At 37.3% G+C, this 60,948-nt stretch overlaps 3 protein-coding genes across 7 annotated transcripts; all 3 read left to right on the top strand.

Annotated features, from left to right (window-relative positions):
* The first annotated feature begins 7,853 nt into the window (after nucleotides 1-7,853).
* On the top strand, nucleotides 7,854-8,769 carry LOC127635016 (probable G-protein coupled receptor 141). The gene has a single exon (XM_052114818.1). The coding sequence runs from the start codon at nucleotides 7,855-7,857 to the stop codon at nucleotides 8,767-8,769; it is 915 nt and encodes a 304-aa protein (XP_051970778.1). The 5' UTR covers nucleotide 7,854.
* Nucleotides 8,770-12,629: 3,860 nt separating this feature from the next.
* LOC127635392 (hepatocyte nuclear factor 4-gamma-like) lies at nucleotides 12,630-36,352 on the top strand. 5 transcript variants are annotated; one of them, XM_052115389.1, is made up of 10 exons: nucleotides 12,630-12,637; nucleotides 26,061-26,229; nucleotides 26,907-27,001; nucleotides 27,696-27,802; nucleotides 28,359-28,514; nucleotides 29,129-29,216; nucleotides 29,320-29,472; nucleotides 29,567-29,803; nucleotides 34,577-34,690; nucleotides 35,292-36,352. In XM_052115389.1, the coding sequence occupies exons 2-10, from the start codon at nucleotides 26,066-26,068 to the stop codon at nucleotides 35,423-35,425; spliced, it is 1,248 nt and encodes a 415-aa protein (XP_051971349.1). In that variant the 5' UTR covers nucleotides 12,630-12,637; nucleotides 26,061-26,065; the 3' UTR covers nucleotides 35,426-36,352. The 5 variants fall into 5 exon arrangements, with proteins under 5 accessions (XP_051971349.1, XP_051971348.1, XP_051971350.1 ...); XM_052115388.1 differs by lacking the exon at nucleotides 12,630-12,637 and adding an exon at nucleotides 20,340-20,817; XM_052115390.1 differs by lacking the exon at nucleotides 12,630-12,637 and adding an exon at nucleotides 22,756-22,852.
* LOC127635393 (probable G-protein coupled receptor 141) lies at nucleotides 18,224-19,721 on the top strand. The gene has a single exon (XM_052115391.1). The coding sequence runs from the start codon at nucleotides 18,226-18,228 to the stop codon at nucleotides 19,144-19,146; it is 921 nt and encodes a 306-aa protein (XP_051971351.1). The 5' UTR covers nucleotides 18,224-18,225; the 3' UTR covers nucleotides 19,147-19,721.
* Nucleotides 36,353-60,948: the final 24,596 nt, after the last annotated feature.

The raw sequence follows: 60,948 nt of genomic DNA, 5'->3' as shown, positions 1-60,948 counted from the left end.
AAATCTCTGAGATATTTTAAATTGTGTTATATTCTAAGTAGTTTAGTGTAAGAATGTATCCACCTTTTTCACAGGCAGCGAAATTACCCATTATGCTTAGCGTGTTCTTCCAATGCGGATGCTACAGACTTCCGCTTTGCAGCTTATTCCCATTACCAAGCACTGAAATATCACTAACAACAGTCAAAAGCGAGTTGACAGTCTGTGTTTACTTAACGTAAATCCATTGCTCACTAAAGGTCGCGTGTGGACATTCAGTTTCGACGGCAATCCCTGAATAGATAAGTACACAATCAGTTCAATATGAAAACAGCCAAATCTTGGACATTTAGGGAATCTAGAAATCTTGACTGGTCACTTTTTAAGGTTCAAAAAAATAAGAAACATCCATGAAAATGGTACGTATGGTCATAATAGGTTCCATTTAAACATTTTGTGATTTGAGGCACATAACTTTGGATTATTTCTGCATTAACAAGTGCCGCCTTCTCACACGCTCTTCTGATAACAACTCTGTCTCTACCACATTCACTCACAGCACAACATGAGATATGAACCTTGTAAAGATGATTAATAATAATAACAAAAAAAGCTTGGTTTAAGTGCTTTTCAGATTTTTTATCTTCCAAAATGACGGACAGTATTTGGACGTATCTGTCAATGTTGTGACAAGTGACAAAGAATTAGTTTAAAGCAACCTCTCATGTTAAATCTGGTTCGACTTTGAATGTTTCAGCATTGGCAGTTTTGTGGGGGCTTATCATTGTGACATTCATTTTCCAGTAGTTTTTAAGCCACCTGTAGTTGTTATAACACCCTATAACAGCGCATCATTATCCAGACCCTTAGCTGCTCACCATCACCAGTAACGTTAGTCAAGCTGATAACAACAACTAAGCGGAAGTGGAGCATCCGAGAGGAAGTCTCTCACCGCAATGGCACCACCCATGGAGAAGTCAGGAAAAAGGTGGATACCAGCAGTGTTAATTAGGTTGATTATAAAATCATGTATTATTTACAGCTACATTTGTTTTTGATGTTGATTTGTTCAGTCATATACAAATCCCCTAAATATAAATTCCCCTAAAAATGAATTACTGGGGCAAATTTGACCTCTACATAAAACTGATAATTTCTGACACTGGTACCACTAGTTAAATGGTAGTGCAAATATATTAAAAAGAATATATTACAATCTGTGTGGAATGTTATAAAAACATCATGTAGACTTAATATGTGTACATTTTGTATATGTAATTAATTTATTCGTTTTACGTTTAAATGTTTTTTGTTTTACCTGGGTGTTCTGCCTGTCTTGGCCAAGACCCTCTTGTAAAAGAGGACATTTTATTTCCTGGTTAAATAAAGGTAAAAAAAAAATATATAAAGAAAATCTTGTTATTGATAATAAACTGTATTACTGGATTTTACTTTATGTGTAAGTTGCTTTGATTAGAATGTGTCTGCCAAAAAACAGTCAAATAATAGTTTATGTGACATCACATCCTCCCCTTCAGCTGTCAAACAAATTGCACAAAATCAGAAACCCCCGAACCTTGCTGTCTTATCAGTTTAAATCTACACCTGTTCTGACTAATAAGGAGATATTTTAATACCACAATCCCTGCTGAGGAGAAAAGAAATGGCTCTGATTTTGCATTATTATCATCTCGTTTGAAAACCTATAGATGGGAATGTGATTCTTTGCATTCTGTTTGAGGTTGACCACCAAAACTGAAGTGTTAAATGTGCAACAGTGAGTGAATCATGAAACGCCCAGCTGCCTGGTCTCTTTGCACACTCAATTTGCTAAAATAGTGGTTGCCGAATGAGTGTGGACCAGATGCAAAAAACACATGTACTAAACTTCCTCATCTGATCAGTCAGCTTTGACATCTGCTTTGTTTGGAAGGTATGTAGTTTATCTGTCTTATAACTGTATCATTTGGCTACTAATTTAGCTAAAGATTACAAATGTTCTGAATTGAATGCATTGTGTTAAAAAGAAAGCTTAAAGCCAATATATTGAAGGCAACAAACACAAATAAATAATAGCATTCTCTCAGAAGCAAAGATTGGTAACACTTTACAGTAAGGTTCTTTTAACATAATTAAATGCATTAGGCATTATAAACTAACAAGTAATATATTTTACAGCATGTATTAATCTTAGTTATTGGTGATTTATAAAAATACAATTATTGTAAGTTCATGTTAGTTCAATGTTAATATGTACTAATACAGTTTTCAAATGTAAAGTTGCATTTGTTGAAATTTAACATTCAGCAAGATGCTGTAAAAGATTGCTGTTGCTCATTGTTACTTCACGTTAACTTGTAGTTAAAGGAATGTATTCAATACAAGTTAAGCTCAACTGACATAATTTGTGGCATAACGTTAATTACCACAAAAATTAAGTTACATTTCTTAATAATACTGGGTTACAGTGAGTCACTTACAATGGAAGTAAATAGGGCCATTCTGTAAACGTTAAAGTAAATACTGTTAAAGACTTGAAAATATGTGTTAAAATGACTTAAATTTTGTGTGTAAAATTATATCCATTTTACAACTTCATTGCCATGACCAGGGTTGGGAGAGTTACTTTTGAAATGTATTTCACTACAGATTACAGAATACAGGCTGTAAAATGTAATTTGCACTGTTGGGGAGTAGCTAACTACATGTAGCGACACCACTAGCTTAACTACATTTTTCAGTAGCTTGACAGTAGCTCAGCTGCTTTTAAAACAGTGTAACTTTTCCAGTCCTTTTAAGTAACTTTGTTCATGTCCAAATGCTACATCATATTGGTCAGATTATAACTAACAGCCTTCCTTAACTTCAGATGATCTGGCAGCGTCCTCTTCTTCTTTTGTAATGGCAGATCACAAACTAAAATAGTGAATTACCGTCATCTACTGAGAGCTTATTACAGCTCACATAGATAAGAAGAGATTGTCTCATGGTTAATAAAAGAACACCATTTTATTCTTGTAACAAAGAATGTTTCAGACACTTTGTTCTTAATAGATCATACAACAGCATATTTATCTTTACTATTTCAATAAAATAATTCCAAAAGTTATTATTGCCTTTTGAGGTATTTTGCGTGATATGAGCGTGAAGCGATCATCTGTATTCCGCAACTGCTTTCGGGTCCTTGAATAACGTATAATGTGAGTAAGCCAGTGCCCTAGGGAGTTGGTGCCCTACGCAGACTGCATAGTCTACTTGTAGGGAGCGGTGGTACTGTGAATATGTATTGCATTTTGGTAACAGTTTATGTTGCCTAAAGAAAAGAAAATATAACAACATTTTAGGTTCAAGGTGAATGTGTCTTGCAGGGACATGCGCAGACATTTTCAGGGTCATGGGCTTAAGTGGGAAAAAAAGGGCACTTCTCATAATTATGTATTTTAAAAATAGTTTTTTTTAAACAAAACGTTAAATATATTAACACAACTCTGAATTTATTTGAATTTCCTCACACTCACGCAATTGTTTCGTACTCAACAGCTTTCTACAAAATAGTCAGTTCACACAGAGATCATGGTCTTCTTTAGTAGTCACTAGGTTTATCACAAGAGCAGGCAGCAGCAAAGGAAACTATACCACAATGTGCATGTTTTCTATGCTACTAGTTTCAAGTATATATTTAGAATAAATGACTGCACCAAAGCGAGGGACATAGTTTCACTGATAATTTGTTTCTTTTGCACAAGGCAAGAAATCATTTTAATTATTTTGGTGTTATTGGAAAACTTAACTATTCCATGTATGCAAATTAGCGCATTTTAATTAGTTCATGCCTAATTTGCATATCAATGTGGCAATTGTGATGACGTTATTAGACAACTTTGACTGAATTTGCCTGTAGTGTCTCCATTAAGTACACTACATTAGCCTGTATGGCCATGATTTATTGCCTTAACTAAACTTTAACTAACTTATTACATTAGCAAGTAGCTCATGAGACATGCATGTTAGCAAGACACAAGTTAACTATATTTGGCTTTTGGCTAATTAGATGTAATGTCGAGACACTGGTAGCTTAGTCTTTTGTTCATCATCACTCACCTCCACACAAGCCAAGAAAAACACAACTGTAGGAGCTGGGAGGGGCTGCTGCCTGCCTGTCTGTGTGTCTGATGTGCTGATGTGTGCTGCACTGTTGCACGCAGATGTGGGGAGAGAGAGAGGGAGGGCATCGGAAATCAACAAAGTCTCATCTTCCGACCTGATATTTCGATTTTTTATTCAATAAATATATTTGTTTGACAGGGAAACTGTGCGCAAACAGGAATATATATATATATAGCGTTCACGATGTGTAAGATCGGAGATCACGTGCAGCATTCTCATAGATTATATTATTTGTGCAAACAGTTTTCAGTCGAATGAAATAAAGAAAAAGGAGTGATAACTCTTTACATGTGCTTGCTCCACTAGACAGGGTCCTGTTACATGCCTCTGAACAAACAGTGAATCAGACACGAGCATTGACGTCTTTTTCTCTGTTTCATTCAACTGAAAACTGTTTGCAAGTATAATGTAATCTATGAGAATGCTGCATATGATCTCTGATCATCTCGTGAGGTACTGCGAGTTTAGTTCGCTCTTACACTTGTGAACACAAATCTGTAGGTTCAGTAATATATACATCTGTATTAAATAAACAAAGACGAAAGCGATTAAATGATAAGGTAATACAAGACACGTTCACCTTCAACCTAAAATTGAGTTTCTTTTCTTTAGACAGCATTAACTGTATTAGCAAAACGGAATTCAAACACATTTTTTGGGAACACAAGAATATTTTAGGCTTATTTGTTATGATGATTATTATTATTATCTTTACATTTATTATTGTCTTTAGTTCTTAAGTTCTATGCTAGTCATTTTCACCTGTTGCCGCATACTGATACTTGTGTGATGGCAAATGTTTGGAGAAGGTAAATGTTTGGGTTTGGGGAGGTGGTTATATATAAGATTTGTTTTATCACTTTGTTATTTGTATTGCTTTTTCGTTTCGTTCAAAGTGCCATTTGAATTTAGAAATGTCTTTTTGTTCAAGTTTTTTTAGTTTAAATAAATTAATTACATTTTTAAAAAAAAATCAATAAAGCAAAAAGTATTCACAGATCGTGGAGATTGACCATATAATTGGATATTGATATTTTAAATGCGATTATCATTAAACATTTTTTTTACATATTGCCCAGGCCAAAAGGGAAGATACATGTTTCATGAAGTAAAATGAAGTAATTTTATGGAGACCCGCACAAACACGTACTCAATTCCACATTGCAATGTGTTACCTATTAATATTTGCATATTTGTTTGTTTTTGAGTATATGGGCAATATAAACATTTTATTTTATTGAAAAACATTGTTTTTGAAAATAGTAAATTATTCTTTTGTGGTTTGACTCTTTCTAAAAAATGCATCAACCAAAATTTAAAAATTGGCTCCTTAGTGAAAAAAGGTTCCCGACCCCTGCTCTATATACAAAGCGCGCGCTTCTGACTTCTACCGTGAACGCGCCATAGCGCTTACATCATTGATGCGTCAACTGCTGGCAGGAAGCGATTTTATTTTAAAGTTAATAAAGTTATCAAGTTGTTTCTTACACCAACCTATCGATTTGCTACAGAAAACATTAACCGGTCAACTGGAGTCAATTTTACTTTAATGCTGCCTGAATACACTGCCGTTCAAAAGTTTGGGGTCACTTACTCATTCTTTATTATTATTATTATTTTGTAAGATTGTAACTTCTGTTAAATATATATGGAGTGTAAAGTGTTCTTGAGTTTTATATAAATAAAACGTATTATTATTAAAACTTATTCCCATTTTACAGTAATAGTGAAGTCATCAAAACTATGGAATAACAAAAGGAATTATGGGAATTATGTTGTGACAAAAAAAAAATAAAGAATCCAAAATGAATACAAACTGTGTTATATTTTATCATCATCAAAGTATTCACCCTTTGCCTAGAATTTGCGAAATGTACTCTTGACATTTTCTCAACCATCTTCTTGAGGTATCATCCCGGGATGCTTTTTAACCAGTTTTGATGGAGTTCCCATCAATATGCTGGGCACTTGCTGGCTGCTTATCTTTATTATTCCAAGTCGTCTATTTTAAAAAAATAATAATTAAATACAATTATAGTTTTGTAATGAAATGATTTAATATGTTTGCACTATTATAGTTTTGTCTACAAAACTAATTTAAAACATTTAAGCATACACCTTCAGACCAAAAGGTTTTTAAGCTCATGAGAAAATTTTCAGTTAAATGACCCAAAACTTTTGAATAGTGTGTGCCTTTTGGAACATCAAATATAGCCAGAAGCCTGATGGCACCCATTTACTCACATCATAAAGGCCTACAGAGCTCAAACAATATGATATACAAAAAATGTTTTTAGCGCAATTAAATGATGGACCATGAAGCTAATTTACCCATCTGGGCATATTGAAAGGAAAGGAAAGCTAGAGGAAGAGAAAAAGAAAAAAAAAAAAAGTGAGAATCTGTTACATTGAAAGAAGTAGTAATGTCATGGGTTTTAATTTGTCATACCACGCATCAGAAAAGTTGATTGTCATTTGTCCGGTCAATGCTAAAAACAACTTGTTAATCAGTAGACTATACTCTGTCTAAAGTAGGGTTGCAGCTATTACCGGTTTCAAGTATACCATGGTATGAAAATTGAAGGTTATTATACCATGTACATTTGCTTATCTACGGTTTTGAGAAAAAAATGCATCCCGACAGAGAATCTCACCTGCACATGCTAGGGGGTCTGACATAATTGAGTGTGCGTGTGAGTTAAAGCAGTGTTTCTCAACTGGTGTGTAGCAGGTCTATTCGTACTGGGTCGCGGACAGCAGAGAAAGAACAATGCCATGGTTCTCCCATTGAAGATATTTCGGCGGTCGCCCAAGTGATAGCCTATTTAGGCCTGCCAAGGCAGATTTAATGATAAACTTGTAATCAGCTAAAGGCTTCTCATCTGCACTTTCGCACAAGTGTAACGGAACCAGCTCACGATCATGATCTGATCTGCTCTTTGATGCACGTGTGCAACAACCAGGCTTCCCTCGATATTTCGGAGAGGAGACCTAAAATCTGATGTGACCAATTTCAATTCTAGTGAGCCTTTTCTAGTTTAAAGCGTTGCAGAGGAAGTTAAGTTGAACCTCTCAAACTGTAGCAGCCCTGACATGCCAAACAGCATTGAGGAGGAAAAGAGTAACACTGTGCTGTTCACTCAAAAATCATCACCCATCATCACCTTTACAAAATTGTTTCGCGATTTTACATGAGTAACTTTTATAGTTTCTTATGTAAATAATCTTAAGGTAGAATCTATTAGACCTCATTTTATATCAAAAGGGGCAGTTGTAGTTAAAGTTTCAAGATGTGTTTCAGCTAGTGTTTATTTTTTCATAAATACTATCATTTGTTATTTTTATTACTATTATGTAAGACTAGCTACACTGACATAACCTTGGTAATGAGGAGCCATTCATCTTGTGTAATATGTATGTTCTTTTAAAATTATGTTTGAAATTAGGTAACAAACGGGATAATAATGGGCTCTTATAAGTACATATGCTCTTCAATTTTTAAAAGTGAAATGTCTGAAAATGTCTGTGCATGTCCCTGCAAGACAATTTCACCTTGAACCTAAAATGAATAATGAGAGAATTTTCATTTTCGTGCGATCTACTGCTTTAACTAAAATGGCAAATCAATTAAAATATTGTGCATATCATTTTAAATTACTTCATCACACCTGTCATTGACTTACAGTATGCCTTTTCACTACAGGGACCATGATGGACACCGCAACAGTGGCACAGAACAGCTATACGGAGACGGCCGTAAATAATGCATCATCTCCCAAGATCTTCCCGCCATACAGGATTGCCTTGATCACCATCTATGCTCTTGTGCTTCTGGTGGGCACCACAGGCTTAACCCTCATGACAAAATTATTAAAAAGCAACATTCGCTCGATAACTACCATCGCCTTTCTCAACCTGATGGTGGCACACTTTCTATTCCTGCTCACTGTGCCATTCAGAATCTACTATTATGCGTACAATGACTGGGGCCTGTCACCCGGTTTCTGTAAAGTAGTCAGTGCCATGATCCACATCCACATGTATATGGTGTTTATTATCTACACCATCATTCTTACCATCCGTTTCTTGCATTTTTACAAGAAGACTCAGCGGACAGAGTTCGACCGGCGGCTACATGCGATGTGCGCGAGTGCCCTCGTATGGTCCGTGCTGTTGCCCATCATGCTGCCCGCCGTGGTGTCTCATTACGGCAAGATGGGTGGAGATAATTTGACCACAACACAAAACCAGTGCTTCAAATATGGGGAGGTGTTAGAGGACAATCATATCTACATTCTGAACATGATTGTGTCTATTGTTATTGTTGTTGTGTCGTGCATTCAGGCCTGCATCCAGGCGTTCATTCTGCTCTCAATTATACTCAAGTACGGACCCGCCAGTCGCTCCCAGCAGGACTTTAGGGTCCAAATGAAGAACCTCTGCTTTGTACTCATCATGCTTACCTGCCTGGTGCCATATCATCTGTTTCGGCCTTTCTACATGAAATGCATTGAAACGCTCCAAGATATAAACGAGGTGTTCCTAGCCATTACGGCTCTTACCTGTTTTGACATGCTGACGTTCACGGGTAAAGGGTTGTGCCATGTGCACTGCAGGACCTGAAGCCCTTTGTTATTGACGACAAGTCTTCTTTATAGAAGAGCTGTTCGTGTCATAATATAAGTGAATGGGAGTAACAACGGATGGCAACCAAAAGCTTTGTTCGGTTTAGGGTAACCTTAACCCATGAAGGTGCACTCAGTAATTTTTTCTTCATTTAAAAGTTTTACCTCGACAGAACTGAATAGTAATTTTGAAACGTGTATAAAATCATCAGCACTCACCTGAGATGAAGACTCCAGTCACATCAGTAACCTATAAAAGCTGTTTTGTTTTACATGGAGAGGATCTCCTCATCAGGCTGTCATGTTAGAAACACATGACCAGCCGAATACTACCCATTTCATATCAGTTACCACCCTGTTGTTGGACACTTTCTCTCATGAACTGAATTAATCATGGCTGACTGTAAATAGTAGATTTCTGCAAAGACATCGGTAACTGAAACTATTCGGTTTGAATAATTCTGCATTCACACCATTAGGTGTCAGTGTGAGTCCAAGAGGGCATATTCCATATTTGCTCTCTCGGCAATATATATATATTAAAGTAAAACATTTTAGTAGTGGCAAACTTTCAACCTGCAGTGTTCCTAGCACTTATTCAAACATTTTGCATTGAATTTCCGTTGAAGATCGAGTTTGCAAATGTAAATGTGAGGTAGGCCTACAGTAAAATGTGATTCATTGGGTAACATCTTTTTGTTCAAATCAAAAAAGCAACGTTAAAGGAATATTCTGTGTTCAATATAAATTACTCCTCCCTCCTTATATATATATAAATATATCGCAAGTGCTAGTGCTTTACTGTAACCTTTATTTTTAATGTTTTTTTTAAGAAAAGGAGAGACAAGTCGAAATTAAGTTTTTTGGTAATCAACATTGTCACAAATGCTGTCGTTTGAGTTTAACTTGTATTAAACTCAGAATATTCCTATACATTTATTAAAACAAAGATGTTCATGTTACTCTGAATGTCCCATATTAATTAATGATGTTTGTCAGTACAGTATTAACAATAGTAACAATATTTTGGGGTCAGCCATATTGTCTTCACATGCTTAATACGCTTTTGAACTAGAGTGACAGTAGACATTGTATTTAAAGGGTCCATTTCAAAGTAAACATATTTTGTCTACACAACATTACAACTGTGTATGTTCTTTAGGAATGTTAGGCGTATATAATGTTGCGTTGCTGCTCTAGAGAGCTTGTGTACATGTCTCAAGAATGGGATTTCTAGTTATTCAAGGATTTACAATTTTCATCATTTTAGGTAATAATCTATACACATAAGATCAAACGAATAATCTATGTTAATGCATTCAAAACGTCACAAGAAAGGAAACCAACCGATTTTTGACATCTTGGGGATTAGGCGTGGTAATTCTAACCCTTCTAAAAAAAACATTGCTTTGTGTAGTCCTACTGCTCTAAGCAATGTGAGACTTGTATTACAGCACTTATAATATTGTTGCTCCTTTTGTTGGATGAATCGTTTATATTGTTCTCCTCATTTGTAAATCGTTTTAGATAAAAGCGTCTGCTAAATGAATAAATGTAAATGTAATTGATCCTTGGTTGCTTGGTTGGGGAGAGAGAGAGAGAGAGAGAGAGAGAGAGAGAGAGAAAAGTAAAAACAAGGTAAAAAGAAAGCATAAATAAATATTTGGCGCCCTCTCTCGGCAATATGAAGAACGATCAGAGACCGAAGGGTAAAAAATATATTTCTGAAATATTTGGGCCATCAGGCGGTAAGCCGTTGTTTATATGTAGTTTTACTTGAGTGAAAACACAAAACGTCTGTTACATAGCCTATACATGATTATGTATTTTATAGTTAATCCTTCATAGCCTATTTATAAACATAAATGCTATTTTTTATTTTATTTATTTGAAGACTTAGCTTTCTCGTGTGTTGTTTTAAGCTGCTATACTGATTGAATCCTTGCACAGGCAACACGATGCATTTCTTGTGTGAAAATACACATTTAGCCTACTGAACCGTATTTTTAATGTCTGCCTTTAACCTGGTTAGGTAGTTTTAAACTCGTTACAACTGCGCATGTTGATGGATTTGAAGTGCTCCATTTAATCAGCGAGCATTATGACGTCAACATTCCATAAAAGGTTATCTGTTATTCGCTCATTCTTTATTGATGAATAAAAGGCTAATTTACCCCAGTTAATTAAAAAGGTGTTTAACTTTTGTGAAAGTTAAGGCTTTTTGTGAAAGCGAAAGCTTTGTATTATTTTCTAATATGTTCATTTGAGCACAAACAGAGTTTGTATTAAATTAAATACAAATTTGAAATTTGTCAGTATTTTGATGAATATTTTGTTTATTTGGTTGAGAGTTAGGTTTAATAAATTATATATTTCATAGTCAATGTTGTTCAAAAAGTTTTTTTTTAAATGTGCTGTTTTGTGCCAATGTCATAATTCCAACATTGTTATGTTCTCTCAATAACATTACCCCTCTCTTTATTATTATCATTTCACATTCAATGTAAAAAAAAACAAAAAAGCCACATTATTACTGTACCATCTTTATTTGAATTTTGGTCAAGTTTGTTTTAGTCTTTAAATATTAACAGTTGGTTTTAAATACATTTCAGATAAATGGCACTTTTGTATAATTACGAATGCATTACCTTATACTGAAAGTCTTTCCCAACCCTGTTATATTTTATTTGTCAAGTAATTGTTTTTTGACCTTGAATTTATTTGACAGAAAATGTATTTAGTAATAAAGAGTGTATGCTTTAAAAGGATTTAAACTAGCCAATATCTGTCATTGGAGCTTTTAGGGATTGCATGAGGTGCAATAAAACAATGTTTAAAAATAGATGGCATGAATTAAGATGGCCTTACCTTTCAAAACTGTGATCATGTGAATGTTTTGAGCACTTCCTCATTTAAAACAGTTTGTTGGAGTAAAGTAAAAATTTAACTATCTTAGGATATTATGATAGCCACCCCTCCCACCCTTCTTATTATTCTCTTAGTATAGTTTAAATGCATATTAAACATAACATTTAAATATGACTTGAGAGGGAAATTCAGTAAATAAAGGCAAATTATTGTTCTCAAATTAATATAATGAAAAACTGTTCTCTCTCTCATTGAATTTGTCTGCAGACAAGTTAGAACTGTTGTGTACAAACATCTGTTTTTTTTTACAATCTCCACACTGATGCACTGGTATAAATGTTATTAAACACTAAAACACTTAATCAACCACTTACCCATAAACAAGTAAACAAACAAATAAATAAACAATAACACATAGGCAATTTCATTTTAAAACCATGGTATAGTTCAGTCCCCATTCATTTACAACAGTGTCATAAGTCTGTCTCAAAATGGAAGCTCCAACTGGGTTTAACCAACTCTTACCAGTTCTCTTAGATGAAACGCATTGTGCTGCAGTGGTTTGCATATTTTATTATGAGACGTTGCATTACTTTGGAAGAGTGTAATTTTGCCTGAGAGAACAGGGCCTGCTGGTTGGGCAGCCACTCTTGATGCACCAATACTGGGAAATACTGTTATCTCTTTATCCTTCTGATAAATATGAGATAAGGGGAAAAGATAAGTTATTTGCAAGGAGTCTTGATCAAGGCTCCTCCCTTGTCTTAGAAGATGACAAATCAGCATTCCGAAGAGATTGTCAAACTTAGGCTATACTCATTCTAAGAGACACTGTCCCAGGGCGAGTTTAAGTAGACATAGCAAGGCAGGGATGACATTTTCACCAGCTCCTCTCCCTAAATCCTTATTGGACATGGATGTAGCCAATTACTGTGAGGGTCTGGACCCTACCTATATCACACTGGGTTTTGAGAATGCAGAGGTGCTTTATTCTGGGGGTGAGTGCCATGCATGGCAATATAGACCTTTGTCCAAAAGTTGTGTTAAATGTACTGTGAAGTACTTTTAGCATAGTATCTCACAGGTGATTTTGTCATAAAATGTTTATGTATGCCAAAGGAGTCAATTAATAGTTTATGTGACATCACATCCTCCCCTTCAGCTGTCAAACAAATTGCACAAAACCAGAAACCCCCGAACCCTCCTAAAAACTAATAAGGAGATATTTTAATACCACAACTCTGATCCATTCAGAGCTTGGTGGAATGGCATCGTGGGTGCATCCCTGCTGAGGAGAAAAGAAATGGCTCTGATTTTGCATTATTATCATCTCGTTTGAAAACCTATAGATGGGAATGTGATTCTTTGCATTCTGTTTGAGGTTGACCACTAAAACTGAAGTGTTAAATGTGCAACAGTGAGTGAATCATGAAACGCCCAGCTGCCTGGTCTCTTTGCACACTCAATGTGCTAAAATAGTAGTTGCCGAATGAGTGTGGAGCAGATGCAAAAAAAAAAAAACACACAAAAAAAAAACACATGTACTAAACTTCCTCATCTGATCAGTCAGCTTTGACATCTGCTTTGTTTGGAAGGTATGTAGTTTATCTGTCTTATAACTGTATCATTAGGCTACTAATTTAGCTAAAGATAACAAATGTTCTGAATTGAATGCATTGTGTTAAAAAGAAAGTTTAAAGCCAATATTTTAAAGGCAACAAACACAAATAAATAATAGCATTCTCTCAGAAGCAAAGATTGGTAACACTTTACAGTAAGGTTATTTTTAACATAATTAAATGCATTAGGCAATATAAAACTAACAAGTAATATATTTTACAGCATGTATTAATCTTAGTTATTGGTGATTTATAAAAATACAATTATTGTAAGTTCATGTTAGTTCAATGTTAATATGTACTAATACAGTTTTCAAATGTAAAGTTGCATTTTTAACATTCAGCAAGATGCTGTAAAAGATTGCTGTTGCTCATTGTTACTTCACGTTAACTTGTAGTTGAAGCAGGGCCGGCCCAACCCAATAAACAAACTAAACATTTGTTTAGGGGCCCGTGATTGGTTCGGGGCCCCACCCACCACCCCAATTTATTAAATTTTTTGCCCATCAATTACTCTAATCAACAAAACACACAACCATATCAATGAAACGTAGTATGTTTCATTTTGTATATTTTTTCTAAATTAACTAGAATTTTCTCGAAACCTGTAGGGCCCCATACACTATTTTTGTTTAGGGCCCCCAAAAACCTAGCTCCGGCCCCGAGTTGAAGGAATGTATTCAATACAAGTTAAGCTCAACTGACAGCATTTGTGGCATAACGTTGTTTACCACAAAAATTTATTTACATTTCTTAATAATACTGGGTTACAGTGAGTCACTTACAATGGAAGTAAATAGGGCCATTCTGTAAACGTTAAAGTAAATACTGTTAAAGACTTGAAAATATGCGTTAACATGACTTAAATTTTGTGTGTAAAATTATATCCATTTTACAACTTCATTGCCATGACCAGGGTTGGGAGAGTTACTTTTGAAATGTATTTCACTACAGATTACAGAATACAGGCTGTAAAATGTAATTTGCACTGTTGGGGAGTAGCTAACTACATGTAGCGACACCACTAGCTTAACTACATTTTTCAGTATTGACAGTAGCTCAGCTGCTTTTAAAACAGTGTAACTTTTCCAGTCCTTTTAAGTAACTTTGTTCGTGTCCAAATGCTACATCATATTGGTCAGATTATAACTAACAGCCTTCCTTAACTTCAGATGATCTGGCAGCATATTTCTGTCAGAATCAGGCAGCGTCCTCTTCTTCTTTTGTAATGGCAGATCACAAACTAAAATAGTGAATTACCATCATCTACTGAGAGCTTATTACAGCTCACATAGATAAGAAGAGATTGTCTGATGGTTAATAAAAGAACACCATTTTATTCTTCTATGTAACAAAGAATGTTACAGACACTTTGTTCTTAATAGATGACACAACAGCATATTTATCTTTAATATTTCAATAAAATAATTCAAAAAGTTATTATTGCCTTTTGAGGTATTTTGCGTGATATGAGCGTGAAGCGATCATCTGTATTCCGCAACTGCTTTCGGGTCCTTGAATAAAGTATAATGTGAGTAAGCCAGTGCCCTATGGAGTTGGTGCCCTACGCAGACTGCATAGTCTACTTGTAGGGAGCGGTGGTACTGTGAATATGTATTGCGTTTTGGTAACAGTTTATGTTGCCTAAAGAAAAGAAAATATAACAACATTTTAGGTTCAAGGTGAACGTGTCTTGCAGGGACATGCGCAGACATTTTCAGGGGCATGGGCTCAAGTGGGAAAAAAAGGGCACTTCTCATAATTATGTATTTTAAAAATAGTTTTTTTTAAACAAAACGTTAAATATATTAACACAACTCTGAATTTATTTGAATTTCCTCACACTCACGCAATTGTTTCGTACTCAACAGCTTTCTACAAAATAGTCAGTTCACACAGAGATCATGGTCTTCTTTAGTAGTCACTAGGTTTATCACAAGAGCAGGCAGCAGCAAAGGAAACTATACCACAATGTGCATGTTTTCTATGCTACTAGTTTCAAGTATATATTTAGAATAAATGACTGCACCAAAGCGAGGGACATAGTTTCACTGATAATTTGTTTCTTTTGCACAAGGCAAGAAATCATTTTAATTATTTTGGTGTTATTGGAAAACTTAACTAGGCCCTATTCCATGTATGCAAATTAGCGCATTTTAATTAGTGCATGCCTAATTTGCATATCAATGTGGCAATTGTGATGACGTTATTAGACAAATTTGACTGAATTCGCCTGAAGTGTCTCCATTAAGTACACATTAGCCTGTATAGCCATGATTTATTGCCTTAACTAAACTTTAACTAACTTATTACATTAGCAAGTAGCTCATGAGACATGCATGTTAGCAAGACACAAGTTAACTATATTTGGCTTTTGGCTAATTAGATGTAATGTCGAGACACTGGTAGCTTAGTCTTTTGTTCATCATCACTCACCTCCACACAAGCCAAGAAAAACACAACTGTAGGAGCTGGGAGGGGCTGCTGCCTGCCTGTCTGTGTGTCTGATGTGCTGATGTGTGCTGCACTGTTGCACGCAGATGTGGGGGGAGAGAGAGGGAGGGCATCGGAAATCAACAAAGTCTCATCTCCCGACCTGATATTTCGATTTTTTATTCAATAAATATATTTGTTTGACAGGGAAACTGTGCGCAAACAGGAATATATATATATATATATATATATAGCGTTCACGATGTGTAAGATCGGAGATCACGTGCAGCATTCTCATAGATTATATTATTTGTGCAAACAGTTTTCAGTCGAATGAAATAAAGAAAAAGGAGTGATAACTCTTTACATGTGCTTGCTCCACTAGACAGGGTCCTGTTACATGCCTCTGAACAAACAGTGAATCAGACACGAGCATTGACGTCTTTTTCTCTGTTTCATTCAACTGAAAACTGTTTGCAAGTATAATGTAATCTATGAGAATGCTGCATATGATCTCTGATCATCTCGTGAGGTACTGCGAGTTTAGTTCGCTCTTACACTTGTGAACACAAATCTGTAGGTTCAGTAATATATACATCTGTATTAAATAAACAAAGACGAAAGCGATTAAATGATAAGGTAATACAAGACACGTTCACCTTCAACCTAAAATTGAGTTTCTTTTCTTTAGGCAGCATTAACTGTATTACCAAAACGGAATTCAAACACATTTTTTGGGAACACAAGAATATTTTAGGCTTATTTGTTATGATGATTATTATTATTATCTTTACATTTATTATTGTCTTTAGTTCTTAAGTTCTATGCTAGTCATTTTCACCTGTTGCCGCATACTGATACTTGTGTGATGGCAAATGTTTGGAGACGGTAAATGTTTGGATTTGGGGAGGTGGTTATATATAAGATTTGTTTTATCACTTTGTTATTTGTATTGCTTTTTCGTTTTAAGTTTTTTTTTGTTTAAATAAATTAATTACATTTTTCAAAAAAAATCAATAAAGCAAAAAGTATTCACAGATCGTGGAGATTGACCATATAATTGGATATTGATATTTTAAATGCGATTATCATTAAACATTTTTTTTACATATTGCCCAGGCCAAAAGGGAAGATACATGTTTCATGAAGTAAAATGAAGTAATTTTATGGAGACCCGGACAAACACGTACTCAATTCCATATTGCAATGTGTTACCTATTAATATTTGCATATTTGTTTGTTTTTGAGTATATGGGCAATATAAACATTTTATTTTATTGAAAAACATTGTTTTTGAAAATAGTAAATTATTCTTTTGTGGTTTGACTCTTTCTAAAAAAATGCATCAACCAAAATTAAAAAATTGGCTCCTTAGTGAAAAAAGGTTCCCGACCCCTGCTCTATATACAAAGCGCGCGCTTCTGACTTCTACCGTGAACGCGCCATAGCGCTTACATCATTGATGCGTCAACTGCTGGCAGGAAGCGATTTTATTTTAAAGTTAATAAAGTTATCAAGTTGTTTCTTGCACCAACCTATCGATTTGCTACAGAAAACATTAACCGGTCAACTGGAGTCAATTTTACTTTAATGCTGCCTGAATACACTGCCGTTCAAAAGTTTGGGGTCACTTACTCATTCTTTATTATTATTATTATTTTGTAAGATTGTAACTTCTGTTAAATATATATGGAGTGTAAAGTGTTCTTGAGTTTTATATAAATAAAACGTATTATTATTAAAACTTATTCCCATTTTACAGTAATAGTGAAGTCATCAAAACTATGGAATAACAAAAGGAATTATGGGAATTATGTTGTGACAAAAAAAATAAAGAATCCAAAATGAATACAAACTGTGTTATATTTTATCATCATCAAAGTATTCACCCTTTGCCTAGAATTTGCGAAATGTACTCTTGACATTTTCTCAACCATCTTCTTGAGGTATCATCCCGGGATGCTTTTTAACCAGTTTTGAAGGAGTTCCCATCAATATGCTGGGCACTGGCTGGCTGCTTATCTTTATTATTCCAAGTCGCCTATTTAAAAAAAATAATAATTAAATACAATTATAGTTTTGTAATGAAATGATTTAATATGTTTGCACTATTATAGTTTTGTCTACAAAACTAATTTAAAACATTTAAGCATACACCTTCAGACCAAAAGGTTTTTAAGCTCATGAGAAAATTTTCAGTTAAATGACCCAAAACTTTTGAATAGTGTGTGCCTTTTGGAACATCAAATATAGCCAGAAGCCTGATGGCACCCATTTACTCGCATCATAAAGGCCTACAGAGCTCAAACATTTTTCAAAATATCTTAATGTGTGTTCTGCTGAAGAAAGACATTCATACACATCTGGGATGGCATCAGGGTAAGTGCTTGAATAATGAGAGAATTTTCATTTTCGTGCGATCTACTGCTTTAACTAAAATGGCAAATCAATTAAAATATTGTGCATATCATTTTAAATTACTACATCACACCTGTCATTGACTTACAGTATGCCTTTTCACTACAGGGACCATGATGGACACCGCAAAAGTGGCACAGAACAGCTATACGGAGACGGCCGTAAATAATGCATCATCTCCCAAGATCTTCCCGCCATACAGGATTGCCTTGATCACCATCTATGCTCTTGTGCTTCTGGTGGGCACCACAGGCTTAACCCTCATGACAAAATTATTAAAAAGCAACATTCGCTCGATAACTACCATCGCCTTTCTCAACCTGATGGTGGCACACTTTCTATTCCTGCTCACTGTGCCATTCAGAATCTACTATTATGCGTACAATGACTGGGGCCTGTCACCCGGTTTCTGTAAAGTAGTCAGTGCCATGATCCACATCCACATGTATATGGTGTTTATTATCTACACCATCATTCTTACCATCCGTTTCTTGCATTTTTACAAGATTACTCAGCGGACAAAGTTCAACCGGCGGCTACATGCGATGTGCGCGAGTGCCCTCGTATGGTCCGTGCTGTTGCCCATCATGCTGCCCGCCGTGGTGTCTCATTACGGCAAGATGGGTGGAGATAATTTGACCACAACACAAAACCAGTGCTTCAAATATGAGGAGATGTTAGAGGACAATCATATCTACATTCTGAACATGATTGTGTCTATTGTTATTGTTGTTGTGTCGTGCATTCAGGCCTGCATCCAGACGATTATTCTGCTCTCAATTATACTCAAGTACGGACCCGCCAGTCGCTCCCAGCAGGACTTTAGGGTCCAAATGAAGAACCTCTGCTTTGTACTCTTCATGCTTACCTGCCTGGTGCCATATAATCTGTTTCGGCCTTTCTACATGGAACACATTGAAAAGCTTCAAGATATAAACGAGGTGTTCCTAGCCATTACGGCTCTTACCTGTTTTGACATGCTGACGTTCACGGGTTGTGCCATGTGCACTGCAGGACCTCAAGCTGAGGAACACTAGTCAGCCCTTTGTTATTTGCGCATCAATGACGACAAGTCTTCTTTATGGAAGAGCTGTTCGTGTCATAATATAAGTGAATGGGAGTAACCACGGATGGCAACCAAAAGCTTTGTTCGGTTTAGGGTAACCTTAACCCATGAAGGTGCACTCAGTAATTTTTTCTTCATTTAAAAGTTTTACCTCGACAGAACTGAATAGTAATTTTGAAACGTGTATAAAATCATCAGCACTCACCTGAGATGAAGACTCCAGTCACATCAGTAACCTATAAAAGCTGTTTTGTTTTACATGGAGAGGATCTCCTCATCAGGCTGTCATGTTAGAAACACATGACCAGCCGAATACTACCCATTTCATATCAGTTACCACCCTGTTGTTGGACACTTTCTCTCATGAACTGAATTAATCATGGCTGACTGTAAATAGTAGATTTCTGCAAAGACATCGGTAACTGAAACTATTCGGTCTGAATAATTCTGCATTCACACCATTAGGTGTCAGTGTGAGTCCAAGAGGGCATATTCCAAATATTACTCAGCACACCTTCAACCATAGTTTTTGCCTAGTGGCCTAGATGTGGTGTACTGTAAAACATTTCAAACAACTTAAATTTAAGTTGAATTGTTGCCTTACATTTTAAAGTAAAACATTTTAGTAGTGGCAAACTTTCAACCTGCAGTGTCCATTTTCTTTAAAAATACAACTGTGTATGTTCTTTAGGAATGTTAGGTGTATATAATGTTGCGTTGCTGCTCTAGAGAGCTTGTGTTGTGTTTTAGTTATTCAAGGATTTAAAATTTTCATCATTTTAGGTAATAATCTATACACATAAAATCAAACGATTAAACTATGTTAATTCATTCAAAACATTGCTTTGTGTAGTCCTACTGCTCTAAGCAATGTGAGACTTGTATTACAGCACTTATTATATTGTTGCTCCTTTTGTTGGATGAATCGTTTATATTGTTCTCCTCATTTGTAAATCGTTTTAGATAAAAGCGTCTGCTAAATGAATAAATGTAAATTTAATTGATCCTTGGTTGCTTGGTTGGGGAGAGAGAGAGAGAGAAAAGTAAAAACAAGGTAAAAAGAAAGCATAAATAAAGATTTGGCGCCCTCTCTCGGCAATATGAAGAACGATCAGAGACCGAAGGGTAAAACTATATTGCTTATGATTTGAGCCATCAGGCGGTAAGCCGTTGTTTATATGCAGTTTTACTTGAGTGAAAACACAAAACGTCTGTTACATAGCCTGTACATGATTATGTATTTTAGAGTTAATCCTTCATAGCCTATTTATAAACATAAATGTTATTTTTTATTTTATTTATTTGAAGGCTTAGCTTTCTCGCATGCTTTTTTTTAGCTGCTATACTGTGTGAATCCACGCACAGGCAACACGATGCATTTCTTCGGTTTTATTGGGGCTAGTTACTGTTTAACATCTCCACCCAACTTTCAGTTTGTTTAGTAAATCGATCTAATGAGGCTCCCCCAACACCACCAAATGTAGCCTGTTAACCAATGTCAGGCTTATGACATGTTAAAGTCTTTATGTACTCGTGTGTGCTCTCTGTGATATCCTGAACTGTTATTTTAGCGACATATTTTTGACACATGCTCGTTTGGGTTTTACTGGATCAATGCAAATCGTTGTTGGACGGCGAGAAGGTAAGACTATAATAGTTTTGAGTTGCGGACCTATAGAATTAACGGAACAGTCACTGAAAATACACATTTAGCCTACTGAACCGTATTTTTAATGTCGGCCTTTAACCTGGTTAGATAGTTTTAAACTCGTTACAACTGCGCATGTTGATGGATTTGAAGTGCTCCATTTAATCAGCGAGCATTATGACGTCAACATTCCATAAAAGGTTATCTGTTATTCGCTCATTCTTTATTGATGAATAAAAGGCTAATTTACCCCAGTTAATTAAAAAGGTGTTTAACTTTTGTGAAAGTTAAGGCTTTTTGTGAAAGCGAAAGCTTTGTATTATTTTCTAATATGTCCATTTGAGCACAAACAGAGTTTGTATTAAATTAATTACAAATTTGAAATTTGTCAGTATTTTGATCAATATTTTGTTTATTTGGTTGAGAGTTAGGTTTAATAAATTATATATTTCATAGTCAATGTTGTTCAAAAAGTGTTTTTTTAAATGTGTTGTTTTGTGCCCATGTCATAATTCCAACATTGTTATGTTCTCTCAATAACATTACCCCTCTCTTTATTATTATCATTTCACATTCAATGTAAAAAAAAACAAAAAAGCCACATTATTACTGTACCATCTTTATTTGAATTTTGGTCAAGTTTGTTTTAGTCTTTAAATATTAACAGTTGGTTTTAAATACATTTCAGATAAATGGCACTTTTGTATAATTACGAATGCATTACCTTATCGTGATCATGTGAATGTTTTGAGCACTTCCTCATTTAAAACATAGTTTGTTGGAGTAAAGTAAAAATTGTATGATAGCCCCCTTCTTATTCTCTTAGTATAGTTTGAATGCATATTAAACATAACATTTAAATATGACTTGAGAGGGAAATTATTGTTCTCAAATTAATATAATAACAAACTGTTCTCTCTGAATTTGTCTGCAGACAAGTTAGAACTGTTGTGTACAAACATCTGTTTTTTTTACCATCTCCACACTGATGCACTGGTATACATGTTTTTTAAACACTAAAACACTTAATCAACCACTTACCCATAAACAAGTAAACAAACAATAACACCTATGTACATTCGTTTTAAAACCATGTTACAGTTCAGTCCCCATTCATTTAAACAGTGTGCACTGACGTGCGGTCTGGGTAGGCAAACTAGGCACTGCCTACCCTGACAAAATTCAAAAATAAAATGTTTATTAAATAATAAACTTGTATTTGGATTTTTACTTTTTATTCTTGTGATTTATATATGCAATATGTGTGTTATTCCAATTGTTTAGACGTTATGATGACAAATGTAGCAGTTACGCATAATCAACTAAAAACAAATGGTAGAATAAGCAGTGCTTTTACGGCCCATTCAATGCAGACGACACGCGGAAAACCCATGTTGCGCATGCGCACTTCGATCCTGTATTCTTTAACATGTACGCAAAAAGCACAAATCTGCTGTGCCTTTTGACGTAAATATGTTATGCCCGTAATCATCTCCGTTACGTATCAGACATGGACCAATTAAAATCGAGATATTCCTGGACATTTGCGTAGCTAACGTCATTACACCACAGCTAGCGTACATGCCTAATCCCCGCCAGATTCAAAATGACAGCACCAGCCGTAATCACGGAATTAAGAAATTTTTCCAAGCTCGATTTTAATTCCAAATAGGAGTTAATTGCAAGAGGGAGGTCTACGCCAGCCTTAGATGGACTAGTACAGCAAAAGGGCCCAAAAATGATCCGATCATTTCAAACTGATTGGTATGTAAGAAAAGATTGGCTATGTGGCTGCGCTAACAATCAGCGGCTGTACTGCTATCCCTGCCTGCTTTTTTCAACCAGTCAGACTGTTTGGACTTCAGCAGGATATTGTGATTTGAACAACCTGCCCGCAGCTTTAACCAAGCATGAAAAGTCGTCAGCTCACATCCAGTGTCAAATTACACTGAAAACCTTTGGAAAATCTCGGATCGAACTTGCACTTGACGAGCAAAGGAAGCTGAATATAACCTACCACAATGAAAAGGTAAAGGAAAACCGAGAGGTTTTGAAGGATCTGATAAATGCATAACGTTCACCGTTTACGCACTTGTGTGTGTGTGTGCGTGAGAGAGAGAGAGAGAGAGAGAGAGAGAGAGAGAGTACACGATATACATCCTGATTTGTACATTTCTTGATATGCCGCGCTTGTGCGTAACGTTCACTGTTATTACGTATTATTAGCTTAAACAATAAATCAGGTAATCTGGCTTTCATAACTCAGTGCCTAGCCTCTTTAAGACATCACCGCACGTCACTGACAGTGTGTCATAAGTCTGTATCAAAATGGAAGCTCCATCTAGGTTTAAAAAACTCTTACCAGTTCTCTTAGATGAAACGCATTGTGCTGCAGTGGTTTGCATATTTTATTATGAGACGTTGCATTACTTTGGAAGAGTGTCATTTTGCCTGAGAGAACAGGGCCTGCTGGTTGGGCAGCCACTCTTGATGCACCAATACTGGGAAATAGTGTTATCTCTTTATCCTTCTGATAAATATGGGATAAGGGGAAAAGATAAGTTCTTTGCAAGGAGTCTTGATCAAGGCTCCTCCCTTGTCTTAGAAGATGACAAATCAGCATTCCGAAGAGATTGTCAAACTTAGGCTATACTCATTCTAAGAGACACTGTCCCAGGACGAGTTTAAGTAGACATAGCAAGGCAGGGATGAAATTTTCACCAGCTCCTCTCCCTAAATCCTTATTGGACATGGATGTAGCCAATTACTGTGAGGGCCTGGACCCTACCTATATCACACTGGGTTTTGAGAATGCAGAGGTGCTTTATTCTGGGGGTGAGTGCCATGCATGGCAATATAGACCTTTGTCCAAAAGTTGTGTTAAATGTACTGTGAAGTACTTTTAGCATAGTATGAGTTGCTACTTCTTAATTCTTAAACATGTGGGTTTTGTATATGACTCTAGAAAGTAAACATGAGTAGTGTTTCTAAAGGGGAAGGACACCATGTCATTTCTTATTTAAAGGGATAGTTCTCCCAAAAATGAAAATTGTGTCATCATATACTCGCCCTATATTGTTCTAAACCTGTATGACTTTCTTTTGTCATTGGAAATCAAAATATATTAAGCAAAATGACATGGACTGACAGCCTCAGTCACCATTTACCTTCATTGTATGCAGGTTTGTAATGACATGAGAGTGTGTAAATGATGACTGAATTTTCATTTTTTGGTGAACTATTCTTTTAATGAACTGGTGTATGAACTGGATATTTGTTGTTTGAGGATGCTTTCCCTCAGCATGAATCCTTAACCAAAAGGAGATAATTTTTAGCTAACTATTTTTAAAATGTCTCTTCATTTGGTTTAAAATTCAACAGCTGGGTTTCACATAAATCCAAAGAAAGGAGTTGTGGCTCTCAGGATTAGAGATTGGGAACACCATAGTTTAATAGGCTGTTACAAAATATGACAAAACTTTAATTTACTGCCGTCCAAGAACAACAATGCATTCATATCAGAGGAGAGATTATGAGGTGTGGAAGGCTGTTTGTGCCATGATGTTATTATTTTAACAGGTACTTTTTTTATCCAAAACAACTTGATGTACACATACTTACTAACTTGGGAAGCACCCAGCTCAAGGCCACAATGGTGATAGGGGAACTCAGTGACCCTCTAGTTAATGCATTGCCCCTTCAGCAATTAAACCTAGGCCATTTGGGTTTCTGGTCTAGATCTTTAACCACTGTCACCTCTATCTGATAATGCCCAAGATGTGATTTATCCAAGCCTGTTCTCCATTAACCTGATGTAGGATTAAAATGCAGAGGCTGCAAAGATTTGCTAGTTATCTTTACAGTACAGTACAGTACATCCAAACATGGAGATAGTGTAAGGTCATAAAATAATTGGATTGAAAAACTGTTGATGGCAAAGTCACACAGATGGACAGTCAAGTGATTGATTAAATGCAGTTATTGCATTGGTTGTATTTAATGTTCAGCTTAATTGTACACATCTTAGAATCTTTCAACATTACTAATTAAGCCCAAAAAGTGTCAGTTTTGGTGAAATGTATTAAATAACCAATTTTCCATTGTTTTTGTTTTATTTAAGTAATGTAGCAACATGAAAGCATTCTCTCTGAAACTAAATACATTAAAACATGCTCTGCTGACAATTTCTTAGATTACGAAAACTGACAGGCTGAAATTGCCTCTCTGTGACCACACAGGTCATTTGCGGTTGCATTATGTTTAATTCCGAAATGAGAAGGAATCACTTTGGGAATATTCTGAATCAGAAGAGATTGCTTTCAACCCACATTAACATTTAACCATGAGATGTCAATCTCCATTGCATATCTGTCTTTGCGATAAAACAGAGAGTAATCCTAATTAAGTCTGTCCTACAACAGCGGGAGGCTTCAATCAGCCTCGATGCATTAAAGGCTAAAGTCCCCTGCTGCATTTCTTTTGTTGAAATGCTATGATTTTGGATGCACAAAGGAATGATTGATGGAATGATTTTCCATCTGTGTCTATATGAACAGAAGGGTGCCACTCTCTGCTGCATTAGATGGTCTTTTAGGATGAGTATCCTTTGTTCCCTTTTGCAGAACTCTTCTTCGGTTTCCTCGTTAGCACTTCTGATTGAGAGACTGAGTGAAAGGCCAAGATTTGATAGACGTATTGTGCCGTTGCTTATGAGATTCACTAGCCTCTTTGTTTGTTAGCATAACTTGAATTAGCATACTTAGCTTAGCGGCTAGAAGCAGACTGACCCTCATGTTCCAAACCTGTATGACTTTCGAATGTTAGCTTCAGTCACCAATGAATGTGAATGATGACTGAAGCTCACTTTTAGCCTATCATCTCCTTTTGTGTTTCACAATAGACAGTCAGTCTCACAGGTTTGGAAATAAAGGTTAGTAAATGATGACAGAATTTTCATTTTTGGGTGAACGATCCCTGTCACGTTCTTAATTGGATGTGCAATGGACATGATTCAACATCAACTGATTTTAAATGAGCTATAACCTTTTTATAGAAGCCTAGCTCAGAGATTAAAGCCAAAAAAGTGATCCATTCAGCCCTACAGTAAATAGACAAAATAGTGAGTAGCAATTCTATCTAGATTTAAATTTGAACCAAAAATACAATCAAAATATTCAGGTGGCAATATACATTGTGTGGTGAGCCCAATTCCTGATTATCTCTGTTGTTGTCCACAGAAAGCATGCCAACAGAGCCCAGCATCAGTCTAGGAGATAACGGTTTGAGCACCAGCTGCGCAATCTGTGGCGACATAGCCACAGGTAAACATTATGGTGCCTCCAGCTGTGATGGCTGCAAAGGCTTTTTCCGCAGGAGCATCAGAAAAAGTCATGTCTACTCCTGCAGGTACCTTACGCTCACCCAACTGAGACGTTCATGGCTTACAACAAATTTTGTGTATTGAATATAATTTTGACAGAGTTGCAAATAGAGCTGGCAATCGAGAGACAGTTCTTATTCAGAATCGGGTCAATTTAAAAAAAAAATATTGAAACTGAACAATTTTCATGACATTCTGTTGATGACACCTACATCACCTCAGCAAATTACCCAAAAGACAATCAATACATCACAAACAAAACCCAGATTTCTATTGTGTTGTCCTCGCTGACTAGACATGACAACAAACACACTGCGTAACCAGTGTATTCAGCTTTAGGAGTTTTTTTGAATGCATCATTCAAAAAGACTCACAAATCAGTCTCAAACTCATGAATAATCAGTTTGAATTGGTCAAACGACTCACTGATTTGGTCTGAGCAGTTCTTGACTTATTCACTGATCTGCAAGAAATGTCAATCTCAGGATGAACCTAGAAAATCATTCATTCCAGGTTTAGGAACTGGAATTGTTATGTGGAATTGAAACCAGAACCATAAAATCCCTTGTGATTCCCATACCAAATTACAAATACTTCACTAAGACTCAGAATCAATTTTTTATAGCTTTATTGTTGTGTATGTTAACATGGTGTTTACAGAGTCTTGCACCTCCAAGATCATGATTTTTGTCCTTTTGGGCAGGTTTAATCGCCAGTGCGTTGTTGACAAAGATAAAAGGAACCAGTGCCGTTTTTGCAGACTTCACAAATGCTTTCACGCTGGAATGAAGAAAGAAGGTAAACATGCTTTATTTTTTTATTTATTTGCTCCCATTTCCTACAGTTTTAAGCAGATAGCTCATGGAATAACAAGGAAGAAAGAACTCAAGAGAGTAAAATGGATGATGCCATAAAACTAACCCTGATTACACAAGGATGTTTAGTTTATTGGATGTATAACCTTGGCTTAGACTTTTATGATGGGAGATCATGTGCTCCCCACCTCTCTTTCCGCGCATACATGTTGTTCAGGTCTGTTGTCTGTTAAAGTTTTACCTCCTGCTTAGGCAGATTTTCTTAGCATAGAAATATAATTAAAGGTAACCAGAGAGCGTAACTAAATTAAGTGATGTTTTATTTTTTCGTGATCTCCAATTTGCACATCATTGTTTTCTCTTTTCTCAAGTTTGGTTGGTCAGAATATCTAAAAAACGAGAGTAACATCTGAACGTACACATTAACTTTTTTTGTATGGACAGTATACAGTATTTATTCTTATTGCTAGTAGAAACCAATTTCTTTTTATACATTTAAGGGCCTTTGAAGACATTACAATAAAATTGCATTCTGCCAATGAAACCCTTCTTGGAAATGTGTGAGCTTAACTAGAAATTAGCTTGAGAAACACACCCGATATCTGGGCTAATCAGTAATAACTCCTAACAGTTATTAGGTCACTAATCAGTGAATTTGTTTGTGTTGTTTTTCTAAGCGGTGCAGAATGAGAGGGACCGTATCAGCTCTAGGAGGAACATACAAGATTCACATGACCTGCCGCCTATTACTGCCCTTGCTCATGCAGAAGCTCTCTCACAGCAGGTATACTATCCTATCAAGGTTAATCGAAACACTTGCACAGAAATACTGCATACACACACTCAAAGAATGATAAATAATATTTGTAGAAAAGGGCTAGGGGAGGGTAGACTCGGAAAATGAGAAACACACATATAATTAAGTATATCTACAGCAGTAACGTTTATTGCTTTTGAGCAATAAATCATTGCTATGATAGTCAATTAAAGTAGAGGCGTATGGTTTTAATGCATTCTGCTGTAGATAAATAGTCTCTATAGGCAAAAATTTACTAGCGACAGAGTTGGTTAAAGAAAGAAAACAGAAGTTTCATAACAGTAACTCTGATGAAGTTTGCACTTCTCAAAATATGTCTGCTCAATCGTTAATAATAACAATGAGAGATAACGAGTATAATTTGCATGAGTGTCGGTTCCTCTGAGTATCAGTCAATGTCATCAACATTTTTAATCATCTGCATGAGTACCTGTGTGAATTTACCCAGAGAGAGGCAACAACCTGTGTGAACAAATTTGTAGAGGACATGGCAAGATCATTTCTTTTTTTGTGTGTCTGTCAGCAGATTAACATCAGCCCAATGGGCCCTGCTGATGTTTCAGAGAAAAAATCAGCCACTATCGGTGACGTCTCTGAGTCTATGAAGCAACAGCTGCTTGTTCTGGTAGAGTGGGCTAAATACATCCCAGCCTTTGGCGAATTGCCACTTGATGACCAGGTAATGGCCGTTGGAAAGCAACACTGGCTGTGCTAATTGGGGAGGCCCTTGGGTTAAATTGCAGGGCCGTTCACTGAAGCTCAATATTTGCTATTCACATGGCTGACTCAGTTTATCACTCCATTTAGCATGCTCTTTATATGTCTGTTTTGCCCAAAATTTCTGATTTTATTTTTAAGCATGCAAAAGCTTCTAATGCTTTTCATACATTGAGTTACAAGGGTCTGAGTCCACATCAGCAATTCCAAATCTAAATCTGGAAATAAACTGAAAGTTTTAGGATTTTTACAAATGTGAAACAAATAAACATTATGATGCAAAATGAAAAATAAATAAATAAACAATTAAAGGTCACTAATCAAATAAGATTGGCTCCTTGGAACATTCTCAAATCATGAAGGGATAACACAGATCATCAGGTTTTAAAGTTGTGGAGTCCAAGCCAACTCGTATGCATACAGTCATTAAAGCTAAAGCTATTTTTTTTTATAATTATATAATATTTAATTGGCAAAAAGTTTTAATTAGCAAAATACAAAATAGATTTTTTTTACAAGTGTACTATTTAACTATACTCTATATGAATGTAAGTGAAAACAGACCTTTTTTTCCAGGTTAGTTTATTACGAGCACATGCTGGGGAGCATCTTCTACTTGGTGTTGCTAAGAGGTCAATGATATACAAAGACATCCTGCTTCTAGGTAACTGCTAATAGAAAATGTCATTTTGAGCTTTTAACGTATGCCCAGACAATTATTCACATTCTGCAGGTTGTACATTTTTTGTTGCTTATTTCCCATGCAGGTAATGGGTGTGTTATTCAACGAAACTGCCCTGAGCCGGAAATAGGTCGGGTGGCTAACCGTGTCTTAGATGAACTGGTCTTACCCTTTCAGGACATCCAAATTGATGACAATGAATATGCAGCTCTAAAGGCCATTGTGTTCTTCGACCCTGGTACATGCAAATGAAAGACAACTCTTGTTTACCATCCAATATTTATCTAAAACATGAGTTTTCATGTTAATATCAATTTGTTTTTAATGTCTAGATGCCAAAAGCTTAAGAGCTCCCTCTAAGATCAAGGCAATGCGCTATCAGGTTCAGATGAGCCTGGAAGACTACATTAATGACCGGCAGTATGATTCGCGTGGGCGATTTGGAGAGCTTTTGCTACTGGTTCCCACTCTGCAAAGCATCACCTGGCAGATGATTGAGCAGCTGCAGTTTATCAAGCTTTTTGGCCTAGCCAAAATAGATAACCTGCTGCAGGAGATGCTTCTTGGGGGTAAGTATGAGGTGAAGTATTTATTTAAGGCGTTTGGAGTCGAAAAATGACTCATGATCATTTTTAAACTACCGTAGGTGAAAGCAGTTCATGCATTCCGAAATAATTCTGAAACCGATGTGTCCAGTCTTTGTCAGTAATTGTCTTTTTTATATAGTATACTACTGTATATACTGTAGAATGTTTTTTTTTAATTATTAACATTTTTATTGATGCCATTCAACAAAGTAAATAAACAACAGAAAATGCGGAATCAAATGATATACAATTAAACTCTTGATGCCTCATAACCTTTTCCAAAAGCAGTAATCACCACTCTTAGAGTATCTGCCACTTTAGGGGCATCTATGGTACTCCCAAAAAGAGAACAGAGTAGGTGGAGCAGCTGTAAATACCTAAAGAACTGAGATCTGGGAATCCCAAAATGTTGAACCATATTTTCAAAGGATCTCAACACTCCACTCTCATATAGGTCACCGCGCATATGAACCTACCTCACAATCCACTCTGACCAGCAGAAAGGGGACATATTAAAACATAATTTTGTGTTCAGCTATATGCTCGAGGCTAAATTTAAATAAATGTCAGAATTAAACACTCTGGACACTTTTGTCCATACCGAGTGCAAATGCAATATAATGGGGAGTAACAACTTCTCCGGTTAGTTTGATAGAAAGGTTTTGTAATGGCGAAATAGGTTTCAAGGATTTCCTGTTCAATACAAAACCAGGGAGGGGCTCTCTCAGTTGGGAGCGACCAATCAGCCAAATGTCTGAGACAGAATGCATAATAGTAAAACAAAGTCTTGTCAATCTGCCTATGTAATTTACTGAAATGTAATCTGGGACGTTTACTATTCCAAAGGAAGGACTTCGCTATGCTATCAAATTGCTTGAAATAAGAGAGGGGAACATTTATAGGGAGAGATTGTAGCAGGTAGTTCAATTTTGGAATACAATTAATTTTAATAACATTCAACTTCCCAATCATATATAAATGTAATGAAGCACACTTGCCCACATCGGTCGAAAATCTTTTTATTAAGGGGTCAAAAAAAAAAAAAACATTCACTCTGTACCCTGAGAATTTAGAAAAGGAATTAATATTTCTGTGGAGGCAAGGCATAGATCTAGTAAGGTTGGAGACAAATAATAAAATATTATCTGCGTAAAGCAAAGGCTTATGTGCCAGACCTCCCGCCACCACCCCTGGAAATCATCCTCCTTTCTTATTGTGGCTGCTAATAGTTCCAGGGCAAGACAGAACAATAAGGGTTAAAGAGGGCAAATAATCTGGGCAAATAAAATCATCTGAAATTCATGCATTCATTTAAACCACTGCTACTGGGTGTCTACAAAGTAACTTAATCCACCCAAATATCCAAATAGGGTTCCCGAACCCATACATTTCCAAAATTTTAAAAAGATAATCCCTTTCTACCTTATTAAATGCCTTTTTGGCATCAAGTGAAATGGCAGCAACCTGAGACTGATCGTTCGCCACTGCACACGTGACATTAATGAAATGCCTAATGTTGTCAGAAGAGCTGCGGCCCCGAATAAACCCCACCTAATCTATATCTATAAGAGATGTCATGACTTTATTAATCGGTTAGCCAACATTTTTGACAATATTTTAACATGTAGCTGGATCAGGGAATTTGGACGGTAACTCTTACACTCGCTTGGATCTTTGACATTTTTAAGAATCATACTGATCCAGGCTTGCGTCATGGTTGGCGGAAGCTTTCCATTTTTAATTTTTTTAAAATTATTATTATTTTTATTCCTCCCATTTTTCTCCCCAATTTGGAAATGCCCAATTCCCAATGTGCTCTATGTCCTCGTGGTGGTGTAGTGACTTGCCTCAATCCGGGTGGCGGAGGACAAATCTCAGTAGCCTCCGCGTCTGAGACCATCAATCCATGCATCGAATCACGTGGCTTGTTGCGAGCATTACCGCGGATACATAGCATGTGTGGAGGCTTTACGCTATTCTCCAAGGCATCCATGCCACAACTCACCACGCGCCCCACTGAGAGCGAACCACATTATAGCGACCACAAGGAGGTTACCCCATGTGATTTTACCCTCCCTTGCAACCAGGCCAATTTGGTTGCTTAGGAGACCTGTCTGGAGTCGCTCAGCATGCCCTTGATTCGAACTCACGACTCCTGGGGTTGTAGTCAGCATCTGTACTTGCTAGCTACCCAGGCCCCAGAAGCTTTACATTCTTTAATGATTCCGTATAAACTTCTTGCAAAATTGGAGCCAGTTCTTAGCATAAAATCTAAAAACTAAGTGGCAAAGCCAACTGTTCCAGGAGCTTTGCCTGTAGGCAAGGCCTTAATTACCTTGCCTAAGCTCCTCCAAGTTTCTCAGAATACTTAAACAGTCAAGTGAATGTTTAGTGAGCCGGTCCACTCAGAACATGAGTGCAACAAATGACCTAATCACTCCAATGTCTTGCAAGAAATATTCCACAAAACAGCCAAAAGCACAAAGAGCATGCTGATTCATCCACAAAACTGTCCCGAAGGTGGAACCAGCACAAAAAAGAATAGCTCGGTTTCCTCCAACAGTCAAGGGAATGTTCAGTGAGCCAGTCCACTAACCTGGATCGTGAGTACCACAAGATGACTTACCAACTCCATTGACTTTATGAAGGGCATCACTTGCTGTGGGCATGTGAATGTTTTTATGGCCATCCTTTGCATCTATTCTCAATTTGGCCTGAAAAATCAGTGCAAACGCGACCTTCCATTGATGAAAATGTTTCTTGGATGCCTTGATTCGATCACGTATCTCTCTTGATGAATTTGCAAAGTGAAAACAAGAAAATGCTGTGTTTTTTCCAAGTAAACCTTCCTTTATTCCTCGCATAACACAAGATCTTTATTGGATGATCTCAGAAATTTGGCCAGAATTGATCGGGGCATGTCTCCCTCCACGGTTTGCCGTGAAAGAAACCTGTGAGCTCGATCGATTTCCAGCTTATGGCCTGCTATGTTGAGCAGATTCGTAAAGAGCCCATCCAGGAATTTCACCATATCCTGACCCTCTTCGGCCTCAGGAATTCTGACAATACAGATTTTATTCCGCCGGCTACGGTTCTCCATGTCCTCCTACTTCTCCCAGACCTGGTCCAAATCCACCTTGGTCAGTAGTGGATAAGCAGATAATTCCCTCTCCAATCACTCCAGATAATTCATCCTTTTCTCGACATCCTCCGCTCTTGTAACCACATCAGTAATCTGCGCCTCCATGGCAGTGATCGATTGACGTATCACAGCAAGATCCTCCAAGTCAGCAACTACCTTCGTCAGTTTTGCCGACATGTTCAGCATCTCTCACTGCGTTTCCCGCTCTTCTCTGTCTAAATTGACTCCCAGGCTCGCTGCCTGTTCAGGGGTGCCAACTTGAGCACGTAAGTGTCTTTAATGTCTCCAGAGCCCAAAGATTTTGAATTCTTTGACATATTGTCCTCCTTGAACAGTTATGGAACAGAGTGTATTGAATCTCACCGGTTTGTCATTAAAAGTGTTAAAACTAACAAAGTACACAGAGCTCACCGTTCACATGTCCAATCCTTGCATGGCGTCATGTTTCTCTCCTTTACTGTAGAATGTTAAAGGAAGATTCCGGGTTCAATATTAATGAGCTCAATCAACAGCATTTGTGGCATTAAATTAACAATGCATTGTTTTCCTTAATGGCAGATTTGTTATGAAATTTTTTCAAAGTGGGCTCACATTGACTGATCCGTTCAAAAGGGAGATTAGTTTGTTTATAGAATACTTGAGATGTTATAAAATGGCAAATGTGTTTGAAATGAACCGTAAATGGTTGACTTTTTTCTGAAGTTGTTATTTTGCTGTCTCAAAATTATTTGTATTTGTTGACAAATTGTGCCCCATTACTATTGCCCCGGTATCACAATATTACTTTAAAACAGTAGTCTGCTGCAAAAACTGTGGTTTAAATAACTTTACAGCAAAAATAATGAGTTTTAACAAAAATTAATTTAAGTGCTTTTGTAAAATCATAAACTTCACATTTCTTCTTTAATCCCTCCAAAAATGTGCCCCATTCACTTCCATTGTAACTGTCTTACTGTAACCTCAATTTTTGGAAAGGAGGGACAAGTCGAAATAAAATTTTGTGGTAATAAACTTTATGCCACAAAATTCTATGAATTGAGCTTAACTTGAAATGAAACTGGAATATTCCTTCAAATCATGTGAGGAACTTATGCATGCTCTGCATAGGCACAAGTACATTAATTCAGGAGAGGCATCATCTGAATAGGGTGGTGTATGTTAAGGCAAGCCTCACTATTATTATTGCTGAAACGTACAGCATTATTCTTCGATTTTGTGCATGCTGCTACATCTTGCCGAGCCTTAAGGGTTAGGGTTTTGAACAAACCCCTAACCCTAAAATTATCAAATGTATGTACATAAGTTGTCCTGCACAGTTTGTGCTATAGGGATAGTGGTGTGATGGTGACCCTACCAGGCTTTTGAACTAGCTTCATCAGCTTCATAAGAAAGACCATACTGGTCAACCAGCTTCACCAGCTAGGTTTTGCTGGTATAATGCTGGCTGGCTATGCTGGCCTATGCTGGTATGCTGGGAAAGCGCCACTTTTTTCCACAAATGTGAAAATTAAGTTTCAAATCGATACCATGAGAGTGTAGGGGACATCTTGAAAGTAAAAAATAAATAAATATTTTAGTTAGTATATTAATTCACGTGTTTGTCTATTGTACAGGTCTAACCACAGAGCAGCCTCACCTACATCACAATGGTCACCCTCAGGTTCCATTAACTGGGCAGACCATAGTCATTAGCTCTATACCAGTGCCTGGACACTCACAGCAGATTGGTAAGACAGAGACCATTCTATTTATCTATTCATAATACATTCACTTTCAGCTGTCAATAATAGGGCCCAATTTAAAAATAAAACACCCATAGGGATAATTTGTCATCATTTACTCACCATTATGTTGTTCCAAACCAGTATGACTTACTTACTTGCGTGGATCATATAAGGAGACATTAGGCAGAATGTTGACCCTTTATTGTATGGAAAATTATGTAATGAAAGGAAATGGTGACTGAGGTCAACATTCGGCCTAACATCTCCTTTTCTGATCCATGCAAGTAAGTCATACTGGTTTGGAACTACATGATGGTGAGTAAATGATGAGTGTTTTTTTTTTTAAACTGGGCCCTGTTATTGACAGCTGAAAGGAAATGTATTGTGAATCCTATTAAGTTAGGGGTTTGTTGAAACTGGCTGCATACATCTTACATAGGATCTTACAGAGATAATACTTAGCCTTTATTTTATGGTTTAGTTTTATATTGATTAACCTGCTATTTTAATAATTTGCTCATCATTACATACCAAGCTGCTTTAACTTATTATTTTATACTGTATATGTGCATGTTATATCTCAAGGTTTCCCCTATTGCTGCAGATTCTCCAGAGACCCCAATTCCATCTCCTACTCCAGTACAGAACCAGGAGGTCTACAAGCCATCCAGCAGCCCAAATCTCCTGCTACCACCACTGCCCATGCCAAACAGACCCTCTCCTGTGCCTACCCTATGAGCCTCCACCAATCTTTGTTTCTCTATTGCAGGGTTACTGCAGCCCTGTGTGTTTGTGTGTAAACTGCATGAGGTATACCCATCTCATCTCTAGTGCAACATATTTATTTGCGTGAAGGACATTTGGATCTTCTTCGATTCACTGAGACAAATTTCAACTTAAATTTCAAAGTGGCCTTCCACCAATTGAAAAATAATTGTATTTCACTCAGCATCTGGAATGTTATGTTTGTCATTATGGTAAACCTTTCGGTTTCTCTTTTTATCATCCTATGACTGGAATCATAAAGGCCCCTGCACACTTACATACGAAACTGAAGTATGAACGGGTGTGATGCCATATAGAGCAAAATCTGGCCAAAATTAAGATGTGTTGAGTTCATTTTGGTCGTTCGTAACAGCTCGCTAGGGAATCTTTCAGGAAAACTTTGTACCAGCTGCTAATCACTTTACTGCCATGTGTCCATAACACTGGTAGGCCTAGCAGACCCGGCGCCAGACACAAATTCACGGACGGGCATTAAATTTTTTTCAGGGGGGCACAACTGAGATAAACCTAATTCCCTAATTGCATAATAACATTAAATGATATGACCGATTATGAATTGAATATGTATGATACAATGATAATGATCGATAGTAGCCAGTTACATAATGTACTGACGCTATTCAAATTCATAACTGACGCTAAAGATTTGTGCTGTTTAGGCTTGCGCAGCCTCTCGATGAAACAAATAGGCCTAACTGCAGCTCACACAAAGAAACTCAGTTAGCATACTGCGGTAAAAAATTCAAAATGTGTAAGTTAGTTTTTATATTTATAACATGAAGCAACATCATACAACCAAGTGCTGAATACCATCACGATTGAAAATGTAACACTGATTTCGACAGTTCAATAAACAAGTAATTCATATTAAGTCACTTACATTTTAGATGCAATATTGACTTTTTGTTCTATATTAAAACAAAGATCCCAGCAGAAACAGAACGCATCTCACAGTCAACCGCCTGCCACCTGTGGCCGTGACGTCCCTTGCTTGAGGCTATGGCTTTGGCAAGTAACGTTAGACCAACTAGTATCGCTGGAATGGCTAGCTTCTGCAGTGTTGGGAGTTGGATCGACCTCTTGTGAACTGCTACACCCTGGGTGTATTATTTTTAAAATCAGACCAAACACATTTTTATTTTTATTCAGGAGTTTATTCATCATGTATATACAAAACGACAACTTACCAACTTGTAACGAAAGTTACAGTAGCCTATTGATAAAAAAATATAAATAAAAGTGCAAACAAGCAAGGACTGGTGGTTGGTCGACTCCCGTAGACGGTGGGCCGAGGGCCCGTATCTGCTTTACTTTTCGAAATGGATGATCCCCATGGAGGGAGAACCTGAATTTGTAAAGTTGGGACGGTTGTTTTATTCTCAACGATATGAAAAAATACTACTGTTATTGTGTCACGAAATTTAGTTTTAATAGTTTTTCAGTCGACAATGTAGTTGTCTAAAGCTCAAATCTATGGTTTATTCATAAAGATAGAGCCTATTTGACGTTTTCGGAGTGAGAGATCCAGGCGCTCAGCGCTCATGTACCCCACCTGGAACAGCCTTACCTCGCTAGTGCTTCTGACGTTTGCCGCAGGCTCTGATGTCTAGTGGTTAAACATGAGATATAATTCGTCTTGTGTATATCTAACGGGCGATCTTTGGTCTCATTATTCTATAATTTGTTCCTTGGCAAATCGTTTTGGCTGAGGGCAAAGTGAAGTTTCATAACTTTATATTTAGGCTATTTTAACGTTGTATCCTGCAGTAGATGTCTATGGTTTTTATGATGTTGTGTTTCCAAGCAATACCATGGATCAAATGTGTGAAATCAGAACGGTATATTTATTAAAGATTACAACGAAATGACAGGACATCGTATGACAAAAGATGGTTACATAAAATAAAAACAGTGAAAATGCATAACGTTACCTCTACATTCACATTTTGTGTCAAACTGAATATGTAGCATAAGTGGGCAAAATGAGTTAACAAGTTCAATCTTTCCTGGGCTAAAATCACTTCTCGAAAAGATGTGCACAGACAGCAACTTCATATTAGCGCACCAGTGTGTTGACAAACTCGTCACCAACACCGACACTTTCCCACGCACGCTATTGGATGAAGGCAACAAATACGTCATGCATGTCGGACCCCACACGTAGCCGCCTGCTCTATTTGCCGGGAAAATAACCTGGAGAAAGTTACCGATATTATAGTAATGTGCAAAGTATGTGAGTGGCAACAATTTTTATTTGCTTTGTTAAGAAGTGTAGTGGTTATATATAAAAAACTGGGTTATCCATCCCCACAGATCGTCTGAAAACACGAAATCTCCCCTCGGCCCACCGTCTACCGCGGGACTACTAACATTTACGACTAGATTTGATGGTCGAGTGCGGGCGCGGGCGGTAATGGGTTGCGGGAGAATAAAACGATTCGTGGGACTCCCTATCTAAATAAAACATCCAAAAACAAATACATTGTTATTCATTTACTGCACAAAAGCAATAAGAACATCTAAACAAAATAACGATTTACAGTCGCAAGCATAAGTAGATGTTCTCATTATAACGTGTTTGTGCAGCGTTGTGCAATGTAGCCAATCACAGACATATGTGTTGATTTCTAAAACGCAATGGCCAATCAGATGCATTTCAGTTAAAATCCACTCACCGCTCAAAACGTTGGAGTTTTTGTTCAGTGCTGAATTCTGCATGCTGCATAATAAAAGAGCTTTGTGAGATCGCGATTAAATGAGATGTGAGACGTGACGTAGAGTTGATGAAGGGAGACAGGATCGTCCAGGGCGGGCACTAGTGACTCACAGGGCGGGCCAGGCCCCCCAATGCCCGCCCATGGCGCCGGGACTGATTGGTAGTTGTGACCTGGAGCTCCACTTACTTTGAGGCCCTCAACTTATTCCTGTTACATTTTTCAGTCAGTAAAAATCAGTCAACATGATCGCATGCAGAGTTAGTGAGCTGGTGCATACTTACCTACGTCTGTAAGATTGACATTTTCCATGAACATGCCATGAGATTTTTTTTTACATTTTTTTTTTTAAATTAGTCTAAAAAAGGAATCAAATCACCTCAAAATGCCCTTCCACTCTGCTGTTTGATATGCTGCTTTTTACATGTGCCATCTGCACCCGAAATTCATTCACACATCTGCCCAAAATAAGACATGCCGGTCATTATTCTTTTGTCTGTGTTCTACCTATTAACACTCTTATATACACCCATCTTTGTAGTATCAGTGTCTTCAAAAATTACAATAACATAGTCTAAATGGCTCACATTATGACCACATATAGCATGTTAGCGCATTAGCATCATGAATGCAAAAGGTAAACATTACAAATTACACATTTTCTGCTAAATATATATAACTTATAATCATGATCGAGTTGTTAAAACAGCTTCTTTTAAGGATTTTGTGTGAATTCTAGTCATAGAATGAGGCACGAAGTCACTGATAACTAGTCATATTAGTTGAAGTTTACATGCAGGCTACTGTAGTCTTTAGCATCCTTATATTTAAATCTCCCTCAAAACACCTCCCTCAGCGGTGTAGCCTGTGTCAGAATGTTCACAAACATTCATTTTGCTCTGAGCAAAGAACGAAGAAGCACCTTGCCGTGAGTGTGCTGGGGACTTAATAGGTGTAGACAATTTTAGTTTATAAATAACTAAGTTACAACTTTTTGTAATAAAAATTCAAGATTTATTTTATTAACAAAATCATATTATACTATGCAACTCTGAAGGGATGCTAAATAATTTTTGCTTGAAAATATGCACTTAAACACAATAAATAAATACTTAATGTGGAGTTGTTGTTTTTTACTTATGCATTAATTTGCTTTGTGTGTTCCATTACATAATTTTATATACTGCAAGATAAATGTAACTGAATGACATGCTGTAAAGTGTTCAAATGGATGAATGACTGTTTTGCAACAACTGTTTTGTTCATTAGAATATTGCCATGTTCTTTACCCAAGCAACAAAAATAGTGCCGTGGAGTGGTAGCTAAAGCTCAGGGCCAGAAAATGTCTAGATTGAGCCATGCAAGAAGCAAGCCATGAGATGTCCCCATTGTACCCTTGAGCATAGCACTTAACCCCTGCCGTGCCATCCCTACAATACTAGTTTTGTATTATTTATTTATTTATTTTTGGATAAAGTGTCCACTAAATGGCCTCTTGCTTACCATCTAAAATATGATTAATACTTTATTTATAATTTTGGGGTGTGCAAGTTTGATTATGGTAAGAAGGGCTTTTTGATTTTTTGACACACTATTCAAAAATGTACTTTTAAACAAAAACAAATTTTTTGTTTCATACACAGTATATGAAAATATCACATGCATTAAAATCAGAAGGTTACACATATGTTGGCAAATGTCAATAGACTTGGCATTCTTAGGGCAACTGTAAAGTTCTTAAAGATGACATGTGACAGCTGGATAAACATGAAGCATTAAAACAAAATTCAGTTGGTGAAGGTGTAGTTTATCACATTAACTTTTGACATGTTTCACTAAGTTTGACAACTAGAAAGTGTCTAAATACATTTTGTATATAATTAAAACCACTTCTATTGATTTTTCATGTAATATTAATTCATCTAATAATACTTTCATACAGTAAATATTTCTATATCAAGTGTCTAAATATATATATATATATATATATATATATATATATATAGCAGTATCACACGAGCAAGAGTGCGATATGGCCCTACATCAGCACTGCTGTGATTCAGCTGCAGGCCGCGTGCCATAGGTAATTACAGCAGTGCTGATGTAGGGCCATATCGCACGATTGCGAGTGTGATATTGCTTATAAACAACAGTTCAATGAACAAGTGCATTTAAAAAAAATTGGAAAAACCGAGTATGGTCATAAAAACGCATTTGTGCATGGAACTACTTTCTTACGCGACGGATCAGAATCAAAACAAATACGTCCAAGCCTCCATTATTAATTAAAAAAGTTCACAATTCATTGGATAAACAAGGATAGATGGCTGGATGTGTGTGTGTGTGTGTGTGTGTGTGTGTGTGTGTGTAGAGAGAGAGAGAGAGAGAGAGAGAGAGAGAGAGAGAGAGAGAGAGAGATGGAGCATGTGCGATCACCTGTTGCCACACCCATTCAGAGATGCTGTCAGCATTCTGAGTGGAAAATAGATGTCCAAGCGGGGAATTCCTCTCTATTTTGCTGTAGCTGCTGCGCAAGTGTCATTCACTATAGAAACAGCGATGTCCTCCGCCATTTTAAACAGTATGTATCCAATGTGGAAGCTGTAAAAGGTAAGCCCTTGAGTTCTGTAGTAAATCAGTCTGTTGTTTCTCTCAGCATGAGCCTCAATCCTGAAGTTGTCCGTTTAAAGCCGTTTAAAGCTATTTCCTAGCTTTGGTAATGTATTAGTAATACCAGCGATCATGGAGCGCTGTTCTATGTAAACAATGACTAACGGATTCACTTCACATCATGAACTGGCTCATATTACACACAAAAATTATCTTTTGCCACCACCTGCTGGCTAATATCCATCCATCCATCCATTGTCAACCGCTTATCCTGTGTACAGGGTCGCGGGGGGCTGGAGCCTATCCCAGCTAACATTGGGCGAAAGGCGGGGGACACCCTGGACACTGCTGGCTAATATATGTAATAAAAATAAAAAAAAGACAGTAACTCCTAACACATCTGCACTGCTCTTACTCTTTAGTTTAGAACAGCATGAACACAAGCGGAGCGATACACACAGTGAAGCTTCCAAGTGCTGATGCTGTCACACCATCAGTGCTCATGAAAGTCTCTCGTCCAATCAGATTCGAGGACCAGAACTAACTGTGGTATATAGATTATTTTTAATATTACTATTATTATTTTAATTTTTTTTGCTGTCAATGAACATAGAACATACAGTATACCATATAATAAAACTATGCAGCAACCAGAATAATTTAAATATAAATAACCTGAATAAGCAAACCTGAATGATCTTTACAAGAGAATGGATTTTAAGAACATGTTAAGACAGGTGAAAGTGTGTGATTTGACATACAGTGGATATAAAAAGTCTACACACCCCTGTTAAAATGCCAGGTTTTTGTGATGTAAAAGAATGAGACAAAGATAAATAATGTCAGAACTTTTTCCACTTTTAATGTGACCTATAATGTGAACAATTCAATTGAAAAAAACTGAAATCTTTGTGGGGGGAAAAATTAAAATGAAAAATCTTACAATAACCTGGTTGCACAAGTGTGCACACACTCGTATAGCTGGGCTGTGTTCAGAATTAACCAATCACATTCAAACTCATGTTAAATAGAAGTCATTACACACCTGCCATAATGTAAAGTGACTCTGATTAATCACAAATAAAGTTCAGCTGTTCTAGTAGGAGTTTCCTGACATTTTCTTAGTTGGATCTCAGAGCAAAAGCCATGGTCTGCAGAGAGCTTCCAAAGCATCAGAGGGATCTCATTGTTGAAAGATCAGGAGAAGGGTACAAAAGAATTTCCAAAGCATTAGATATACCATGAAACACAGTGAAGACAGTCATCATCAAGTGGAGAAAATATGGCACAACAGAGACATTACCAAGAACTGGACGTCCCTCTAAAATTGATGAAAAGATGAGAAGAAAACTGGTCAGGGAGGCTTCCAAGAGGCCTACAACAGCATTAAAGGAACTGCAGGAATTTCTGGCAAGTACTGGCTGTGTGCTACACGTGACAACAATCTCCTGTATTCTTCATTTGCCTTTTCTTACAAAAAAAAAATAAAAAATCCAAGCAAGTCATGTGAAGTTTGCAAAAACAAACATCAAATCTCCCAAAAGCACGTGGGAAACACATCCAAATCCACAAAAGCATGACTTCACCAGAAGAAGATTAAAGTTTTGGAATGGCCCAGCCAGAGCCCAGACCTGAATCAAATTGAACATCTGTGGGGTGATTGAAGAGGGCTGTGCACAGGAGATGTCCACACAATTTGACAGATTTGGAGCGCTTTTGCAAAGAAGAGTGGGCAAATATTGCCACGTCAAGTTGTGCCATGCTAATAGACTCCTATCCAAAAAGACTGAGTGCTGTAATAAAATCAAAAGGTGCTTCAACAAAGTATTAGTTTAAGGGTGTGCAAACTTATGCAACCAGGTTATTGTGTTTTTTGTTTTTTTTTCCTCAAAGATTTCAGTTTGTTTTTCAATTGAATTGTTCACGTTATAGGTCACATTAAAGGTGGCAACATTTCTGACATGATTTATCTTTGTCTCATTCTTTTACATCCCAAGAACCTGGCATTTTAACAGGGGTGTGTAGACTTTTTATATCCACTGTATCTAATGGGCCTGTGTCTTATTCATTTTTTGTTATTTTTTTTATTTTTTTCATATTTTAGAATAATAGTTAAGTCATCACAACTATGGAATAATAGAAATGGAAATATGGGAATTATGTTGTGACAAAAAAAAAAAAAAAAAAAAATTCAAATTATTTGATGTTTCAGCATTTTCAAAGTGGCCACCCATTGCTTAGATTTAGCAGAAATGTACTCTTGGCATTTTCTCAACCAACTTCTTGAAGTAAGACCCTGGGATGCTTTTAAAACAGTATTGAAGGAGTTCCCATCTATGTTGGACACTTAATGGCTGCTTTTCTAAATTATTTTGTCCAAGTCATCCATTTCAAAAACGTTTTATTTTATTTATTTATTTTTATTTGTTTTTATATAAAATTATAGTTTTGTAATGAAAATGTATTATGTTGGCACAGTTATATTTTTGTCATATTTTTGTCTTCAAAACTAATTTCAAACATTTAAGCATATGCCTTCAGATCAAAATATTTTTAAGATCATGAGAAACATTTCAGGCAAGTGACCCCAAACTTTTGAAGAGAACTGTAAGTCCCAAAACCCCAGCCTTCTACTTGCCACCTCCTTGAAAGCAGCCACCCTTCCCATTTCCAGACACCACTCTGAAAATGAGGGTGCTCCATCTCACTTCCATCCCCTTAAAATAATTTTCATGCCAATCATGAGACTGGTCAGAACCCAATTTCTTATATGATTATCCTCCAAATGTATCACCCCATCACCCAAAATACAGAGTAAAATTTTAGTGCCCAAAACGTCACCAGGGTTGGGAGGGTTACTTTTGAAATGTATTCCACTACAGATAACAGAATATATGCTGTAAAATGTAATTTGTATTACTCAAGGTCAGTAACATAGTCTAAATACTTTGGATTACTTCTTCAGCACTGGTAGATTTTTTTCACTTGCTTTGACTGTAAAAACTCAGTACAGTACAGAAAGACAAAATACAAATGTTAAAAATACATTCTCTGGAAAACCTAAATATTTTATGTAATGTTGTTTCTAAAACAAGATAAATCTAATGGATCTTGTTTTAAGGATTTTTAGATATCTTTACAGGAAAACAATAAAAAAATAATTATCAAGAATACGATTTATGCCCTAATATCAAAGGTCTTACTAGAAAAAAGAAATTATGATCCAACGTGAATTTTCTAACTACCAATGATTTAAATTGTAACTGTAGTGGAATACAGTACTTATATTTTGTATTTTAAATACGTAATCCTGTTACATGTATTCCATTTTCCCCAACTCTGAACGTCACACATACAACTCTGAACTTTCAACTCAAAGTTCTTGGATATTAACACCCCCCAAAAAACATGGATTGTGCCTCCATCTTCTGATTGGCATCGCTAGCAGGTGGGTGTGTCTTTAAGACTTAGCCTATACAGTCTAGAGGTGGTCCAATAGAATCTATGTTATCTTGAATTGCATAAGGCACACCCTTGCATCTCTAGTTGTAGACTTAAATATTTTTAGACTCCTAGCCCACACTCCTCCAATACCATGTTTAAATTTTTCTTCCATAATCTCTTGGTAGAAGTTAAAGCTCCATCCCCCACACTCTGAATTAAAAGGGAGTAATACACTGATGCCTCATGACCAAAAGCAGTAATCACCTCTCCCTGAGTATCTGCCACTTTAACGTGGTGCGAGCTACTCCTAAAAATAGTGCAGAGCAGGTGGCGCCAGGGGCGACAATTTCATCAAAATGTTGGGGGGGGACAATAAACATAACAATTCTCAAGAGAAATTTTTGAAGGGGACACCAAGGTTTTTTTTTGTTGTTGCCCCGTTTGCATTTGTATTATTGTATTTCTTAAACAATTATTTTAAGAATATATCATTATATTATTTACAATACACATATTTTAATGATATTTTATGGGGGACAACCCTCAGATAGGGTCAGGACCCCCGCGATTTCCGCCTATGGGTGGCGCAGATGTAAATACCTATAGAACTGAGATCTGTGAATCTCAAAGTGTTGAACCAAATTTTCAAAAGATCTCAACACTCCACTCTCATATAAGTTACAGCGTGTACTAACCCCCCTCACAATCCACTCTGACAAGCAGAAAGGGGACCTTTCAATACACAATTTAGGGTTCAGCCATATGCTCGAGGCAACATTTAAATAAATGTCTGAATTAAATAAACACTCTGGACAATTTTGTATATAATATAAAAAATTATTTCAGCCTTTAACTTTTGTTGGAATTCAGGATTTTGCAAAAGGGATACATAACAGCGCAAACTATATGATTTATTTTTCTCCATGCGTGGCAACACCTCTAAACTCACCAGGGCGTGAACTGTGATTAATTTGTTTCCAATTGAGCAATGAACAACAGATGAAATGAATGACTTTTCCTAGCAGATGGGTTGAAATGTTTCCAAATATCTGTAAGACCAAGATTTTTACACATCCTATGAAGCGTCAATGTTGCTCTTGGGACTTAAACACTTTTGCTTCACTATGATCAAGGACTGAGTTCATCAATATATTAAAGTCTCCCAATATTATATCATGAGGCATGCCAGCAGCTTGCAACATGAAAAAAATTCCAAATGACAGCGCTAACCGGCGTCCATCCCTCAAATTCAAACTTTGCTTTCGGATTACTCAATTCTAAAAAATTTTCGATACAAATTTCGTGAGTCAGAATTACACAACAGAAGATAATCTATAAAACAAACCTCAGACCATAAGCAGAATAAACACAAAAAAATTGTAGATTCATCCAGTTAATTGTCTCAAAGGTGTGTGCCTCGACAAAACAAGCTCCAGCCACTAGTGGAACCAACACCAAAAAAAAAAAATAAAAATGGGCTGTTCAGTTCTTCGGGCAGTCAAACTCACAATCTTTTAACCAACTCATAGAATTTGGTCTCCATGGAAGTTATCGCTCAATGTATTACAGCAAGATCCTCCAAGTCTGCAACAACCTTCCTGACACATTCATCAATTCACGCCGGATTTCTTTCAGTTCACCGTCCGAATTTAATCTGGGGCTTTCGGCCTGCCACTGCGGGGATCAGCTTGAGCACGTGAGCAACATGTCTCCAGAGTCTGAGGATTTTGATTTCTTTGACATATTGACTTCTTCGAACAGTTAAGAATCAGGGTGTATCGAATCTCACTGGTTTATGACACAAATATAATTAAAACTAGCAAAGTGCGCAGAGCTCGACGATCACAGGTCCACTCCTCGCTTGGCATCACGTGACTCTCCATTTCGGTTCATTCTGAGCAATAACAGTATTTTTTAATTCCGGTTCAGAAGTTCCTTTCCAAAAGGTTACCGGTTAGAAATAAAAGAATGGTTAATAACGTTCTTTTAAAAATGACAATACTTAGCACTAAGGGGTGAAATACCATTTGCAGTGTTGCCAGATCTTGCAAGAGAATCAAGCAACACGGTCTGAAAAAACAAGCCCAAAATAAGCAACTTGCCTAACCAAAATGTTTTTGGTGGATTTTAGGTGGATTTATCAGCATAGAAATCATAACAAGCAGTTAATAAACAAAAGTATAATTTTATTTACACATCTGCTTCTGAGTCACAACCTGGCAGTCACAAATCTGTATTAATGCATCATATCTAACAGCTGAGATGGCGCCGAGTATGGCTGCTGTGTTGCGAGCTCCGACACAACTCTGCAGTTTATTGTATGTTTTGTTTACAGTTTTTTTTTTGTATTGGATGTTGTCTGCCTTATTGTATACGACAGACAAACGCTTTTGGACATTGGTTCTGCAATTACACACCGAAATCCGGACTTCAAATTCCTCAATGCCGACCCGCTGTTTACAAACATGCCAGCGGAGCCCTTTTTCTGGGCTGCCCGGCCGCGGAAACGCAGAAGGAAAAGGGGAAAAAGAGCCAGCATTCTCATCAGAGTAAGACGTTGCGCAAATCGACCCCCGCTACCCAGTATTCTACTGGCAAATATTCAGTCTCTGGACAACAAGCTCTGTGAGCTGTGAGTGCAGATCTTTTTCCAGCGAGAGACGAGGTACTGCTGCGTTATGGAAACCTAGATGTCTGCAGAGATTCCAGACTCAGCCATCGAACCCACGGGTTTCTCCATGCACCGATCGGACAGAGCGAAAGACCTCCAGGTAAAAGCAGAGGTGGTGGTGTATGTTTTATGATCAACAAATCATGGTGTGATCAGAGGAACGTACATTTTATCAAGTCTTTTTGCTCTCCTGATCTGGAATTTCTCATGATTCTGTGTCGACCATTCTGGCTCCCGAGGGAATTCACAGTGGTCAGTATCTCTGCTGTGTACATCCCCCCACAAGCCGACAAAGACCGGGCACTCAAGGAACTGTATGGGAGTATAAGTGAGCAGGAAACCGCGCACCCTGAGGTCATGTTCATTGTTACTGGGGACTTTAACAAAGCCAATTTTAAAACAATTGCACCAAAATACCACCAACACATCAGCTTCAACACACGAGGGGAGCGGGTTTTGGATCATTGCTATTCTCCTTTCTGGGATGGCTACAAATCCCTCCCCCGCCCACCATTTGGCAAATCAGACCACTCTTCCGTTCTGCTTCTGCCCGCTTACAGGCAGAAACTGAAACAGGAAGCACCCACCCTCAGAACGATCCAGTGCTGGTTGGACCAATCAGACTCTATGCTACAAGACTGTTTTGATCACGCGGACTGGGAGATGTTGCGGTCCGCCTCTGATGGTAAAGTGTTTCATCAGGAAGTGCGTAGAGGACATTGTTCCGACCAAAACAGTATGGATCTACCCCAACCAGATCTCTGTCTGTAGTCCCCACATGCTTCAAAATGTCCACCATTGTGCCATTACAAAAGCAATCAAAAATCACTTGTTTAAATGACTGGCGTCCTGTTGCTCTGACCCCCATCATCAGCAATTGCTTCTGCTCTGTGCTGCCCACCTCTTTGGACCCATTGCAGTTTGCCTACTGCAACAACCACTCCACTGATGATGCCATTGCATCTACAATACACACTACTCTCTCCCATCTGGGAAAAAGGAACACATATGTGAGAATGCTGTTTGTAGACTACAGCTCAGCATTCAACACTACAGTGCCCTCCAAGCTTGATGTGAAACTCCGGGCTCTGGGCTTAAACGGCTTGCTGTGCAGCTGGATCCTGGACTTCCTGTCAGGCAGACATTAGGTGGTTAGAATGGGCAGCAACATCTCCTCATCACTGACCCTCAACACTGGAGCCCTGCAGGGCTTTGTTCTCAGCCCACTCCTGTATTCCCTATACACACACACATGACTGTGTAGCAACACATAGCTCCAATGCCATGTCACTGACAATGATGAAACAGCCTACAGAGAGGAGGTGCTGGTGTCAGGAGCACAACCTCTCCCTCAACGTCAGTAAGACCAAGGAGCTTGTAGTGGACTTCAGGAGGAAAGACAGAGAACACAGCCTCATCACCATTAATGGAGCACCAGTGGAGAGAGTCAGCAGCTTCAAGTTCCTCAGTGTGCACATCACTGAGGAACTCACATGGTCCGTCCACACTGAGGCTGTTGTGAAGAAGGCTCACCAGCGCCTCTTCTTCCTGAGACGGCTGAGAAGTTTGGAATGAACCACCACATCCGCACACGGTTCTACACCAGCACTGTAGAGAGCATCCTGACTGGCTGCATCACTGCCTGGTACAGCAATAGCACCGCGCACAACTGCAAAGACCTGCCAGAAACATCATCAGAGGTGAGCTTCCCTCCCTCCAGGACATATATAACAGGCGGTGTACTATACAACTATACAACTACAGTATATATATATATATATATATATATATATATATATATATATATATATATATATATATATATATATATATATATTTATTTATTTTTATATACTTTTTACATTTTTTTTGATTGTATGTGCATTCTATATTGTGTGTATTGTTTACTGTAAATTGTATATTATTATTGTGTTGTGTAATTATGTGTACATTTGATATGTAAATTTAGTTGTTTAAAAAAATATTTTGTTTATCGTAAATTGGCATATGTCTCGTCACTGTCATGACTGCTATGTTGCTCGGAACTGCACACAAGACTTTCACCTACTGTTGCACTTGTATATGGTCGTGTGACAATAAAGTGATTTGATTTTTGATTGATTGATAAATAAGTGAAGACTTGGAAACAACTGAGAAATGTACTTTTTACCTATAATAATGTTTTCCTTGTACCTGGATTAGCCGTGCATGTATACAGTATGTAGTAATTATACATAGTTGTTAAAAAGATGTTCATTCAGAGAATGCGACTTCCACATCGGGCAATTAGGCAAAGAAATGTGTAATTCAGCAGTTTCCTTCAGGATTTAAGCACTTTTAATATTTTTGGGCAACATGAAGTGGTGTAGTTCCAGAAATGTACTGTGATAAAACCTTTGGCCTTTAGTATCATAAAAAAAATAATAAAAAATACCGTAAACAAAATTAACCAGTTACCAGCATTTACAAATAACGTTTTCACTTCGGATCAATTGAATATAACTTTTTTCCAGTTTTCGGTTACGTTCTGCAAAAAAAATAGCTTTTTTCATTTTCATTCTTTGAATCGTTTTTAGTCCCTGATTTGGATGTTTTTTCTGAAAGCAATCTGATATCACTTGGTGGAAGTGCATTGGGCCTGGGACCAAATGAGTCAGATGATGCTGTCAATAGTAGTTGTCTATTATACTGCGGGAGAGCTTGAAGTGGAAATAGAGACTGATAAAGGTAAGGTAAACAACGCAAACCCTCCAATCAACTCCATAATGGAGTGGTGGCTTGTGTGGGGTTAAATGGCAAATCATGACGGGAGACAGCTGAGCATCCAGTGATCCTTAATGAACAATTGCACTAGGCTGAATGCACTTATTTGTATACAAAACATTACCTTGGCATTCAAGGCACATATCTCATCTAAGGCGTTCAGCTTTGTGTGACGGTGTGGTATTAAGCATCGGTAATCCTCCTCTGTGCAATGTGGAATGGATGGAATAAGCATATCTTTTCTCCACCTTTGGGGTGAAGGAAACTCTCACACACTACACCTTGACATTCATGACAGCGAGGATGCTCAAAGTGATTGTAATCCACACAGCAGACAAGATGAACAAGAAGAAATTTCTTCCCTCTTCTCATGTAGAACCACATTTGTCTGCATAATGACACTTTCCGACTACTTCCATTACAGTGTTGCACTTTAAACCACTGCTTTTGCTTAAGAAGTCCTCAAGGTGTTAATCGGTTTTGAAACTAATTTATAAATTATATATTAGTTTATTATACATTACTGTGGCTCTGTGTCCCTTATCTTAATTATAAGAAACAAGTATTATTTATTTAGGAAACAATTATTGGCAGCTCTAAACAGGTTGTGAGTTGTGGGCGGGGCCAAATGGAGCATGTCCTCCCAATCCGAAGTGACAAGTGACTTGCATATTATTATTATTATTTTAGCTAACGAATTTCTTTCAACAAGAAATTAAACGTTGTTTTTGTTAAGAAAATTATATATAAAAAGTATACATTTCTAAGTAATTAAATATTTTATAATTGAGGCTGGCGCGAATTGATTCCGTTTTCTTTCATATATGGGCGGTGATTATTCAAATAGCGTCTTTCTTTCAAGCTAATTAACGACAAATGAATTTGGGAATGAATACGGGAATATTAAATGAGAAGACACCACTAAACTTTCATCAAGTCGAAGTACCACTCTGCGTGAGTTGCTGTTTTGTTATTGTAACTATTGATCTGTGTCCTGCACGGGCTGTGGGCGGAGTTTATATATTTTAAGGTATTCGGGTTGTAAACAAGCCATGGTTGATATAGTGTAATTATCCTACTAGACCTGAAGCGCAGCTAGACTAGGTTTTGGCCATTTTTGTGATTTTTTTGTGGCCCTTTTCTGTTGGAAAACTATATCTAGTCTTTGTTGATATAGTACCGTCCGGCCCCACTAGGGGTCATAAGAGGTCCACAGAATTTACATTCTCTTTAGTGGTGGTGGTTCTTCTTGTCAGGAATTTACAGCAAGGGGAACAAATCTTACTTGATCTTTTATTTTTATAACATATGCAAACGTGGATCAAAATATCAGTTGCCTTCAAGCACAGCTACTGAATCATAGCTTAAGTGATCCGAAGTAAGTTATTTTCAAAAGGAATTTGTTGATAGCAGGTTCATTTATTTGTGACATATGGGAATATTTTTGATTAACTCTGCTCTACTGTAAAATGAATGGTGGCCTATTAATTGCGGTGGACTTGAATTCAGGGAAGGTTGACATTGCACCTTTTTTAGGATCAAGGTTCAGGCTGAGGAGAAAAGAAAAAATTCCCCACACGCTTACCCTTGGTAATGTAAGTACAGTTTAAATTAATGGTGTCTGTCAGACTGGGGACCAGCTTGCCACTCAATGAGAGATTAAGGGTAAAGATTGTGCCCCATAATTTTTCAGCCACACATTTCCCCCATAATTCAATTCGGTCCCTTATAGATCAACAGAATTTTGCTGAACGCATTCAAATGTGTATAGACCCTGTGGATTCCACCATTCAAGTGGGACATTCACAACTCATTCCATTTCTTTGAATGATGCCTACCCTTTTTTCATCATCTGCATGTCTTACCTGATTAAAGTAGTATTGCTTCGGAAAAAGGAAATGGTAAAGCCATTTAAGTAGGGCTGAAATCCTGGTTTCTCTCATCAGAACAGCAACCTCTCTTTGAGGAGATTCATAAATGTAGGTCTCAGAAAACGGGTCTAGTCTGAGAATGGCCGACTGTTCCTGGCCCTCTCTGACACCTTGCGTTCTTGCATTATGTCCAGGCGGCACAGCAGAAAATGCTCGTGAAATGTATTCAATTCAAATCAAATTGATGTAGCACAGAGTAATCTTTCTCTATTAGATGTGTCACTTTTGGCAATTGCTCCCTAATATCCTTTACTGTGACTATATAAGATTAGTGCTCTCCATGCCGCCAGAGTTTTTCGTGCCTTACTGAATTATTCACCGAGGCATAACCTTCAGTTATCAGGTTAGAAAGACCTTGATTATAACAGGAAGTCAAGTGTAGAAAATCACTCTCCACTAAAGGAAGTGTTCCGCCTCTTTTAGAAATTTGAATAATTATAAAATGTACACACAAATACTAATATGGAATTAATTACACAGCCACAATGACTTTCTCTTAACTTGCAAAGGAGCTTCCCCCTAATTTCTGAGCAAAATAATTACAGTTTATCGTTAGGGTTATCCTTTTTAATAAACAACTTGCACAGCAAATTAAATGTAGCCTTCATTATCTGCAATTTCCTCTTATTAATGAGTGGCGAATATAAACCCTGTGCCTGATAGTTAATCTTAAGTGACCACTACAGCAAAGTTTTCAGAGTTAATTTCAAATATTGTGCTTACCATTATATTCTATCATATTAAATTGTGGAATCGTTAATCAAAAAGAAAATGACGACGACTCCCCACTGATCAGACTGATATGTTGCTCTCTGCGGGAAACAACTGCTCCACAGGCATCTTCTGGGAATAAGGGAAATGGATAGCCGATTTTTCCACACACCTAGAAATTATAGCCTTCCTTGCAATTTTCCCTTGGATAGTCACTGTAAATTAATGTAATTCATTAGCTTCCACCCTGCTGGAATAATGCAACTCTCGTTACATCCCTGATAGACAACATTTGAAGAGGACTTTCTATCTGTACAATATTACATGCGGAATAATAAACCCTTCATTATTTACTTAGTAAACAAGGCTGAAGGGACATATCAGAGACGGATGTCCTGTACAATATGTTCCTTTATCACCTTTATGATCATGTCATGAACTCATACTGGATAAAATAAGTATCTTACTCAGTATTTTTGTCCTGTTTTCTAGTAAAAATATTTAGATGTTTTAAAAAAAAAAAAATTGATTTACTTGAGAAAAGAAATGGCAAAGTCTTTTTTTTCAGAGATTTTGGTAACACTTTACAATAAGGTTTTATTAGTTAATGTAAAGTAGCAATGAACAGTTATTTTACTGCATTTATTAATCTTTGTTATTGTTAATTTTTTACATATACAATTTTTTTGCATTAAACATTTTATATGTTAACATTAGTTTATAGAGTATGAACTAACATGATTAAACAAACAATAGTATTTTGCCAAATTAACATTCCCCAAGATTAATTCCCCTAGAACCCTTCTGCACTGTTCGTTTGAGTGTAAAAACACAAGTATTTTTATGCATTTTATGGTATTTAGACCTTATTTATCTCTAAATTACTAAATTACTAAACTTATTTTAATATAAAACAAGCAATTTTTTGTTATCTTCACTTCAATAAAAATCTTTTCAGTCAATTGAAAGTGTCAAAACATCAACTTTTTTCATGCATTGGGGGTCTCTGGTGACATCTGTTGGAATAAAAAAAAAAATTATTACATGAAAGAGTTAATTATTATTCATTGCAAGTTCATGATACCTATGCATTAAATAATGTTAACAAATAGAACCTTATTGTAATCCCCCCAAAAAAAATTGAATAACATTTTGTGAGATTTATGCTTAAACAAGAAAAAAAAGAATTGCCAATGGGATAAAAAAAACATTGATTCGAAGGGAAAACATATATATATTTTGCTTTTGTTTGGTAAATAGTTTAATATAAGTTTATTAAAAGCATAAATGTTACTATATTTGGTTAGATTTCTGTAACTTATGTCATTTTGTTTCTTAAGCAAATCTTTTAGATATTTTTACAGGAAAACAAGACAAAATTTTCTGCAGTGCATAAGTATGTGGTGTGGACACTGCACTTAGTAGTTTGGTATCTTGTTTGTGTTTGCTTCTTACACAGCATATATTAAATACATATTGTGGGAGTGAATCTCCATACTCTGGAAGATGATATTGCAAGTTGCACTTTCCCCTGTGATGGAGTAAAAAATTCCCTGCCACAGATCCCTGAATTGCCTCCATTATCTGAAAAAATTACACTTACATCATCATCAGGTGTTTTAGTCTGTTCATTGAAAATGAGCTGCAAAACAGACCCAGAGTAATACAATATTCAGATGCATGCTGCATTTCTTCCCTTTAGAATACATGTATATGTGTGTCTGGGGAAAAATGCAAACTGCATTTAAATGCATTTATGCATTCCACACGTCACTCTGTCAGGCATGTGTCGGGGACAGATAGCCCTGACTGCTTCAGTACTGCAGAGTGTGCTCTGGAGGTAAATGACCTGCCTGGCAAAGAGAGATTGGTGCCCAGCATGTCTTCTGATAAAGCAAATGCTTCTGTGATTGCCTCACTGCATCTATATGCACTCTATATTTCAGCACGGCCCTGATGTAACAACTTAATTCGCCACCAGTCATAATTCTGCCCACCTACGTCATAATGAGGTGATACTGGTTATTTTAGACTTAGCTGCATGGACGCCTGCAGTAATATGAGTTTTGAGGTGCTTGCAGTTCCTCTCTCGGATTAGCATGTAAACAGAGGCAGATCTCTGATCTCAGACTCTGCATCCACCATATGTGGGGATGTTTCTCCAAGCAACAGTTAAGGAGTTAAGGATAGTTCCTGGCCAAAAATTTGACTAATATTTAATTCTTCTTGGCACATTCAGGAGAAATCCCACCACATTCTTTGCTGTTTTTGCAGGCTACATCTGTGGGGAGCATTTTTGGGGTCTGTTTTCTCGTCTTTCTTTCACAGATGTATGTTAACTTGGCCTGAGCTGTAAATTGAAAACACTGGTTGTGTTGCTCTCTCATGACACACCTTGGAAATGGACATGCTTCGTTCACATGAACTTCCCATAACCCCTCATGTGTGAGACACTCATCATCTAGTGAAGGCCTCATACTGAAGGCTGGTCCATCACGGCAATAGAAGGAAGAACCCAGCAAATGACACCAGCACCCTTCTACCCTCTGAGATCTGATTAGTTGCCTCCATACAATCTAGCACGCCACAATGCGCTTTCATTACCCCACAGATGTTGTCATCTCTCTCTCTCTCTCTCTCTCTCTCTCTCTCTCTCTCTCTCTCTCTCTCTCTTTCTATTTTTCCATCAGACCCTTTTTTGAACAAGTGTTCATTTCAGAACTCTGATCAGTGGCCTCACTTTCATCAGTCTAATGCATCTGCCTATCCCCGGGTCCAATCTTATGGCAGTGCAGCATGGGGCCTGGTCCTTAATCTAATTTCTTTAACCTCCTTCAATATTGGTTTCCCCCTGCGAGAGGCATCGTGAAGATCCAGAACAATTCTTTTCCATATTGTAAATCACCTGCTCCTGCGGTTATGAGGAGAGGCATGCATGAGCTGTAGGGAGGGTTGTAGGATCAGATTGGGCAGCCATTGCCCTCTATTCACCCTGTAGCTCTTGACTGGTTACCCACTATAGCTAGGCAGGGTTGAGCCTGGCCAGTACTTTGATGGGAGATCTCCTGGGGAAAACTAAGGTTGCTGCTGGAAGAGGTATTAGGGAGGCCAGCAGGGGGCGCTCACCCTGTGGTTTGAGGGGTCCTAATGCCCCAGTATAGTGACGTGGACACTATAAGGCAAAAGGCACTGTCTTTCAGATGAGATGCTAAACTGAGGTCCTTACGCTCTGTAGTCGTTACAAATCCCAAAAAATCCTTGTAAAGAGTAGGGGTGTAACCCTGGTATCCTGGCAAATTCCCCCCATTGGCCCTTCTCAATCATAGCCTCCTAATAATCCCCATCCATAAATTGGCTCTATAACTCTACTCTCTCTTCTCCACCAATAGCTGGTTTGTGGTGAGCGTACTGGCGCTTTATGGCTGCCATCGTATCATCCAGTTGGATGCTGCACACTGGTGGTGATTGAGGAGAGTCCCCCTATACTATGTAAAGCACTTTGAGTGCCTAGAAAAGCGCTATATACATTTAAGGAATTATTATTGGAGTGACATCATTGTTCCCGCTGATGAGTTCCATAACCCATCCCATCAAAACAATACATAAATATATAAACATGTCACCCTATTTGGATCAAATGTGTGAAAACAATGTTGAAATAATGGTTTTTATTTGGTGTCCTGGAACACTGCTATCATGCAGTTGGAATAAGAGCCCTGTTATTATTCAGAGCTTCTCGTGTTCTCACTGTTCTTAGGTGAATTAATTCTGATTCCAATGCCCCCTCTGCCCCTGCATGGGTATTCACGCTTTTCAACTACCACACTTTCCACAATGCCCTTTATTCTACAGGAGCCCATACTTTGCCATCCAAAATCAAATGCTTCATTCATTATTCATTCTCTTTGGATGACTTCACCATCATTCAAATTCCCACAAAAGCAGTTTTATGGCAAAGAGACCAGTTCTCCGTTATGGTGGAACAATAAGCTGTCATGTTTTGTGTGTTTTTACTCTGGGGGTCAGCTTGTATTCTGTAGTTGAGCAGCCTTTTGTTGCCATGTCATCATGGGTTAGAGTAGATGGTGTGTTTTAGTTATGATAAATTCATATAAATTTTCTCTGCTGATAATAATAAATGTTCCTCAGATCAGCCTCATTTTGTTAAAGCCATTTAAAAGGGTTTAACAATATAGACATCATAGGGCATAATTTTGATTTAGTTAAATAGTGCTACAATTAAGTTATTTTTGTATTAAAAAATTGCTTAAATTGAATGAAATTTATTTAATTGTTTGCGCATCACTTTTAATAAATTTGGCAAATTTATGCATACATTTCTTTATTTTTTTATTTTTCTAAAACCAAAATAGATTTTAAGGTTATGAACAAGATTTAGTGGCTCAGTTTTGGTAACTGAGCCAATAATATATTTTATAAAGAGTTCTCATCTGTCCCTAGAATGTAAACACAATAACATGGTTCCCATGCCTGCAAGTTTATATATAAACAACAACCCACTTGATCTATAAGTATTATAAACTCAGCCAAAATAAACGTCCCTTTTTCAGGACACTATATTTTAAATATAATTTTGTTAAAATCCAAATAACTTTTCAGAATTTATTGTAAGGGGTTTAAACAATATTTTCCATGCTTGTTCAGTGAACCATAAACAATTAATGAACATGCACATGTGGAACGGTCGTCAAGACACTAACAGCTTACATACGGTAGGTAATTCATTTTACTAAATTTTGAACCATGAATTATGATAATTTATGTAAAATCCTGTGTTTTACCTGATGCAATGATCTGGTGGAAATTTAAAGAAGCCATAATCTCCAATAATCTGTGGAAAATGGGGTGCTTCAACTCCAAAAACAGCATTTTTTTTAGGCAGTTTCAGTGCAATTTGAGCGAAGCGCCCATAGATAGCAGTTCTTTTCTGGGCAACCAAAAGAACCAGGAAAGGGCAAGGCAGAGTGTTTGTTTGTAAACAGTAAATTAATCTATTGGGAGAGTGAAACTGATGTTTTCTGAAATCTGTCCTTTTATATAAATTTCAGTGGGAAAAGGTTAGTGCTGCACAAACATTTTCCTAGATCGTTCTTGCGACACGGTAACAACTCTTCCATGGCCCGGTACTGGGTCGTGACCCGGGGTTGGTTGGCTGTTCTAGATGACCCTTCTTCAAAAGCTGCCACCCTCCCCATCTCCGAGCACAACTCCTGAAATTGGGGTGCTCCAGCCAACTTCCATCCCCTTAGAACAACATGTCTGGTGATCATAACACTGGTTAGGACCCAATTGTTTATGTGTTTATTCCCTATATTGATGACTGCCCATCACACAAATTACAGAGTCTTGGGCACAATGAAATTAGAGTGCCCAATACATCACACATAAAACTCTGAACCTGCAACCAAAATTCTTGGAACTTAACACACCACCAAATATCCAAGTCCCTCATTTCATCTGTTGTTGATTGCTCAATTGGAAACATATAAGATAAGGAAGTCAATAAGATTTATTCTAGAATAGATTTTTACAAGATTTATTCTAGAATAGATTTATATATATATATAAATCTACTCTAGAATAAATCTTATTGACTGGTGAAAAAAAAAGTATAGTCCCTACCAGATGAGTTCAAATGTCTCCAAATATCTGTAAGACCAAGATTTGTACACATCCTGTGAAGCATCAATGTTGCTCTAGGGGACTTACACACTTTTGCTTCACTATGATCAAGGACTGAGTCCACCAAAGGTTTAAATTCTCCTCCCAATATTATATTATATTATATTATATTATATTATATTATGAGGGGTGCCAGCAGCTTGCAACATCCCTTCAAAATCTATAAAAAAAGCTCTGATCATCAATGTTAGGTTTGAATTTCTGCTAAAACAAAAATGACTCTTCCTAGTTTATCTTTAATCTGTTTGAGACATTTGAATTGTAGATGCTTACTTATCAGTGTAATGACTCCCCTGCTCTTACTAAAGAAAACATGTCCACTCTTTATCTTCCAAACTTTTTCAGCTTCATACAGGGAAAGATGCGTTTCTTGAAGAAACAACATATCATATTTATTACACTTAAGAAGAGAAAAATCATTCATCGTTTTTATGGGGTGCCCCAACTCATTCACATTCCACGTGGAGAGAGACAATCCACTCATTAAAATTTTGACATAATAGAAAAAATAGATTGTGTGTCAAAAACAAAATTATAAAGACCACATTCCAACATTAGTGCAACAATCAAACTCTTAACTTCCCCCCCAACCAAACAAACAGAAAAAAGAAAAGTAATTGTATTAACCCTGTGCCAACTGGCATCCAACCCTCTAAATTCAAACAGTCCATGTACGCCTATGAGAGCCCCTGCGACAAATTTTCCATCAGATTGCTCAAGTCCAGTGTACCTAAACAAATTTTGTGAGGCAGAATTACACAACAAAAGATAATCTCTAAAACAAACTCCAGCCAATAGGAGGACATAAGCACAAAGAATGTGCAGATTCACCTACAAAACTGTCCTGAAGGTGTGTTACTTCACAAAACAAACTCCAGCCGCTAGGTGGAACCAGCTCAAAAAGAAACAAAAAAGGTGCTCAGTTTCCTCGGACAGTCAAGTGAATGTGAGTTGGTCCACTCGGCTGCATTGTGAGTACCACAAAATAACTTACTCCTTTGACTTAATTAAGGACATCGCTTGCTGGGGACATATGAATGTTTTACAGCCATCCTTAGCATCTATTCTCAATTTCGCCGGGAACGTCAGTGCAAAAGCGACCTTCTGTTGATGTAAGAGTTTCTTCCATTCCTTTTAATCAATCATGTTTCTCTCTTTTCAATTTTGCAAATTCTTCGTTCAAGAAAATGCTGTGGTTCTTCCAGGAAGCCTTCCTTTATTTCTCGCCTCGTGTAACACAAGATCTTTATCTGATGATCTCAGAAATTTGGCCAGAATTGATCGGGGCATGTCTCCCTCAGTGGATCGCCATGCCGGAACCCTGTGAGCTCGCTCGATTTCCAGCTTTTGGCTTTTGTTATGTCAAGCAGACTTGGAAAGAGCCTGTCCAGAAATTTCACCATGTCCTGGCCTTCTTCAGCCTCAGGAATTCCAACAATACGGACGTATTCTGGTTATGGTTCTCCAAGTCCTCCAACTTCTCCCAGACATGCTCCAAATCCACAGTGGTCGCTAGTGGATTAGCAGATAATTCCCTCTCCAGATAATCAATCTGTTTCGCGACATCCCCCCACTCTTGTAACCAGCTCAGTGAATTTTGTCTCCATGGTAGTGATAGATCTACATATTACAGCAAGATCCTCCAAGTCAGCAACGACCTTTGTCAGCATTGCCGACATGTTCAACATTTCTCTATCTAAGTAAAGAAAATCTTTTTGATCTCTCATCAATTTAGGGAATTCTAATGGCTCTACGAAGTTGCTTATATCCTTATCAGTAGACATAGTTGTGGAGCTATAAAGATTGAAATAGAATTCTTTAAAGGCTTTTTTAAAATATGTAGCAGAATTAAATATATTTCCTCCAGAAGACAAGTATCTTGCCAGATATTGCTTTATGTATATGGCAAGAGGTTTCCCTACTTTGTCCCCAGGCTCAAAATATGTCTTGCCCTGAATAACCAAAACTCTATCTTCTGTGACAAAATAGTATTGTTCCTATACTTTAGCTGAGTCAACTCTCTAAGACCATTGGATGACATTCGGTGCTTCAGCTCTGTTTCAGCACTTTTGGTACTCTTTTCCAATTCTATGAATGGATGTGCTTTGATCTTTTTAATGAGGCTTATTGTATGATCCACCCCTAAGAACTGCCTTAAGCATCTCCCATGCCATGCCCACACTGGACACCGAGGACACTGGTTTCTACAATAAACATTGACTTCTGTCTTTAACATTTGTTGATTTAACTATCTAACATTAATGTAACCATAAACTCCTTAATAACCCAAAAATGTACTTCAAGCTTGCGCATAATAGTCCCAACTGGTGTCCATCACTCAGAAGTCCGACAGTCCATTCATGCTTGGTGATATGTCTTTATTTCATCAATAATTAAAGTTAATATAATACGGGAGCGTGGCATGTAAATAAGCTCAAACTCCAAAACTGTCATTCTCTGTGCAGTCAGAGCTGCTTCAACCAGTCGCGGAAGAGTCCCAATCTGAGCAGGAGTCGAAACCGGGAGAGATTTAAAGTTCCACCGGCTGATGCGCACTCTTAACATGGAGACGCTCGTCTTTAAAGCCTGCTGTCTGCAGCCCGAATGTTTGATAGAAACATAGATCACAGCTTTGCGATTATATCTTTATTTTATCCTTAATTAAAGTTCATATAATATGGGAGCGTGCCATGTAAATAAACACAAACTCCAAAACTGTCATTCTCTGTGAGGTCAGAGCCGCTTCAACCAGTCACGGAAGAGACCAAATCTGACCGGGAGTCGAGACCGTGAGAGATTTAAATTTCCGCCGGCTGATGCGCACACTAACACAGAGACTCTAGTCTCTCACCCCCGCTGTCTGCAACTTGCAACGTGTTGCATCATTGATGAGATCATCATAAGATCAATCTTTTGTGAAAAATAACA

This window comes from Xyrauchen texanus, chromosome 42 (genome assembly GCF_025860055.1).
Source record: "Xyrauchen texanus isolate HMW12.3.18 chromosome 42, RBS_HiC_50CHRs, whole genome shotgun sequence".
Taxonomy (NCBI): Eukaryota; Metazoa; Chordata; class Actinopteri; order Cypriniformes; family Catostomidae; genus Xyrauchen; species Xyrauchen texanus.
Note: the sequence above shows the minus strand (reverse complement) of the source record. Positions and strands in the feature narration are given on the sequence as shown.

Excerpts from the sequence above, each read along its gene's own strand:
- LOC127635016 (XM_052114818.1), top strand. The coding sequence starts at position 7,855 with ATGATGGACACCGCAACAGTGGCACAGAACAGCTATACGGAGACGGCC.
- LOC127635392 (XM_052115386.1), top strand. The coding sequence starts at position 23,532 with ATGAAATTTTCACCAGCTCCTCTCCCTAAATCCTTATTGGACATGGAT. Across the intron at positions 29,804-34,576 it reads GCAGGAGATGCTTCTTGGGG|GTCTAACCACAGAGCAGCCT; the intron begins GTAAGTATGAGG and ends TCTATTGTACAG. Across the intron at positions 34,691-35,291 it reads TGGACACTCACAGCAGATTG|ATTCTCCAGAGACCCCAATT; the intron begins GTAAGACAGAGA and ends CTATTGCTGCAG.
- LOC127635393 (XM_052115391.1), top strand. The coding sequence starts at position 18,226 with ATGGACACCGCAAAAGTGGCACAGAACAGCTATACGGAGACGGCCGTA.